The 71,544-nt window shown below is 44.6% G+C and overlaps 4 protein-coding genes and 2 pseudogenes across 5 annotated transcripts; 2 read left to right on the top strand and 4 right to left on the bottom strand.

Annotated features, from left to right (window-relative positions):
* Window positions 1-3,857: 3,857 nt before the first annotated feature.
* Window positions 3,858-7,718, bottom strand: LOC124689392 (annotated as a pseudogene).
* Window positions 7,719-12,721: 5,003 nt separating this feature from the next.
* LOC124689391 lies at window positions 12,722-16,239 on the bottom strand (annotated as a pseudogene).
* Window positions 16,240-22,036: 5,797 nt separating this feature from the next.
* On the top strand, window positions 22,037-22,641 carry LOC124686127 (heavy metal-associated isoprenylated plant protein 27-like). Its single transcript, XM_047220128.1, has one exon. It carries the CDS (start codon window positions 22,037-22,039, stop codon window positions 22,508-22,510), a length of 474 nt encoding a protein of 157 aa, XP_047076084.1. The 3' UTR covers window positions 22,511-22,641.
* Window positions 22,642-26,631: 3,990 nt separating this feature from the next.
* Window positions 26,632-29,592, bottom strand: LOC124689390 (L-lactate dehydrogenase A-like). The gene is made up of 3 exons (XM_047222933.1): window positions 29,572-29,592; window positions 29,294-29,473; window positions 26,632-27,081 (listed from the first exon to the last, which is right to left on the bottom strand). The coding sequence occupies exons 1-3, from the start codon at window positions 29,590-29,592 to the stop codon at window positions 26,632-26,634; spliced, it is 651 nt and encodes a 216-aa protein (XP_047078889.1).
* LOC124691465 (protein ALWAYS EARLY 2-like) lies at window positions 29,513-41,575 on the bottom strand. 2 transcript variants are annotated; one of them, XM_047224741.1, is made up of 20 exons: window positions 41,305-41,575; window positions 40,977-41,102; window positions 40,807-40,902; window positions 39,836-39,898; window positions 39,321-39,398; window positions 38,591-38,780; window positions 36,784-37,046; window positions 36,323-36,695; window positions 35,486-35,569; window positions 34,542-34,825; window positions 34,393-34,440; window positions 33,582-33,893; window positions 33,308-33,486; window positions 32,959-33,241; window positions 31,890-32,048; window positions 31,559-31,723; window positions 31,114-31,254; window positions 30,811-31,020; window positions 29,910-30,200; window positions 29,513-29,824 (listed from the first exon to the last, which is right to left on the bottom strand). In XM_047224741.1, the coding sequence occupies exons 2-20, from the start codon at window positions 41,082-41,084 to the stop codon at window positions 29,651-29,653; spliced, it is 3,501 nt and encodes a 1,166-aa protein (XP_047080697.1). In that variant the 5' UTR covers window positions 41,085-41,102; window positions 41,305-41,575; the 3' UTR covers window positions 29,513-29,650. The 2 variants fall into 2 exon arrangements, with proteins under 2 accessions (XP_047080697.1, XP_047080698.1); XM_047224742.1 differs by having other exon boundaries at window positions 36,784-37,034.
* Window positions 41,576-43,563: 1,988 nt separating this feature from the next.
* Window positions 43,564-45,820, top strand: LOC124689389 (cytospin-A-like). The gene is made up of 5 exons (XM_047222932.1): window positions 43,564-43,794; window positions 43,892-44,104; window positions 45,058-45,141; window positions 45,277-45,384; window positions 45,533-45,820. Exons 1-5 carry the CDS (start codon window positions 43,564-43,566, stop codon window positions 45,668-45,670), a joined length of 774 nt encoding a protein of 257 aa, XP_047078888.1. The 3' UTR covers window positions 45,671-45,820.
* Window positions 45,821-71,544: the final 25,724 nt, after the last annotated feature.

Here is a 71,544-nt window from a genome sequence, read left to right as displayed (position 1 = left end):
TATATTAGTGTAACCTTGGAGACTAGAGGGCCAATTAAAAACTAGCCTAATTACCTAATTCGTCAGTATAATCACCAGCCTCAGAAGTCAGAATGAACTTCCAAACTGCTGAATTTATGTGTGAGAAATATTATCAACAGCAGCAGGAGACAAGTTGAGAAGGAACGAGACAACGAGTACACGAGACAAGTCGCAGCCGTCTCCCTAACAAACTATCTATGTATCTATGTGGAGAAAGAAATTACAAGTTGCAGTAGAAAATGCAGGTGCATTCTACCGACATAGTAGAAAAAATTATACTCAAGTCTACGCCTTGATCATGCCTTCCTAAGCAAGCATATTAAAAGGAAAAACGGCCGGCGCAGATGACTTAAGAGTTGAGATCAGCAGAAGCTTCCTCTGTCTGCATGTACATGCATCCAGTTAGCTGCAAAAAAGTCAGATCAGATAGTATTGTTATTTTCTTATTATAAGTTTTTTTTACCATCTCTACCTTGTCATCCAATGTTACCAACCGGTGTAATTGTCAGCGTCAGGTTCAGGTGAAACTGGGGATTAGTTAGTCTAGGATTGAGCGGGGTTAGTAATAATTTACTACTAATTACATTCTGTTTTAGGACTTAGTTACCGCATATAAACAAATGATAAGTACGTTTGGGGTTAGTGGTTTTACCGTTTACTAAGATTGGTGAACTTCACCGAGGATTAGTTAAGGATCGGTCTAGAACACTAGCACATCAACCACTTGCAGTTTGTTGCAGCCAAAAACAAAAATAATTGGCAAGTTTACTTGCTGAACGAAACAATTGACAAGTTGAACAATAATATGGAGGATGGTCAGAAATCCAAACAAAAAAGAATTTGACCTGTCACTTCAACAAGTTCAGGTATGGACGGATGGAAGGTCTCTTCATGAAGCAATCACCCAAGTAGGTTTTTCAGCAGCTTAAAGGCCTAAAACAATGGAGCTGTTGGCTGTTGCTAACTAAGAGAACTGACATAGGATTGTATTAAAAGGACTGTTGATGAAGCAACCGAGTAGGTTCCTGACAGCAATTCAAAGTCTAACTATAAGAACTGAGATACGACAGTACTATTTGTTTTGCATTATCAAATTGCTCTTCCCATGCTTGTGCTGCATGATTGACCTAAATTAACATTTTTTCATGCTTAAGACTGAAAGGGTCAGCCCGGATAAACCGCAAAGAAAATGGAATGTAAGCCTTGAATAACCTGCAACTAGTTCGTGATGAGGTACGCGGAAACATTGACGTGTACTAAGCAAAACTCCATGACCAAAATTTTTTTTGGACCAAGACAAAGATATCTAGGAGCTAGCAGCCCTTCAGCTACACTCCAAGTGCCATCTTTACCAGTAGCAGAATCTATCAGCAGCTAGCTAATTAGCTGCACTAATACTAATCAATCTGTCTTGGATCAGGACCAAAGGCATGCTTCATTGTTACTCTAAGAGAAAAGGCACACTGCAGCTGACCAACTAATCAGGGCAAGGTGCCTCCTAAGATAGCTTCATGTAGTGATTTGTAACTAATTAATTGTTTAATTAATTTTTCGTTCACCCTGGTCCAAGGTTTTATATACCAAGATCACCCACAGCTTTAGTTTCCACTAGCACAAATTGTAGCAACATTTCTAATATTCTAGTGACCACTCATGTATCTGCAAAGTTAGCATCAAAATGACAGGGTACAAGGCACCTAAAGATGTTCATCAGGATATGATAAACAAAACCACATGATTATTACGGGTCAGCCACAGTACCGTTGCCATGTAGACCAGAGGCTATCTTTTTTCTTATCTATGTGGTTCTTCATTTCTGGGTTTTATATTTGATAATGTCTGATGATGGTGCAGCCTTTTGCTTAATTAGCTTTCCTTAATCTCATGATGACCACTGGATTGAAGCAACGGCTCACAGCATGTCAACCATCTGTGCAGGCATAAAATATGTTGGGATGGAGGTGGTGGAATCCACTTGTTGTCTAAAGATGTCAGAGGATGTTGCTGCAGATCTTCATGGCCACTTCTTGCTATCCTTATCATACCTAAGATTTATTGTTAAATTTATAACAAGATTTAGTTTTTATATATATTTTGTTGGGGTTGGAACAAAATACCAGAGTTCTTTATGTATGTCCAGAAATATGATAATATGTTATGATTTCAGAGATTGTGTACAGCTATGAACTTGCTACAGGCCAGTTAAATTTTTTTTTTTAATTAAACAATGTTCCTCTAACAACTGTAGTGAACATTAGTTTCATCAAATAAAATATTTTTAAATAATGCTCCTCTAACAACTGTAGTGAACATCATTTTCATCAAATAAAATACTCCACTCAGTTGGTCTAGAAGGATCTAGTATGCTGCACTACTACTAATTAGTGCTGAAGTTGGTACCCTTTTATTTCACAAAAAAAAGAGCACACAAGAGCTGCACAAGTGTCAAGCACCAACTAAATAGCCACTCTTAGCCTCATAATCCCCTCCATACTAGTGCTACACTTAAACCCAGATCGACACATAATATTCGCCCCTGTAAATTAAGATTGAATGTGATAATCTCAGTGTTTTCTTGTGGTGGTAACACGCCATTACGACAGTGGATATCAGCTAAAGATAATCAAATTAAATAGGAACCAAGCACATTTAGATGTGCTTGCTAGTCCATGTGGACTCTATTTGTTGGTGATAATAAAAAGGAGGGGAATTGGGAATCCATCCATTGCTTTGTGGAAGGGTTAACAGTCAGGTAGAAAAAAAAAGTTGCAGCACATGGAGACAGTGGACCGGCAACGTCCATCCATCTGCTGGTCTCTGTGTAGTGCATGTAGACAGGCTCTCAAGTGGAGCAGACAACAAACTTTAAGCAACTGATTGGTAGGAAAAAAGTCCAACTAGGAAGTTATTCCATTTCTTCAACATATGTTGATAATCATGGCTGATCCTCCGAGGAGGCCATGTAGGGCATCACTGGTTCAAACAAACTCGGAACATACAAAAATTATGTGGGTTGTTGATTTGTACAGGTAAATCCACAGGAACTTTTCCTTCAGGATTCATTTGCGCTACAGTTTATATGGAAAACATTCCATTGACTCGAACCACCTGAAAATACTCTTTATGATTTACCATGAGTGATCAAACGTCATTTCATTCTTGTAGATTTTAGATGGCATGTCATTGTAATACCAGTTTTTTTTTATTCATGTGTTTTGGAATCCTAACGATAAAAAACATCCTGGATTCTATTTTGAAAGAAGTCAAGAGTTTCAGGACTTAGATTATCACACAAATACAAAGTAATTGTATCCAAAGTTAAACAACAGCAATTTGGCCATTTATTCACATGCTCATAATTTACTCTGGGCTCGTGCTTACTTGGCGCTACAGGCATTCATCCTGGATTCATATGGACAAGTATTCATTCAAAAGGGAGCTCTACATCTTTTGAGAATTCCAAGAGCATGTGTTCACGAGAAATTCAGCTTGGACCTTCCACTCTAAAAGACGGCATATCCATTTCAAGTACAAAAAAAATACCCCTCACCTTAAGTTCCTGATTTTGGTGAGGCACAGCAAGATGTGGCTCCTGTCAAAAGAGCTCTGCATGAATTCGACGAACCTCCTGCCGTGACTGCAGTTCTCCCATTGTCTCGGCCGCACTCCGGCTGCACTCCACAGTTTTTGAGAGACATGCCATGGCTCACCTACACTGACGACCAGGCTTCTGGATAAGCCTACATAGGAAGTGATGTTGGGCTTTAGCTCCTGCTCAGCTCTTGCTCTGCCATTACATGATCTGTTGTCTTTTACAACTTGTGAAAGATGTCACCTTCATTTTAAAATGATCAGCTCCTCTGAGAACATGTCTGGGCTACTCAAGCAAAATTTTCTCCCAGGAGGTTTCTAATCCTCGAAAGTGTGTCTGCTTCTTCTAATATGCTCAACTTCCTTGTGACCTCACCTATTCAAGCGACTTCAAAGGAGCATTTTCACATCATTTGCTTAGCTAGGTAGATTCTTTAAGGCATCGAAGGATCTGCCTATTCGTTCTTCTATCCAGGCAAGTCTCCTCTCAAGTTTTAGCACACTAGTATGCATAATCCTAATATCAACTTCTGCAAGCTTGGCAAATGAGTGTATCAACATGTAATAATCAGCATGTCCAACACAAAGAAGACTGCCAGTTATTGTCTTTCTTCTATAGTGAATATAACCATCTGATTTTAGCCACTTCCTTGGCGACATATAACAAAATCCATGATCTTCCATTTCTGACTTAGTATGTTGTATCCCTGGTGATGCAGAAAAGCACCTTGCACCAACAAACGTTCCATCTCGACCTCGTTTATTCACTCCACTGGTGGTTCGCATTTCCTCCATGTGTGCTTTTGCATTCTCATCCTACAATGCAAAAGTTTTAGTCATAAAGTCAACAAGAATCACCCACAAAGGACATGTAGATAATCCTCCAGGTGCTACATCTGTACAAATTTGAAGCTCAAATAATCTGCATATAAAATTAAGATTTTTTTATGAATAGCAACTCATGTTCTTTATCTTTCAATTTATAATTTAAAAAATTGAATTGTATTTGGTTTCTAAAATCATTTACAACTTTTTTGTTCTGATTTTGTTCCTGAAAAAGCATCCATAGATACAAGGTTGGTAATGGTACGCACTCAAGGTTCAGAAAGGCTAAATCAGTAGATTTGACGTTCAAAAAAATACAAAATAAATAAATAATAGTTTGAACCAATTGTGTTTGGTTTCCAAGATCATTTATGATTTTTTTTGGTGCTGAATTTGTTCCTGAAATAACATCCGTACATAAAAACTTGTTTATGGTCTGCACTCAAGGTTCAGAAAGGCACTAGACGTTGGGCTGGCATTTTGTGTTTGCCTAGCCTGTCTAGGTGGCGCATTGGTAACAGCAGCTCCTCCCTTTTTCTCCCTCACCGGTGAGGTCACTTCCCTACCAGAGAGGTCGATTCCTGGCTGGCCGTCTAGACCATTACCTAGTGCCAAGTCTCCTCGTTCAGCTGTCGCCTAGCGCTAATGAGTGTGTAGGCCAGCGCCGAGGGACATGGATTTTTAACCTTGTTCACATTACATATTGATTTTATCATAATGTCGGTACAGCTAATAAGTAATAACCTCAAAGTAAACTAAACCAGGCCATGGGAGGGAAATATTGGAATTGAGCAACAAAATTAAGATTAGGACAAGATTTTTTATTTAGTCAGATAAGATGAGCAGTAATCATGATGAACACAATCTTTGAGAGCCACACTACAATTTCACCGCTAGATGCAGAAAAAGGAATAAGGGTTGACAACAACATCAAGTTGGGTGCATTACCTCTTTTCCTTTGTACATATCATGAAAGTTCTCTATCAAGTGCTCCTCTTCAACTGAACATGCAATCCCAGGAAAGACAACATCTTTGCAGTATTTGAGATAAGAGTGAAGGTCCTTCGAATAGTCTGCAGAATCAGGAAGCTTATAGACAAATTTTGTACCAGTACTAAGTATTTGGTCCGGTCAAATAATTGTCACCCTAGAGTGCATTCAGTCAGACCCAAACCATATAATTTGAACATACATATCACTGTGAACATCTATATTAGATACTAGATGAAAATGGCATGCTCACTTCTTATCAAATATACTTGACATTACTGTACTTCCATACTTTCCTTAGGATATAAAATAACAAAGTATATTGGTTTATATAAAAATCCAGTTACAGTGCAAAAGTGAAGTTACCGAGGTCCATCTGAACAAAAGAAAGGGAGAATTATAGCTTTGTCTTAGTTGAATGTTTGAAACATAATGATATGTTCTATAATAGTCTCTATCAGAACTATACGTTTGTGTAAAAAAGCATAAGAATATGCTTATTGGACAATCCAAAGGTACTAGCAGAACAACAGTATAGGAGGGACATTGCAAGTTAGACTAGTGGCCTTACACATAGGAGGGCATAACTTATTAACACGGGACATACAACATGGCTACTGTACTAGAAGCTAGAATAAAATGTATTTAGTAACATAAGAGCTAAGTACATAAACCACAACTTGACATGTGTAAATTACAAGATGCTACTGAAAGTTACCATGTGCGACATCATTTCTGTCATAGGCATCTGCAAGAGTGCATAACAATTCTCTTGGGCGGAACTCCTCACTGGTGCTGCTATCAGCATCAGGCTTCATAGATGGTAGTAAATTTGCAACAGGGTCAGGCTCACCTGCATTTCTTGCTGCCGCAGAAATCTCCTGAATAATTAAAAAAAAGGCAAAGTTCAGTCCAGCATATTTATGATAGCTTACATGACATGAGCCTATATGGAATACTGACCTCCCATATCCCTTGACCATTGATGTTATATTGAACTCTTAGAGCCACGATTAGTATAGCCATTACACATACCCGTGTAGGGACCATACCTGGATTACTAGACAACCCCTGCAGGCATTGCCCACTCACAGATGCGGCAAGCGTGAGGGAGGATTGTTTCTACCGGCAGAGACAACTCGTTCAAGTAGCGTTGAGCAATAGCATAGAAATTAACCGAAGGAAGCCGCAAGCCTATTCTTCGTGCAACGGACCCAGCTGCAGCTTCCAGTTGCCATGCTCCGGTCTGAACAGTTGTCTTGCATCCAAAGAGCAATACTGTTTTAGGGAGCTCTCGAGAAGTCTGTCCACTTGGGTGAATGCTGCCATGTAAGGGAGCTTGTGCCCACCTGTAAATGTCGGTCGGTAGGATGGCTTCCCGGGCGATATGACAGGCCAGGAAGCAGATTGACAATGTCGAGTACAGCGGCAGCATCGTCCTCAGTGAGCGCAGAAAGACGAACTGAACCCTCCGCCTGTCTTTTTGAGCCGAGGCTTCATCCGCCCATTCGCATTTCAACTCTTGATGTTTTTGCTGGCCTGCACACAAAAGGAACATATGTTCAAGTTTTCGTTCTGGTTTTTTTTTATATGGCAGTAAAACTAAACAAGAGCGGGCGACACCTTCATTGGCAGAACGCTTGGGTCTCCGGTCAGCCTCGTCCTCGGCGAGCGCCTTCCTTGCCCACATTTCGTCGAACACCTTCGAGGCAGTGACCCACCGCACCCAGACGGTTCCAGCCACGGGGCAGACGAGCGGGGCCACCTGGTGCCTGTCCACCAGCGCCTCCAGCTGCCGCTGCCCCTGCACGTAGCGCCGCCGGACCCGCACACGGTGCAGCTTTGTCAGGACGGCGGCGGCGCACGGGACGTCGCACGGGCAGAGCAAAGATCAGAAATAACGAAAATAATCAGAATTACTCTTTTTTCTTGAGGCCCACTACTACTACTCGCAAATAAATGGGCTCGATACAGTAACAGGCCTAGTACTGTACACCTGGTGGCCCAATAATACAGTTCATCAATAGTCCGCCACTGCATAGTCATCACCATGACTTGAAACCCTTGCCATTGTGTCGGTGGTGGCTATCTTCGGACTAGCCTATGTGGAGTTGTGCTACGCTCGCGCCTCGCAGCGAGTGGTAGTTTTCTCCACAAAATATGGTACTCCTTTGGCATACTCTAAAAAAAACTCGCCGTTGTGAGGATGTGGCCGACAACGTCGCGATGCGGAGGAGGTCGCACTTGCATTGACGTTGGCGTACCCTCTCTGGCAACGCACACGGGACCATCTAGGCATGCGGGGGATGCGTCGGCCGATGAGCACTCTGGTAAGTGAACTTTTTAAGTCCCGATTGCTTGCAGAGTTGGAGCAGGATTGGTATATAGATGTTGGACTCGACGAGGTCATAACCAAGTAGCATTAGGAGTAAAATAGAGCGTTTAATATATATAGGTTAGGGAAGATGTATATAGGGTTAGAGTTAGGAGGGTGCAGGTAGAGTAGAGGGGAGAGCTATGCATGGGGCAGAGGTAACGCCAGGGGGGCTATGCTCTAGGCGACAATGGGGGCGGGGAGAGGAGGGATAAGAGAGAAGCTTCAAATTAGGAGGGTGTAAGGGGTCATTCCTAAAGTAAGTATAAAATACTACTTGAAATAAATCAAGAAAGGCTCCTCCCCATCACATTCACCTCCTTTTGTTTAATCCAGCTGAGTTAATCAACATTTTAAAGTCAATTCCGATTTGGTGTGAGTAGCATTGATCTACATTGTAATTTCACGGCCGTTTAGCTATCTCGGGCTGTTTTTTAAGACTACAACTTTGCATTTATACACATAAAATTTCAGCTTGAATTCTAGTAAGTTTTTCATCTTCCTCGCGTAAATGGTATCATTGTACCATTGCAAAGGCAGCATAAAACATAATTTCTTTTACATTTCGATTGCAGCAAACTCAAACTGCAATTGGACTGCTTGATACTAATCATCCATTACAAATAAGTTGCCTAGAAGTTAAAGAAGATCTATTATTTCATACCATTGGCAAGAGGCACGCATCATCACGGTCGATACCATGGTTGAGCATGAGAATGATGTCGGTGACAATACATAACGAAGTACAATTAATTGTTTGGGGATAATTAGTCGTTCCTTCCAAATACATTATTATGGAGTACCAATTATTCTATAGATGGATCATATTAATTTCTTCCGAAACATAGGAGGTATTTAAGTGTTTTCATTAATTATTATATATATAGAATACCTAAATATATCATCCTCTCTATACCATTAATTACTTCCATATGTAGAATACCAAATGATATCTTCCTCCCCGCCTATAAATACACATACCGCATCTTCTACTGATCACATCCAATTCGCAAATAGAAAGCCACAAGAAGTCAAGAACACAAGATGAGTATTACATTCTTGCTCCTCACCATCCTACTTCTTTCTCTCCAATGCAATGCTTCCCCGGTTGATGGAAATGGGAAGGTGGAGAACCTCCTCTTCTACCTTCACAACACCCACAATGTGAGTGATCCATCCTCGGTCCTCGTTGCACAAAATACCAATGCCACATCCCATGCTCGTGGCTTAGTGCCTTTTAGCTCTGTCTATGTGTTCGATGATGTGCTCACCGAGGGAACCGCGAGTACATCTAAGGTGGTTGGGAATGCACAAGGCTTTTACATTGAAACAGGGAAAGATGGGTATACGATCTTGGAAACTATTGACTGTGAGATGACGGATGGTCCGTTCAAAGGCAGCTCATTCTTGATGTCCTCAAGAAACCAATTCAGCAATCCAACCAGGGAGCTCCCTGTTGTTGGTGGTCGTGGTGCGTTTCGAATGGCCCAAGGGTACGGCTTGCTCAGGACGGTATGCGTTGATTGTCTCGACGCCGTGAACCCGTCCAAGGGAGATATCATCGAGTATAATGTGACTCTCTACCTCCGCTGAGTTTATGTATGGTTGTCATGGATTTCTTGTGGCGATAATAACAATAGTTGATGGTTGAATTTTCCAGTTACCGTGCCTTGTAAAATTACCACATAATCCCCTCAACTTGTCATGTTAAGCTTGCAGGCAATTGCTTTGCCAATAACTGTCATGTCTAATTACTATTTCTAGTCTCAGAACAACGCTACGGCTCTCAAATCATTTCTTACTTTTGGGCCTTTATGCACCTTTCGTTCCAAACTAGCAGCCATCAGGTGGATTCTAAAAAATCTGATGTGAGCTGTGAACTGTGAAAAAGCAGTTGTGAGCTGAAGTTGTTTGGTCGTAACTGTGGGTTTGATTGAAAATGTCTATAATACCGTTGAACTTCTGATAGACCGTTTATATGCTAATTGATCGAAAAACTTTGATATGTGCACTAATAATATGTAACTGCCATTTCGAAAGAATATTTTTAAAATTTTCATATTGTTCCATACTTTTGAATATATAATGTGGCATAAAACAATTTTGGATGCCTCGAAGATAGACTGTGTGATTTTGGTCTAGAAATGCTTTGTAGTTTATACTGATGACTAGTTCACGTATAGGTTTCATACATAGATATGATTAGTCTCTTATTCAATTGTATTGACAGTCGGAACGCAAGCACATCCAAGTTTTGAGGTAATAATATTTTACAATACACTATGTAGAAAATAGACACACCACATTCAGAGGGGAATCGTAGGACGTTATTTCCATGTGTGAGAAAGTGGTATCATTGAAATATTTGTCTTTTTTGCTTCTCTTTGTGTATTTTGAATTTGGATTTGAAAATTCTAGACAATGTAAACACACATCTTGTGAACAGTCACAATTTTTTTTAATTTTTTTTGTCGCTTACAAATTTAAATTTTGTAAAATGGTATCATGTAAGATCTGGTATCACTAGATATTGCCCGAGATTGGGCTGGAGGTGCGCATCACCATTGGTCAGGGTCAGCCGTACGTGGACGCTGAGCAAAGACGGGTGGGGGTCGCAGTAGGCATCAGCGATGGCTTGCCAATCGAGCGGAGAAGGGGTGACCAAAGGAGCGGCTCGCCGCCGGGGAGCCGGCCAACGGGCGGCGCAGGCCGGCAGGAGCGACGGAAATTTAGCACCTGACTTTTCTCCCTCTCCCCGACGCGCACAGGGGGCTCTGGCTTCGATCTGATTGGAAAAAAAACTGGGAAACGGTACAACTTATGGAGTGACACTGTGGCAGTGGGTAATTTTCTTCAAATAGGAGAAGTCACCACGGCGAAAGCTGGTCTTGCTTGGCTACGGCTCGCTGTGTGATTTACACATAGGAGAATCTGCTGCGTTTGGAGAATCCGGTGTCCAAAAAATACGTTTGGTTCAGATTTCACGGTGGCAATTGGTTCTAAAATCCCAACCAACCGCACAAGAGCCCCACAGGTGACACTGGTAGGAGTATTGATCAGCGTTATTCTTAGAATATTTGTTAAGATGCCTGGTTGAACTATTGTTCAGCATGAGCAGTAAGCTATCTCAAAACCTATCAACAAAAAAGCATATCAGGTTGAACCTTGCACTGCTCTACATTGCACGATCCTTAGATTCCTTTTTCCCAATCGGAGATGGAGACGATCATATTCTCTCGGGAAGTACTCCATGCGACGGATCACCTGCAGATCGCACAATGCAGATCCATTGATGATCAATGGCAGATCAGATCAGATGGAGATGGAGGCAAACAGAATTTGGAGGCCCTCTCCCATGCCATGCTCGACGTCTCGCGCCCAGCAGCACCGGAACGATGCCGCGCTCGCCCTGCACGGGGACGCCGCCGCCCGCAGCACCACTCCCGCTTGGTCCCTGCTTCTCGATGCGCATGCCTTGACCGGTCGATGACATGGAGACCACCGCCAAACACCATGAATGGCACCTAGGCACCCACACCACGCGGAGACCACCTCCCGCACAATACTTCTCGTTCAGATTGAGCACAGCAGAGATGAGAAACTTCCAGAGAAGGAGATGGGTTCATGCCGCTTTTTCATCTACCGGACGAGAGCGAGGCGAAGTTAATTCGGTACTCGGAATTCGAACCATCAGCATCTGCGCTAGGTTAACTGCTGGTGTCATTACAGGACGAGCGAGGGATCTTGCACAGGTGATATGCATCTGCCTGCTTCGTGCCGGAGCTATCCCTGGCCTATTATTCTGGTCGCCAGTTAGCTCACCGGGTGGCCTAGCGTCGTGCTCCTGCTCAGCTCTTGCTCTGCCATTACATGATCTGTTGTCTTTTACAACTTGTGAAAGATGTCACCTTCATTTTAAAATGATCAGCTCCTCTGAGAACATGTCTGGGCCAACACAGTTTTTCTCCATATAGGTGGGTGTCTCTGGCTTATCCAATGGTCACGGGAGCTTCAAGATTCGTGAATGGTTGTTTTACATCCACATCCTGTACATAGTCCATCTTCCCACTCCCATGGCAACTAACATGTACATGTACATTTTGACTCTGTACTATTCCTGCGGCCAAGCCCGGTCTCCCCGCCCTGAGGAACATGATGACCTGTGCAACGGCACCGTCGCTTAACCCCGACGACCTGTGCGGCGGCGCCGCCACCTAAATCCGACGTCCTGCGCAGCGGCGCCGGCACCTGAACCCGACGACCTGCGCAACGGCGCCGTCGTCGCCATCTCCGCGAGCGCGAGGGCTTGCAACGAGCCTTGCTTGGTCCTCCAAATATGCCCACGTTCCTGATTTTCCTGTGAGATTTGATTCCAGATTTGTTTTTGTGGATTGTTTTTCCTATCTGGATTTCCACAAATTTATGAATCCCTGTACGAATATTCCCATTTGCTTTTCTGCATCTTCAAGATTTGTTTGCACCTTCCAGATTTGTGTGGATACCTACGAAACCTGACTTGAATCAGGTACGAATTGTGAAAATGAATCATGAACATAATTATTGGTTAGATTTGCTCCGGATTATTTTTAATCCTAGCGCTCGCTTTCCTTATAATAAGGCATGCGTGAACTGCCATGGCCAACGTCCGTGAGTATGCCTAGCATCGGAAGGTTTCTTTTGCAAATAGGAGGGGCCTGCAAATGATAGATGAGTTTACTGCTGTGGTGTTTTATGTAAAAACGTGCACGAATCTCAAAGTACGTTGGGCGTCCAGGATAAGCCCGGGACGCCCACGTATATGTAGACTATGATATCCGTGTCTGGGCTACTCAAGCAAAATTTTCTCCCAGGAGGTTTCTAATCCTCGAAAGTGTGTCTGCTTCTTCTAATATGCTCAACTTCCTTGTGACCTCACCTATTCAAGCGACTTCAAAGGAGCATTTTCACATCATTTGCTTAGCTAGGTAGATTCTTTAAGGCATCGAAGGATCTGCCTATTCGTTCTTCTATCCAGGCAAGTCTCCTCTCAAGTTTTAGCACACTAGTATGCATAATCCTAATATCAACTTCTGCAAGCTTGGCAAATGAGCGTATCAACATGTAATAATCAGCATGCCAACACAAAGAAGACTGCCAGTTATTGTCTTTCTTCTATAGTGAATATAACCATCTGATTTTAGCCACTTCCTTGGCGACATATAACAAAATCCATGATCTTCCATTTCTGACTTAGTATGTTGTATCCCTGGTGATGCAGAAAAGCACCTTGCACCAACAAACGTTCCATCTCGACCTCGTTTATTCACTCCACTGGTGGTTCGCATTTCCTCCATGTGTGCTTTTGCATTCTCATCCTACAATGCAAAAGTTTTAGTCATAAAGTCAACAAGAATCACCCACAAAGGACATGTAGATAATCCTCCAGGTGCTACATCTGTACAAATTTGAAGCTCAAATAATCTGCATATAAAATTAAGATTTTTTTTATGAATAGCAACTCATGTTCTTTATCTTTTAATTTATAATTTGGCAGTTCTTAAAAAATTGAATTGTATTTGGTTTCTAAAATCATTTACATTTTTTTGTTCTGATTTTGTTCCTGAAAAAGCATCCATAGATACAAGGTTGGTAATGGTACACACTCAAGGTTCAGAAAGGCTAAATCAGTAGATTTGACGTTCAAAACAAATATGCGATTAGAATAAAATATTAAAATAGTTAACTTCTTATGATAGCAACTTCCTTGTTCTTCATCTATAATTTTATAACTTGGCAGTTCCAATTGTGTTTGGTTTCCAAGATCATTTATGATTTTTTTTGGTGCTGAATTTGTTCCTGAAATAACATCCGTACATAAAAACTTGTTTATGGTCTGCACTCAAGGTTCAGAAAGGCACTAGACGTTGGGCTGGCATTTTGTGTTTGCCTAGCCTGTCTAGGTGGCGCATTGGTAACAGCAGCTCCTCCCTTTTTCTCCCTCACCGGTGAGGTCACTTCCCGGCCAGAGAGGTCGATTCCTGGCTGGCCGTCTAGACCATTACCTAGTGCCAAGTCTCCTCGTTCAGCTGTCGCCTAGCGCTAATGAGTGTGTAGGCCAGCGCCGAGGGACATGGATTTTTAACCTTGTTCACATTACATATTGATTTTATCATAATGTCGGTACAGCTAATAAGTAATAACCTCAAAGTAAACTAAACAGGCCATGGGAGTGAAATTGGAATCGAGCAACAATAATAAGATTAGGGCAAGATTTATTTTTTAGTCAGATAAGATGAGCAGTAATCATGACGGACACAATCTTTGAGAGCCACACTACAATTTCACCGCTAGATGCAGAAAAAGGAGGGTTGACAACAACATCAAGTTGGGTGCATTACCTCTTTTCCTTTGTACATATCATGAAAGTTCTCTATCAAGTGCTCCTCTTCAACTGAACATGCAATCCCAGGAAAGACAACATCTTTGCAGTATTTGAGATAAGAGTGAAGGTCCTTCGAATAGTCTGCAGAATCAGGAAGCTTATAGACAAATTTTGTACCAGTACTAAGTATTTGGTCCGGTCAAATAATTATCACCCTAGAGTGCATTCAGTCAGACCCAAACCATATAATTTGAACATACATATCACTGTGAACATCTATATTAGATACTAGATGAAAATGGCATGCTCACTTCTTATCAAATATACTTGACATTACTGTACTTCCATACTTTCCTTAGGATATAAAATAACAAAGTATATTGGTTTAAATAAAAATCCAGTTACAGCGCAAAAGTGAAGTTACCGAGGTCCATCTGAACAAAAGAAAGGGAGAATTATAGCTTTGTCTTAGTTGAATGTTTGAAACATAATGATATGTTCTATAATAGTCTCTATCAGAACTATATGTTTGTGTAAAAAAGCATAAGAATATGCTTATTGGACAATCCAAAGGTACTAGCAGAACAACAGTATAGGAGGGACGTTGCAAGTTAGACTAGTGGCCTTACACATAGGAGGGCATAACTTATTAACACGGGACATACAACATGGCTACTGTACTAGAAGCTAGAATAAAATGTATTTAGTAACATAAGAGCTAAGTACATAAACCACAACTTGACATGTGTAAATTACAAGATGCTACTGAAAGTTACCATGTGCGACATCATTTCTGTCATAGGCATCTGCAAGAGTGCATAACAATTCTCTTGGGCGGAACTCCTCACTGGTGCTGCTATCAGCATCAGGCTTCATAGATGGTGGTAAATTTGCCACAGGGTCAGACTCACCTGCATTTCTTGCTGCCTCAGAAATCTCCTGAATAAAATAAAAAAAGCAAAGTTCAGTCCATCATATCTATGATAGCTCTTACGTGACATGAGCCTATATGGAATACTGACCTCCCATATCCCTTGACCATTGATGTTATATTGAACTCTTAGAGCCACGATTAGTATAGCCATTACACAGACCCGTGTAGGGACCATACCTGGATTACTAGACAACCCCTGCAGGCATTGCCCACTCACGGATGCGGCAAGCGTGAGGGAGGATTGTTTCTACCGGCAGAGACAACTCGTTCAAGTAGCGTTGAGCAATAGCATAGAAATTAACCGAAGGAAGCCGCAAGCCTATTCTTCGTGCAACGGACCCAACTGCAGCTTCCAATTGCCATGCTCCAATCACTCGGACCGGTCCGAACAGTTGTCTTGCATCCAAAGAGCAATACTGTTTTAGGGAGCTCTCGAGAAGTCTGTCCACTTGGGTGAATGCTGCCACGTAAGGGAGCTTGTGCCCACCTGTAAATGTCGGTCGGTAGGATGGCTTCCCGGGCGATATGACAGGCCAGGAAGCAGATTGACAATGTCGAGTACAGCGGCAGCATCGCCCTCCGCTTGTCTTTTCGAGCCGAGGCTTCATCCGCCCATTCGCATTTCAACTCTTGATGTTTCTGCTGGCCTGCACACAAAAGGAACATATGTTCAAGTTTTCGTTCTGGTTTTTTTTATATGGCAGTAAAACTAAACAAGAGCGGGCGGCACCTTCATTGGCAGAACGCTTGGGTCTCCGGTCAGCCTCGTCCTCGGCGAGCGCCTTCCTTGCCCACATTTCGTCGAACACCTTCGAGGCAGCAACACACCGCACCCGGGACGGTTCCAGCCACGGGGCAGACGAGCGGTCCAGCTGCCGCTGCAGGATCACCAGCCCCTGCACGTAGCGCCGCCGGACCCGCACACGGCGCAGCTTTGTTAGGACGGCGGCGGCGCACGGGACGTCGCACGAGCAGAGCAAAGATCAGAAATAACGAAAATAATCAGAATTACTCTTTTTTCTTGAGGCCCGCTACTACTACTCGCAAATAAATGGGCTCGATACAGTAACAGCCTAGTACTGTACACCTGGTGGCCCAATAATACAGTCCATCAATAGTCTGCCACTGCATAGTCATCACCATGTGTCGGTGGTGGCTGTCTTCGGACTAGCCTATGTGAAGTTGTGCTACGCTCGCGCCTAGCAGCGAGTGGTAGTTTTCTTGTACTCATACCACTGCATTCCACAAAAATATGGTACTCCTTTGGCATACTCTAAAAAAAACTCGCTGTTGTGAGGATGTGGCCGACAACATCGCGATGCGGAGGAGGTCGCACTTGCATTGACGTGGGTGTACCCTCTCTAGCAACGCACACGGGACCATCTAGGCACGCGGGGGAGGCGTCAGCCGACGAGCACTCCGGTAAGTGAACTTTTTAAGTCCCGCACTGCTTGCAGAGTTGGAGCAGGATTGGTATATAGATGTTGGACTCGGCGAGGTCGTAACAAAGTAGCATTAGGAGTAGAATAGAGCATTTAGTATAGGTTAGGGAAGGTGTATATGGGGTTAGGGTTAGGAGGGTGCAGGTAGAGTAGAGGGGAGAGCTATGCATGGGGCAGAGGTAACGACGGGGGGAGCTATGCTCTAGGCGACAATGGGGGCGGGGGTAATGGGGATGCTATGACGAGCCTCGACAGCGGAGAGGGGGGATAAGAGAGAAGCTATGCTTCTCATGAATATGATCAAATTAGGAGGGTGTAAGGGGGTCATTCCTGAAATAAGTATAAAATACTATTTGAAATAAATCAATAAAGGCTCCTCCCCATCACAATCACCTCCTTTGTATAATCCAGCCGAGTTAATCAACATTTTATAGTCGATTCCGATTTGGTGTTAATATCATTGATCTACATTGTAATTTCAGGGTCATTTAGCTATTTGCGGCTGATATGTAAGACTGCAACTTTGCATTTATACGCATAAAATTTCAGCTTGAATTCTAGTAAGTTTGTCATCTTCCTCGCGTAAATGGTATCGCAGTACCATTGCAAAGGCAGCTTCAAACATAATTTCTTTTAAATTTCGATTGCAGCAAACTTAAACTGAAATTGGACTACGTACTTGATATTAATCATCCATTACAAATAAGTTGCCACAAGTTAAAAAAAATATTTATTATTTCATACCATTGGCAAGAGGCACGCATCATCACGGTCGATACCATGGTTGAGTATGAGAATGATGTCGGTGACAATACATAATGAAGTATAATTAGTTGTTCCTTCCAAATACATTATTACGGAGTACCAATTATTCTATAGATGGATCATATTAATTTCTTCCCAAACATAGGAGGTATTTAAGTGTTTTCATAAATTATTCTATATATAGAATACCTAAATGTATCATCCTCTCTATACCATTAATTACTTCCATATGTAGAATACCAAAAGATATCTTCCTCCCCGCCTATAAATACACATATTGCATCTTCTACTGATCATATCCAATTCGCAAATAGAAAGCCACAAGAAGTCAAGAACACAAGATGAGAATCCCATTCTTGCTCCTCACCATCCTACTTCTTTCTCTCCAATGCAATGCTTCCCCAGTTGATGGAAATGGGAAGGTGGCGAATCTCCTCTTCTACCTTCACAACACTCACAATGTGAGTGATCCATCCTCGGTCCTCGTTGCACAAAATACCAATGCCACAGCCCATGCTCGTGGCTTAGTGCCTTTTAGCTCTGTCTATGTGTTCGATGATGTGCTCACCGAGGGAACCGCGAGTACATCTAAGGTGGTTGGGAATGCACAAGGCTTTTACATTGAAACAGGCAAAGATGGGTACACGATCTTGGAAACTATTGACTGTGAGTTGACGGATGGTCCGTTCAAAGGCAGCTCATTCTTGATGTCCTCAAGAAACCAATTCAGTAATCCAACCAGGGAGCTCCCTGTTGTTGGTGGTCGTGGTGCGTTTCGAATGGCCCAAGGGTACGGCTTGCTGAGGACGGTGTGCGTTGACTGTCTCGACGCCGTGAACCCGTCCAAGGGAGATATCATCGAGTATAATGTGACTCTCTACCTCCGTTGAGTTTATGTATGGTTGTCATGGATTTCTTGTGGCGATAATAACAATAGTTGATGGTTGAATTATCCAGTTACTATGCCTTGTAAAATTACCACATAATCCCCTCAACTTGTCATGTTAAGCTTGCAGGCAATTGCTTTGCCAATAACTGTCATGTCTAATTACTATTTCTAGTATCAGAATAACGATACGGCTCCCAAATCATTTCTTGCTTTTGGGCCTTTATGCACCTTTCGTTCCAAACTAGCACCCGGCTAGGAGCCGCAGAGGTGACATTGGTCTAGAATATTTAAGATGGCTGGCATGAGCGATGTGTGTGAGCGTCTGCGTTTTCGCAAAAAAAAAAACCCAAAACCTATCAACAAAAAATGATATCTGGTTGAACCTTGCACTGCTCAACATTGCACGATTCTTAGATTTTTTTTCCAATCGGAGAGGGAGATGATCATCTTCCATCGGGGAATACTCCATTCCACGGATCACCTGCAGATCGCAGGATGCAGATCAACTGATGATCAATGGCAGATCAGAAGATGGAGGAACATAGAAATTGGAGGCTCTCGCCCTGTCGTCCACGCCATGCTCAACGTCTCGCACCTTCATCTTGAGTTTGCCATCCGTGGATACACCCCTCCTCCCGCACCCCTCCCAAACCCTAAACACACCCCGCCGATGCCGCCGCCGCCGGTAGCGCCTCCGGGCAAAGGCCGCGGGGCGTGGCGGCGGCGGCGGCCTCTCCTTGTTGCCGCGCTGGGACGGCGACCGGGATCCCTCGACGCTCGCTGCGGCCGGTCGGCTTTGGTGATGGGCGGCGGCGGCGGCCAGACCTCTGCGCGACGGCCAGAAGCGGCAGCCCCTTGCCTTCCGCCGGATCTTCACCGCAGCACGCCGGAGGGGCTGGTGGCGGGCAGCGGCCAGGCCATGATCTGCGCCACTTCCCCCCCTCCTCTCGGCCGTGTGTGGAGGCGATCTCGGGTTTCTCTCGCGCCACGAGGTCGCCGGGGAAGCAGCCTTGGGTACGACGGTGGAGGTGGCCATCTTCTTCGTCGGAGAGGGTCGGCCTGCGGTTGGTGGTGGTGGATCCATCGATCTATCACCGCTTTCCGGCGGCATGTTGGAGGAGCTTGGAAGCCGGCGTCGGAGTCGCCGGTGGTGGGTTGGAGTGGCCAGCCCGGGATGGTCGCCGACGTGGGGGTCCGACCTGAATAAAGGCGGCGGTCCTAGGGCCTCTCTTGCGTGAAGAGTAGGACCTACCGGAGGCCTGGACTCGTGATCTGGCCGGATTGTTGAGTTCCGGAAGGCTCCGCCGATGAATGTAACAGTGCTTTTGCCTGGAGTTTGTTGGATCGGAGGTATTCGGTCGTGCGCACCCATGTTTTTATTCCGACCGATTGGTTCTGGAGGGAGCGGCGCAAAGCTCTTTTTCTTTGATTGACATCAAGTGACTATGGATCCATGATGAAAGTCGGAAGAAGAGAATTTCATGAAGGCCGAGAGGGAGGACTAGCTAAGGGAGGTTCAAGTCTTTGCGATGTTGAGGGACTTGCTTGGTGTTTCGGACTTCACAGCAGCGGTATGAAAGTGGGGGCGACAACACAGGTGAAGTGCAGAGTCCTACCTTTCAGGGTGAAAACTCAAGGTCTGGCCTTAATTGGTTGTGCCTAGCAATGTCCTTGGTGGAGGCATTTGTTTTGAGAGCGGGGACTAGTCTGTAATTCAGGTGTTGTCTTGGCGGTGGATGTATTGCTTGTTGTTAGGCCCGAGATACTGTAGCGGGACTTTTATTTCTTAGTTTTCTTTTCTTGTTTTTGGCTGTGTGCATCCGTAGTGCCATTAGGGTGGTGCGTTGTTGCAGAGGCTGGGTGTAATTGGTATCTTCTTGATATTAATATATTCCCTTTATCGAAAAATCTGTTTTGTTTGTTCACGTGGTTATTGACAAGGAGGTAGGCCGACTCGAAAGGCGATGGAACTGAATACCAAAGTAAGCGAGAAAATGTGTCAAAGAGTAGCAATCCAAGCCGTCCTCGTACAGCAGGACGCGTTTCTCCCATTCTAAGTTTTGGGGGTTGACGTGGCAGGTTTTTTCAACAGAGAGATCCCATCTTGACGGAGAGTGGCCCGCCGATCGCCTCTTGATCCTTCGCCAATCGTCTCCTCACACGCACGTACCTTTCGTACGTGTTCGACCTCGCGCGCACCTTCTACACGCCATCCATTCCCGCGCCATAGGGTATCTCCAGCGCCCGACGCATTTCGGACGTCCGAAATATCCGTTTGCGGACGTGATGTGGCCCAGAACCGTTTGCGTCTGGATACCTCCAGTGGTGCCGATGTATTTTTTAACCGGGGATAGCGTCAAGCTCGCTAATGGCGTTTTACGTCCCGTCGAGGACTGCCGCCGGCGATTAACTGTTCCTGCGCGACGACGATCGTTCCCGCGCGTGCCCAATATATTGGCAAGTTTCACGCGGAAAACGCCCTCCAACGCCGTTTCACGCCCCGCCGTGGCTATATATGGTGGACACCAGCGGGGATGACGGGCACACCTCAAGCTAACCCTACCATCCATCATGGCTGACCACATGAGTTGGGAGCACGTTGTTCACATGTGCCGTCAGCTCCACCCGGACGAGGAGGAGGAGAAGGTAGCCGCCGTCGGCGTTGAGGCCCAGGAGTTGGACCTGGAGGCGGCGGCGGTGGACGCGGAGGTCGCGGAGGCGGAGGTGGCAGAGCACGCAGAAGGGTGCCTCGCGGCGACCAGGGCGGAGATCGCCAACGCCATGGCCGAGCTCGCCGACGCCAGGGCCGAGCTCGCGGAGGCGCGGGCGGCCATCGCGGCCCCTCCGGACGACGACCCCCCCGTGCCCATGCGCTTCAAGTGCACCGACGACCAGCGGGTTCTGCTCGCGTCCTTCGAGTCCCTGGCTAGGGACGCCCAGCGTCGTCAGGCTTGGGTGGCGGAGAAGGAAGCCCACAGCTATGCGATGGCCATGGCTCGGGGGTTCATGTGCTCCGACTTGGACTCGCTCCAGCGTAGGGGCCCTTCTCCCGCGCGGGTCGAGCAGGAGAACCGCGAGCTGGAGGCCGCTATCGCCGCCAGGGAAGCGGTAGCGGCGGCGGCAAGGGACAGGGCCCGCTTTGTCGCCGATGTGGCAGCGATCCAGGCGGCGGCCCAGGCGAATGAGGACGCGGAGGCGGCGGTCCAGGCGGCGGCGGAGGAGGAGGAGGCCCATGCGGCAGCGGAGGTGGCAGCTGCCAAGGTGGCGGCGGCCCAGGCGGCGGCCATGTGGGACAGCACCCTGGCCGAGGCCCTCGAACGGCGCAGGCGGCAGGACGAGATGTCCGTTCGCCGCCGTGCGCGGCGCGCGGAGTGCGCGAAGCGCTCCCGCTTCGACGACGGCGCCGGCCCTTCCGGCGGCCAGTAGTAGGACGCGCGACTGCGAGTAACCGAGGCCGGTGTAGGTCGCGCGATGGCGAGTAGGTACGGCCGTTGTAGGTTTAGGTTAACTCGACTAACCATCTCTGTAAAGATGGTCCTTTTGGCCAATCAATAGTAATGAAAAACTCTTTTGCTTACCTACTCACTGCCGACCGGGCCCGGATGCACCCAAGGCGGACAGATTCCGCGACCGCCGAGCGTCCGCGGAGACGCAAACCTGACGCATATTTGGGCTAGGTTTGCGTCTCCACGGACGGTTCGGTCACTTTGCGTCGCCCACTGCGGTCGGTCAGCGTCAGTTTACGTCGCGCCGCTGGAGATGCACTTATATTATTTCAGAGCTAGAGCTTACCTTGCAATCGATTGATCCTGCCAACAGAGATACACACCCGATAGACAACACAATGGGCATCCTGGACGCGCTGTCGGAGATGTGCCCGTCGCTGCGCACGCGGCGGCGCATCAAGAAGCGGCCGCAGCTCACCACGGTGGAGATGAAGGTCCGGATCGACTGCGAGGGCTGCGAGCGCCGCATCCGCAAGGCCCTCCACGGCCTCCACGGCGTCACCGGCGTCGAGGTGGTGCCCAAGCAGAGCAAGGTGGCCGTCACCGGGTACATCGACGACCCGGCCAAGGTCATGCGGCGGGTGGCGCGCAAGACCGGCAAGCGGGTGGAGCCGTGGCCGTACGTGCCCTACGACGTCGTGCCGCACCCCTACGCGCCCGGCGCCTACGACAAGAAGGCGCCGCCCGGGTACGTCCGGAACGTTGTCGCCGACCCGAACGCCGCGCCGCTCGCCAGGGCGTCGTCGACGGAGGTGAAGTACACGTCCGCCTTCTCCGACGACAACCCCAACGCGGCGTGCATCGTCATGTAATTAGTTGTAGCCGTTCTTCTCTTCCTAGTTAGTACTAGTGTACGTACTACGTAGTTAGGTTGTACAGTACGAGCGAAGCGTTTCCGTATTAATTTGCTATATATCGATTCTCTTGTGCTTCACGCCATTTAGTTTCGTGTCTCCATTTCGAAAAAGAATTTTGTTTCGTGTCTATGCAGTACAGAAGACTTGAAGCTTTCATCTGTGTTTACATGTGATCCACCGGTGGCAGATTGGCAGTTCAAAGAATGCCTAGCTACCAGAATCGCTGTCGTACTACAACAGCAATCCTAGAATAATGAATGAACACCGTATCATCTTACCTATCCACCTACTTGACACCCAAAGTGGCGGTGCGCCATATCCTCTCGCCGTCTGTATCTATATATATTGTACATAAGTTTCCCTCTTGCTTCTTAGTATTTCCAGGAGTACCAACTGAGGAACGCGATGACATTGTTGAGATTTTCAGAAGAAACAATAGATGAGAGTGAGAGGCATTCAGAAAAGGAGGTAGTACGCATGGGTACTTCTCGTTTGTGTGGCGACCATCCGCTGGTCGTGGGAGCTCACTGGAAAACCTTTGAGTAGAATCATTTCAAATTCGTCGCAGTCTAGTTGGAGTATCATAGACATGATGAATGGGCGAACCTCGCAACGAGTGGTTTCCTGCATGCAGAAGTCTTCAACCATGTGTATGTGGTAGGTTTCCTTAGATGCTTTGTTTATAGTAATGGAAATTCGTATCGATCTCTACATCTAAGGATGGACAAGTCCTGTAATGTTGAATATTGTAATCGTTTATAAAAGAATTCATTAAACATCCCAAAATCAAATGTTGCGCATAAAAAAACAGTATTGTTGAAATTAACCATGCTGATCATACACACACATGTCAGTCTTCATCTTCACGACATCCATTTACTACCAAAATGTTGCCCAGATGCAAACAGATCAAACATGTCTCTTTGCATCAAAACGGATCCGTGGAGGCTAAATCACCAGCCCAATGGCCCGACGCATAGTGACCGTCGTGCCCACATCGATCCATTCGCGGCCCAAATTTGGGTTACAAATGCGTCGACGCAAACATAGTGCAGTTAGCCCACCCTCTGGCCCACCTGCCAACGACTGCGCCCGCTTCAAGTGAATATATTCTTATCACAAAACATAATCATGAATAATAATGTTAAAAAAACATGAACATTGCCTGAATAAGAACACACTACTAATAAACATGCCATCGCACCTGGGCAGTACATGTAGTAGCAAGGAGCTAATGAATAGGGAAATGAAGCTAAACCAAGTTGAAAGTTCATAAAATGGGGTACCAACTGGGCATAACCGTGTTAAATAGCATATCACAACCAGTATATGATTCACAACACGAAGGATTGAATAATGCACCCAAACCATAATTTTTTTTTGTTGAATCAGGCTAGACAACCCAAATTCCTACTAGAGCGGTTTCGAATAGGTGATACTCATGATTTTACGACCATGGCTAACAAATCGACATCATGAACACTCCCATAGTGGGCGAGGGGACAGATTGAACAACCCAGGAGGAGATCAGAGAGCCACCTATCAATAATCAATCTATTGCTTGGCATCAAACCTCGGCTCTCACCTCTCATATTTATATGGTTTTGTATTTGATAAGCCAAAATTAAATTGACCGCCTAATCATGTTATAATGTAGAATATTCTTTATATATCTCTTGTTTATATTAAACATTTTTATTTAAAACTCATTTATTCAACATGTGTTATCAACCACTATATTATTCTATTAAGTTTAGAAAAGTTATACATGTAAAAATATTATGAAACTATAGTGTCAATTGTTGTAAATACTTTAGTACAAAACATATATGTAAACTACAATTTTGAATGTAGCGTGGAAATACATTCTTGAAAACTACCTATGAATATTTTTTTGGTAAATTTAATTCCTTCGCATAAAAGATAATAAATTTAATGTCTAGATAGTTTGATTTGTGCTCTATATATACATGTATATGTATATATATGAAATGTAGGTATATGTATATATGTGTGATTATATTGGTATTACTAAATATAGAAACAATATTTAAACCTAGGGTGCAGAAAAGTTATTTTGTACCCAACGTATTTTTTAGCGTTGTTACACCCATAAATTTATGTTTTGTATACTAATAACTACGTACACATTGACTCACAAAAAAAAATTGACATAAAGAAACTTTGTGCATGAGTCATTAAAGCGTAAAATAAATAAAAAGTTACGCCATGTCAATTTTTTCTTCCCAGACGATCGATCGAGCCCCTTGTTGGCTTCGATGATCTTCTCTCCTCTTTTTAGACGGAAGGCTCAAAATGAGGCTCGGTTTGAATTACCGAAGCCATCAACTAGCTAGGAGTTACCCAAGAGTTACAACACACAAACGCGCAGAGCGGACACCGAAACCCACAACAAGAGACAACACATAAAATGTCAAAGCCGAAGCGCGGGCTTGATCCAAGATGAGGGTGCCTTGTATGATGTTGCACCGGAGCGATCGCGACCGTTTTCGCGCCAACAAATCTCCACGGCGCCAACTGTAGCCCAAGGGAACACTCGGTGACGGGCCCGCAACCTAGAAAAACTTGAGGAACCAAAGGAGGGGAGTCTTGTAACGACGCCTCCAAGAAGGTGAATGGCGCACGAATGCGTCATCATCATTGACATAGAGCGAGGTCCTGCAAAATTTTCACCCAGACCCGATACCACCACCCTCGAAGCTCAGGCTAGGTCTAGAACAAAACACAACATTTTTCCCTGGCATTGGGGTAGGCACACCGGCAACAGCTATGACCAGACGTCAACCTAGCGAAGACCCCCAGCGAGGACGTCAGCTACCGTAGTAGAACCGTGTAAAAATAGGCAAGCCGATATTGCGAGAGGACTGCGACACCAGCGAGAGGTCGCAGGGTGATCACAAGACACTACCAGAGATGCTAGCACGAAGTGAGGGCCCTAGGGAGAGCAGATTGAGGCGGAAGGACATAGTCCATCATCTCGAACAATAGGGCCGTCATCGGGATGCCTATAACAAGGGAACGAGATCCGCAGGTGACACAGTCATCGGCACTGACCAAAGCCGTGCGCGACTTTTGCCGAGGTTCAAACCTGATTCAAAATCCGGTCACCACCGCGAGGACGTAGAGCAAACAGAGCAGAAATCATTACCGCACCCCAGAAATCGAGCAGAAATCACTACCGCACCCCAGAAATCACTACCGCACCCCAAACGAAGACGCATTATGATCTAGCCCGTACTAGATTCACCGTAGACTGAACGCAAGAGCTGGTTGGCCAGACCCAGATACAAACGCCACCCGCGACGCTAGATTGGAGGCCGTCCACGGCCGCACCATCACCAGCGCGTCAACACATACAGGAGCGCCACATTGCGTACGTGTTCGACGTCGCGCGCACCTTCTACACGCCATCCATCCCCGCGCCTTATATATTAACTTCAGAGCTCTACTCCCTCCGTCCACAAATAAGTGAACACGCGCGGTTTTCAAGAGACCTTAAACTTTTTGTAAAAAAATCCCTCATTCCTTCAATAAATCTTCTCATTAATCAAGAAAATACTTTTGATTTAGACGCTAATAAATGTTGTGCATGCTAGTAACCAATAAAACAACATTGAGAAACCAAAAATGATTAATGAGAGCTAAGATCAAGGCATGCACTAAGAGCATAAACGTAAAAAAACATACCAAGAAGTCTAGATGTACATTTATTTGTGGATTTTTGAGGAGGCTAGATGTCCACTTATTTGTGGACGGAGGGAGTACCTTGCAATCGCTTGATCCTGCCCAACACAGAGAGAGATCGCGATCAACCACAAAATGGGGATCCTAGACGCTCTGTCGGACATGACCGGATTCAATAGAAGCTTGGATGTTCTACACAATCGAACCAAATTTACCAATGCTGACATATATCACGATTTATTTCATGTATTTGATAGGGTTACATACAATGCAGCAAAAGTACAAGATTTTGCGTGGCAGAAGCAGCAATATATAGCAGTAGATTTCGTAGAAATTCCTTTAATATTGCACCACTAGATTAATTTGGTTGCTCAGAGATCGAGGAGCTGGCAGTTCTCCCAGAGCGTCTTTGCGGAGCGCCGGAGCTGCGCGGCCTCGACCTCGGTGAGGTCCATCTCGGCGACGCCGAGGACGCCGCCGCGGCCGAGCCGGGCGGGGAGGCTGAGGAACACATCATGGCCGTCCGAGATTCCGTGGAAGCCGGAGGCGAGGACGGAGACTGGGTGCACCCGCCGGCGCTGGTCACGGAGGAGGGAGGCCGCCAAACTGGCGACGGAGTAGCCGATGGCCCAGGAGGTGTATCCCTTCAGTCCGATCACCTCGTAGGCGCCGCCCACCACGGCACGTCTGATGCCCTCCAGCGCCGCCTCGTCGAAGGAATGGTGGCTGTCCCGCAGCGACTTGAAAGCCGGCATCCCGGCGACACTAATGGTCGACCAGATCGCCAGCGAGCTGTCGCCGTGCTCCCCCACCATGTATGCCTGCACCATATTTGTTGTTTGGTTAGTTAGCTAGTCAGGCAGTGGCAGATCTTACAAAAATGCATATGTATCAAGGAAGGAAATCGTTATGCAATTTGATGATTTATATCTACTCCCTCTGTCTCGGTTTAGCAGGCACGCACATAGTTTAAGACAATTTTGACTATTGATTTGGTCATAAAATATAAATTTTATGTCTACAAAATCTATAACATTAGATTCGTATGGAAAAAGCTTTCCAATGATATATTTTTTGTGACATATATTTCAGATTTTATAGATCAAAATAATGGTCAAAGCAATTTCTTAAACTACGTGCTCGCCCGTTAAACTGAGATGGAGGAAGTAGATACTTACATCGGTGTATAATAAATGAAATATATATACATTAATAACGGACCTCAATTTGAAAGGGATGGGCAAGCACTGTCGTGGTGGATTATGTTGCATCTAAGTAGGAAAGTGCATCGTTGAACCGGCCGGCATATGCTCCTGGTGGAAGTCAGACTGCCATTGGTCCATGTGTTTCGTGGGGCCCACACAGCAGCTGATCTACTTTTCTGAACCCACGCGATACAGATACAATACAGAGGTGGGCCAAATGCATTTAAGAGAAGAGTGGGGCGGCGCGTCTCCCCCAAATCACGCCCCTCTCTCTCCTCAGACGGCGCATCTCCCCCAAACCACTCCTCCATAATAAACGCACCAGTAGCAGCCGGCCGTCGGGGCGAACTGCGGCGGCGCGAGCGCGAGGAGATGCTGATGGCGGAGGAGCGGGCGGACGGCAGATGCCGACACCGTCGCGGGCGTTCCTGCCTGTCGTGATGCGTCCATGGCCAGGCCCGCGCGGTGGTGGTTAGCGGCGAAGGGCGACTCGACTAGCGGCGCTGTCGATGTGCCTGATCCGGTGCGTGGTTGGCGTCGGGAGACAGGGCCGCGTCGAGGACAAGGCAAAGATGGGGACGGGGCGTCGTCGGGGACAGGGCGCCGTCTAGCTGGCGTCGGGGACGGGGGCGGCGTCGACGACATGGCGGCCTCGAGGACGGGGCGGCGTCGGGGACAGGGCGCCGTCTTGGATGGATCGGCGTCGGGGACATGGCGTCGTTGATCTGGCGTCGGAGACCGGGGCGTCGTCGAGGACATGGCGGCGACGAGGACGGGGCGGCGCCGGGGACAGGGCGCCGTCTAGGACGGGTCGGCGTCGGGAACCTGGCGCCGTCGAGCTGGCGTCGGAGACGGCGGCATCATCGACTAGGCGTCGTGGACGGGGCGCTGGGGACATGGCGTCGTCGATGTGGCGTCGGGGACCTGGCGCCGTCGAGATGGGGTCGGAGACTGGGGCATCGTCGACTAGGCGTCATCGACGTGGCGTCGGGGACGGGCGGCGTCGACGTGGCCCGAGCTCGGCGACGGGGAGGATGCCGAGGAACTTCAGCAACATGCGCATGCGGCTGTGCGCGGCGCAGGCGTCCACAACGGCGTTGAACAGCTGCAGGCGAGAGGATGCGATGGGAAGATGGGGGAGGACCACACATGTATTTTACTGTAACATACGTAGAACACACTGCAGCAGTGGACCCTACATATTTTTTCTGGACCAATGAGATGCTGACTTAAGCCAGGTTCACATACCGCCGGGTTCTATTAGTCCACTCTCATATAAGTAATCTTATAGAATTATGTATACAAGTGCTCATAGGCTGGATTCATAATACAATTGCATATCTTGTTTTTGAAACAAGTTAGCATCTTTTGTATTTTGCAGGATAACATTCAGGAAGGAAGCATCAAACAATGGGACTAGTGGAGTCATTTGATGATTTACGGTAAACACTGGGAGTCGAGTGTCGAAAAACTGACCCCGGTATTTCGTTTCACCCTATAGAATTCAAAAGTTGACTTTTCCATCACCTGAGTGCGACAGATGACGTCGTACTATGGTGATGACGTCTGGCTCCTAACTCATGTTCTACAGTGTTACAAAATTTACTGAACCAGGAGCTCTAGCTACTGCCCTGTCGGATGTGGAAGAGTGGGAGACCAGTCATGCTCATGCATGAGTCAACGACTAGCATGCATGGCAACACCCTACTGACTCCACTCCAGCGACGAGCTCGATGGCGAGCAAGAGCTAACGGATCATGCATGGAGCCATGGTATGATCACGGATGGATTCAGGATTCAGATGTAGTACGAGTAGTATGTATGTTACCTGGACGTCCTGCGCGTTGACGTCGAGGTGCTCGGCGACGAGGAACCTGAACCTGGACGAATCGAGGTTCGTCCCGGACCCAATCACCCTGCTGGCCGGGAACCCGGACAGCTTCCAGGCCACATACGTGAGCACGTCGACGGGGTTGGAGACCACTGGGCGAGGACCTGATGCTAGTCGCTAGGCCTGGGGTTGATTCCAGCTGGGTTTCCGGTACAAGAAATATATAACAATAACTGATAAGTTACACCTTATACAGGCTGTGAGATTAAGAATACACACTGCATAAGCACATACATCGTCAAATTTTCCTTCCCCTACATATATACCACAAGAAAGAATGTTAGCCACGGCGCACTAGCCACTAGGAGTGGGTATCAGCGCCAGCATTTGGTTCTTGATGATACCCATGCACATCTCGATCTCCCTGAAGATCGGGACATTCTGCGAGCTGCGCGGTTGTAGGCGCGAGACCGCCGAATCGAGAATGTGCGCCACTTCGGCAGGATGACACTGCTTCTCCGTGCAGTTCTGATGCATTCACAGGAAGAATACCCATTAGAACACCAGCACATAACCGCCTGATGAATATGCAAGATCTCTATGGTTTGTTTACCTGTATCATAAGGATGGTAGCTACACAGGATGAAATCAACTCTGAAGGGAACTGGGTTTCAGAATCACGGCCGCTGGGCAATCTTGGACCAGGAACGTTAGTTGTCGCAGGGTCAAAGCGGCCAGAAGTGCTGGTATCTTGACAGGCTAAATTTGCCTGTCCCGAATCGGGAGGTATCCGCCGCATGCCTAGTATGCTAGAACCAAAGCCGGTGCCACGGATATTCAGATTGTCTAGTGCTTCCCCTATTTTCGCAAAAGCATTCTCCCCGTCACTTACTTTGCACATTGCCTGATTACACAGAAAAAGGTAGACAGCAGACATGTAAATTAATAACAAAGAAAACTTGCATACTTCAAAACATCAGATGTACAAGGGCAGAATAAAATAGGCAATGCTTCAGACATGAAAGAAAAATCGAGAAGCTAAATGCTCCATGTATCCAACACTAAACATAATTCTGAGGGTGCAGACTACATAAATGGAACAGGAAATTATCAACGAACCATGAATCTTTAGTTACCTCAAGCACTGAACTGAACATAAATGATTGTCGATAAAAAAAAAGTAGGTTCTCTTTGCTACTTATTCACTTTTAATTTTCACACATTTCATTATTAACTCAATATTTACTGTTAGATTACGAATTTGAAATATTTTTCATTAATATGATCTCGTGAGTGGTAAGTCCAAAGAGCAATATAGAGTTCATGACCTGGTTGAAAAGAGATCACAACATATATGCTTTTAACTATTACCATGCAGTGAGACTGATCTATAATACCGGATGCGGATGGTGGTCATCCAACGTATATAAAGGCATGAATATCAAGGACCCCTGGACTGAATAACATAACATGATACCAGCTGATAGAAGTATAAATAAGTATGACTATCTAACCTGAATAGCAACATCAACCATCGCCTTAGCTCTGCACCTCGAAGTCTCAATAATTTCCATGACTTGGGATCCAGACTCCTGGGTAATATAACCAAAAAGGTTAGATGCGTCTGGTTTTCTATTAAAAGCACCACTGTTTTCCACGCATTTAGGAATAGGATGCCCATGAAATGTGTTACGTTGCCGCAGAGAAAGCAAGGCCGAAGCAACCTGAGTATGAAAATATATTGTTGAATCTTGTTAGTGCACGAAATCCACACACAAAAAAGACTACTGCAAGTGACATCTAGAACTGGGAATTACATGATCATTCGAATCTCTTAGCTGTACAAGCACCATGGCATATTGCTTCCTGAAGTGCTCCAAATCTCTAATAGTTTCCCCATCCTTCTGCTTTCCAGACACCTCTTCATTCATGTGCCTCAATTCTACCAGCAAAGCTTCCTACAAAAGATTAAATAGTTCAAAAAACATAAATATTGTGCACTTGGATCGCGTAAAAATCCCCTAGCATGTTTATCCAATAAATTATTATTGCACACTGGCCCCACAGTGGAATTTGGATGATTCTAGAGTCCTTCAGTCACAGGCTGACATGGAACCAAAACAGACTCATATGGTCGTATAGATTCATCCAATTCCAATCCTCAATTATGACTTCCAACTTTTAATAACAAAGGTGGTTTCCATTTTCATCTTCGAACACTAGAGAAAACACAATCACAAAGCCCAAGCATGTTGCACTTGCCTTTTTATCAAGGGCGCGTGATAGGTCAGCAAGAGCCCTTATATCTGCTTCTCGTTCCTGTAGCTGTGACAGTGTACATGGCTGGCTATACATTGCCTGTTGTGCAGCAACTGTAGCCTCATTTCCAGTATTTTTTGCGTGTACAACTGAATCAAATGTGTCTCCCTGTTGAAGAAATTCCACAAAGGGGAATAGTTAGGTTATTCCACATCGAGTACATATATTATAAAGCTCCCACTACATATGCTGTCATCTTAGCTTGCTTCATTAAAATACTTGTTCAGTGACTAAAAAGTACAAAGGAAGTTGCATCAGCACCGGCGAAACTCACATTTGGTACGAATCTTGCTGCGCCGCTACCACCATACTCTCTAGATCGATCCTCAAATTTTACTTCTGGGAAACTGCGGTAGTATTTATTCACGATATTTTGCCGTCGCAGAGATTCGGGGAAATTTTCGAGTGGGTGTAGTGGCATACAATCAATATCCTGCAAAGTAAAGATATCCTTAACATTCAACAACTTTTTGTGGGTGAATAACAGCAACCTATTTGACATGGCAATATTTCATCTTTACATTGGTTTTGTTATTATATTCGAACAGACATAAAGAAGAAACATTTGCACTAAGCCACTCAGATAGAAATTTCTCCCATAGGAGTGCCCCTTCCTCGGGTATAAAACAAATGAATAGAATGGGTATAGATGTGCAAGGAAAGCAAATCACATTAAAGCATAGTGACCAAAACACAAAATGTATACTGCTCTCCCACCAGAATAAAACCAGAGTTGTCCTAGAATTTGTGCAGTCAAGCTAATTTACCTTTGATCAATAAAATTTGTGTGTGTTTTAGATTGAAGATATGGAAATATCAGTAGATTACTGTCTACAAAGATACTCTTGTCATATATATATTTTTTAGATTTTACAATTATAGTACACAGTAGAAACTTCCGGTCGCAAATCAAAATTGTTTTCTGCGGACTATGTGAGTGTATAAAACGACATTTCTTTGTGACTGGACTAAGCAACTGTTAATGATTCCCAGCAACAAAAAATAGATATAACAACACGAAAATGTGATGCCAGCCAGGCTCTAAAGCAAAGCCAGGAGCGTAATTGGTCAAAGCATACTCAATGGGAAGAGTGAAAAACATGGAACAGAAACAAAACAAAAATGTATTACTCTTAGTTTTCAGTTCAGCATTAGTTACTCTCGTAGTAATTTTGGTCCATCCACATGGACAAATGAAGAGAAACAGTTTACTGAAAGCATGCATTGCAGAGTGGAATACAAGAAATCAAAACCAATCAGTAGATAACATTTTAAACCATAAGAGATAAAATAAAACATGCCACGAAAATAATCAAAATAGAAATTAGATATATATAGTTTACCATCACAAACTCAACACCCAGCTCCGACCGATCAAATTGAACCCAGCAACGGTCACGGTCAACAGTCAAAACACTGCCATCATGAAGTTCCCTGGTTTTGGGATGACAGGCTATGACACGCTGTCCAACTGCTAAAGGTCGAGCAAGATCAGTCGGTAGACCTTCTTGAACACCAGACTGGAGTTCAGCATAGTGTTGTCTGACTGACTCACGATACTGAGAAAGCTTCTCTCTCTCCTCATGTAAAAACTGCTTCGACAATCGTCGTGGCTTTCCAAGAGAACTGCAAAAAACTAGACTCAGAAAACAAACAAAGCTGAAGCAAACAAATCAACTGAAGATGACAGACCTCCGTATAACACCCCACTCAACACGAGTCAGCCTTGGCACATGACCCAGCTTAACATGATTCAGGTACTCGACAAATTCACTCTTCGCAAACCATGGGTAATCAATTGCACTATAGAACCATTCGGACATGCACCATCTCCGGAGAAAACGTGACGATAAGCAGTGAGAGAGCTTGTCCTGCAAGGGGTCAGGGAAAACATAAGTTGTAACTTATATACCTTGCAAATGATGAGATGAATAGGTCAGAAAAGTTTCTTGACAAAACATCAAACCTTAAGATCGAGAACGTTATTCACTGAGTAGGTAACATTATCGCAGGGATCATCAGCACCCTTAGAAGGCTTATACTCTGGAGTAAGTGCTTTTAAAATGCCTAATTTGCGCCGACTTCTAGCCTTCGACGGCGAGTCAGATTGCTGAGTTATTGCATTTTGTGTTCTGTCCATATTATCCATGGCTTCTTTTCCAAAATCATCATGTGCTGGAGAACTTTCCTGTGCTTTGGACTTGTTTTGTTTTGAAACTGGACTAACATGAGTATGCCTACCCTTATTAGAAACTACATTCCCTTCTTCAGCAGAAACCTAGCAAAGGCAGATATACAAGCGAAATTATATTTTGCCATTTAAGAAGTAAGAACACGGGAGGAAAGAAAAACGTCAACTTGGCCATTTCAAGTTTTAAATTCACAAAGCCAAGGAGTGTTTGGGAGTGACATACTGTAGTAGGTCACCCAGGTAAAATTTACAAAAAAGGCAGGATGTTTGGAAGGGAATACTTTGGCAACAGCAATAAGAGTTACTTTGATCAATGTATGTCTTAGCAGTCCCCCCATTTGCTATATGTCATTGACTTAAAGAACTATATACCACATGGATAAGAGAAGGAGAAAGTTGCTTAAAAACAAGGAGGTCATACAACAAAAAAGTATTTTCTCCTCTTAAGTGGGAGAAGATATATTGTCCAAATGGAGGTTTAGAGATTAAGAATCAGAGAGAGAGCTTAATTTTGTTTCTTACTAAATGAAAATTGTTTATCAGGAGCAACAAAAGAAAAAGGCAAGACTATAAGTGGAGTGCGTACCTCAGTCTTCTCAATATCTTTTAGTGCATTCTTTTCATCTTTGGAGATCTGAACATAAAGCAGCAAATATATGCAAATCATAAGCAACGTACAGAACTAACACTATTTTGGCTTGTCACATATTCAACAAGTAACAGTTTTGCAGCTACCTTTCCTGTGGAATACTTTCTTTTCTTTTTCTCCGTTTTAACACCACATTTACAATCTTGCTGCTTTACTTCAGAAATAGCACTTCCATCATGATGTGGATCTTTAGTAAGTCTAGCTTTTTTCCTAGTAACCATCTCAATGTTTACAAGTTCTGACTGCCTTTTAATCTTCTTCGTTTTTCTGGAGTTGTCCTTTTTCTCAAGAAGTGGTACTGCTGCAGGAACACTAGGCTTCTCATCAGATTCATTGTCTTTGCTTTCATCCTTAATGTGTGCTGATGATTCTGGAAAAAAAGCACAGGCAGTATCAATAGCACAATCAAACACAAAACATTACAAACTTAGCATATTGGTCAAAACCTAACTCTGCAAAACCACTTTTGTCCATAACTTTTCTGAGATTTTCACATGATGGTCGGACTGCTAAAACTTACAAAAAATCTACCTTTGTGAACCTGGTTAAACAATTTGTTGACCTCAGTGAGTAAACTTATTATTGAACAGTATGCCCAGTATCTACAAGTCTTGTGGTTGCAAATGGAAGCCGATGAATGAAGTTAAGTGTGTTGCAGGTAAAACAGGTGGAAGGCATCTGCACAGCTACAGAGCTGCCTAGAAACTAGTCAACAATGTATGCAGGTGCTCAATAGCATTATAATAAGGAAAATAATAATAATACAAACATTTGCTGTATCCATTTCTTCCATAAGACATAAGGCAGCACCAGTTGTGCAGGCATGCTTGGAGCTGTGGGGGTACATAAATGGTCCTTGTATGTATAGGAATTTATGCAGATTGCAGAACTCCTTTAAGATTAGACTCCAGAAAAGATTAGAACTACATATTGGCTCCACAGATAAGGATACAATGAGGTGCACGGAAATTAAATAGTAAAAATATATTGCCACTTCTGAATTAGCACCATAGTCTGGGATAAGACTAACCAGATTCAGCATTGGAAGAAGGTTGTAGAATATTCACAGATATATCAGCTAATGTATGCAATGCATCGAGAGCTGAGCTTTCATCTGCCAAACAAAGTCCAATTAGGCAAATCAGGAACAAAGGTTTGTGCTATATAGATACCAAAGCAAGAATTCCAACAAAGTATCCTTACAACTTAGCAACCATTACACAATAAAATTAATAATATGTCGGCGCAAAGCAAAGATGAACAGACTGTATTACAAAGAACAACAGATCCTCCTTGCGAAGTTTGTAGAGCAACGTTGATTTCAGTGTAATAATCATTACATAGTTCTGTTTGAGTTTTCCATGGTAGGGAGATTGTCAGTTTATTTTACAAATGCAACAATCCAACGAAGACAACAAATATTCTGAAATAAAACTGATGGTTGACCACCACAGCATAGGACATACTTATGTTTCACCACACAATCAAGAAAATACTGTACTGTACGTAAATATGAGAAGCTTAGCCCATTGTCCTTCTTGCTGGAATAATATTCTCATTCAATAAAAAAAATCGAGAAAACGCAAAAAGCCTTTGTGTTTCTTTTCATTGAAAAGGTAGAAGGGTTTGTGTCTCCTCCGAAGAGGTTTATTATTCTCATTCAATAATATGAATATGTCTATACTCTATATTGTATTCAATAGTTGAGAAAATACTACTGTACAACTTTATAAAAGATAAGACTCAAGTCAATAAACCACCTTACTGATAGTTTCAACTGTGCTAGAAGCCTAGAAGAAAATATGCTGTGATCATCTTTCAATAATTCCATTACCTTTCTAAAAATAAAAGATAAGATCAGACATACCACCAAAAAATAGCTGGCGACTTCTTTTGCTTGATTTATTAGATGGCCATGAAGCTTTACTTCCTAATGCGTCCACCTCTGATTCATATTTAGCTTTTCTGGCGCTGTACCCTTCTTCAGTGCCACTGCAAGCCTCTCTGTCATCCTCGAATTGATCGTCTGTTTTGTGTGCAGCTTTCTTTCTTCTCCTCTGAGGCCTCTTTAATTTTTGCTTAGACTTGCCAGATGCACAGCCTTCATTATTCATAAAATAAGAATCATATTTGGGATGGTCACCAGTCTCTGCTTCCCTGCTTCCTAAGCTACCTTCTGGATAATCAGCTTCTACTTGAAATCCATGCATCTTTGAGCTTCCCATCTCTGAATCCGCATTCTGCAAACATCATACAGATATGATCATGTAATTACTTTGCAAGATGAGTGTACTAGAGATAAAGAGCAAATAGATCCTGGGTTCTTACTTTTCTGTCAGCACTTTTAATAGGAGACAGGAACATACGATCACTCGATCTTCCAGGTGTTTGAGAAACCTGAGGTGAGCCTCCTCTTTGACAGACCTCTGCTAGAGCTAGAGCTGCTACATGAGCACCTTCATCACCACCATTAGTAGCATCTGGTTTTGCTTGTCTATTTGCTATCTTGTCATCACGGTGGTACATGCTTGCAACAGGCACTCGCGGGGTCCTTTTTCCAACAGCACGTGACCTGTTCCCTAAAAACAAGTCTAGACAAGTTTCAAGACCTCAATCCTAATTTTGTTTATGAGTACACAGTGCCAGATCTTAATACTGTGCAGCCATGAAGCAAATTTCGGAGGTCATATTTTCAACCATTAAATAGCAGTTAGTCCTAAGTTAGAGAGTAGAAAATAATAACACATGCCGACAAGAACTTAACATAGATGTATCCGTGTTTAATTATAAGAAGGGAACACATGTAGAGTTCACAATTTCATTGTAGATTGTGAAATGTTTTGTGCACATAGTTGAATTGTAGATTGTTAACTGTTTACAAAAACTAAATCACTAACAGAGAATAAATTTAGACTTAAAAGCTTTTGGTAAATGAAATTGTGAACTGTTCTGTGTTCTCCTTAGGGCATGTACAAGGTGCTTAGGGAGGTGTGCTATTTCTACACCAGAGGTGCCTAATTAGGCATCTGTCCTATAGAAATAGGCACTGTACTTAAGAAAAAACCGGGTTTATTTTTTGTAAGCACCTTGCATTGTAGATGCCCTTAGGGGTGGGCATGGTTCGTGTGCAGAAACCGCACCTGATCTAACAAACCAAATCTCATATGACATTGCATGGATCAAACCTTCAGGCCAAAATGTCTGCTACACTTAATCCACTATATCTAATGTAATGATCCACTCCCTTTAGGCGAGGGAGAGCGAGAGCAAGTGCTGCAGAACTCAAGCAAGTTTATCAGCAGGCGGGGGCGCTGCTTACCAGCCCCGCCCTTCTGTATCTTCTCTCCAGCACAGCTTGCCCACCAGTGTTCCACTCATCTCCCGTTTCTCACTTGCGGCCGCGAGATCTGCGCCCGGTGAGGGCATTGCCGGAGGCCGGAGCCCTTCGCTCCTCTATCGTCACTAAGCCGTGCAAAGGAAGCAGACCACAGTTTATCTCTCTTGATTATTTCTGGATTTTGATTTTGCAATTGAAAAAGATGGATTGAAGGGAAGGGGAGAAAATGAACTTTCGCCTGAAGGAATAGGTTACTGATTTTGTATTATCTCCTGATTGCTTGCTATTTGTATCAAAAAAAAAAAAAAAAAAAAAAAAAAAAAAAACTAGTTAATATTTACCCCTCCTCGCTTGCTGCTCTGCAGACAGGTGCGTAGCCGACTAAAATAGGTCTGTCCCTATATTCCAATGCACCGATTTCCCCTCGTGTCATTTTTTCTGCTCCAAACCTCTGAACCAAAGTGCTCACTGTCTCGGAGTAGGAAGACTGACCCTTGGATTGAATCGAAATACACACACCCCTAGTTTTCGTATTTAGATAAAACTTTATTAGACTCAAATTAGAAAATCTACTACCTCTATCCATAAAAGGATGTCGGAAGCTTGTCTAAATTCGGATATACCTAGACACTTTTTAGTGTATAGATACATCCGAATTTAGACAAACCTTCGACATCCTTTTATGGACGGAGGGAGTACTAAAGATTAAAAAAAGAAAAGGACATGTATGCTACTATTCACAGCATATCCGAGTTTTCTGTTTCTTCCAACACATTTAGACTTTGATGTTAAAATTACCTTCTGAACGTTTCTTCTTCAACAAAGAAAGGCATCCATAGCTCGATGAAGTGGGCTGAGATTGCAATAGATCAGGGTAGCGTGTATCAGATGTCTTCGACACAGATTGAAGCTTTGCACGCCCACGCTTCTGTGGCTTCCTAGAAGTTTTCAGTGAATCGTTACTCTCGCGATCACTGTTACTTCCATCCTACAGTTCAGAGCGTATGTCCTTAATTACAAACATTCTTGGTAAACGCAATAAAATGGCATAGTGCGCTGACAGACTAACTGTGACCCAAGGCTGCACATATGCCACCATAAGGGCTAGGTCCACCATTCCGCTACTTCACAAGAACACATGTGTTGTAATCTTACAAGGGAGAAATTCATTTTATTTGATGATGTTGAAGTAATTCCTCAAGAATGTTGCTATAAATGATGGACAAGTAATGGAGATGTCAGCCTGAAAATCATTTAATAGCTTAATATAGTCAACACAAATGACTATTACAATCTTAATAGTTGCAGCTCCTAAGCATTTCATACTATTATATTATATTACTAGATGCAACAAATAGTTCTTGTTCTCGGAATCTGTACTTGATATAGTTTTCACATATATCAAGAATCAACTAACATTTAATATAGTACTTTATGGAATCCTTGTTCAACTTTCACAACATTTTCAGGTATCCGTGGAAAGAACTATAGAACCTTGAATATTATAGGCATTCAAGTTTAACTTTACCAGAATATTATAGTGATCGGTCATCATCGCTATCAACCCTGCAGCAGTAGCAGTTCCCTCTGCAAGAGATAAATATGCCTGGACATACAACAGAGATTGATCAATTTATCAGAATAACCGTAAAAAAATAGCAAAAGAAAGACAAATACATGCAAAATGAATTGTGCAACTTATACAATCAATTTAACCAGCCTATCATGCATACATATGGGCATAGCAGGAGATAAGGCTGGAACCAAATGGATGGAATTCAAGATCTCGGTATATATCACAACGATTATTGACTGATATTGTGGCCAGCCCTGGGATCTTATGCTATGAAAAACTCAAGTATTGCTTTACTAAAAATTGCCCACTAAGCTACAAGAAACAACATCACAACAATAAATTCATGCCACACATTTTTCCTAGTCAGGATTGAAAGTTAAAACAAGGTGGTGTGTGATAGGTAATCAAGTGCAGACAGTCCAGAACAGCCACCGACCCACCGAACACAAAGGAAGGCTGGGATTTACCCTATTCATGTTGTAAAGAGCCTCCACCATATCAGATGTTCTATCACGGACGGCAGCAGCCACCTGCAAGTTGAGATGAACAACCAGTAATAGAAATTCAGGTCTTCAAACTAGATAGCATCCTTATTAAACCTGCCCCCGCCCACCAGCAGGATCAGAGGAAGTGAGAGTAGTACGTTTGCCAGGATAGGTGGCCTCTGAGGACCAGAGACGTAGTTAACCCAAAAATTGGCTGACCGGAGTGGGATTTTGAGTTTTGACTAAGGAAGCCCGAAGCCAACGAAGATAGGTTTGGTGTGAACTGAGTTGAGGCTGGCCCGTTTAGGTGGCAACCCCACCTTTTACAGTCACAGGGGAATGCAACGGCGGTAGCACACTGCTGCTACTATTTGAAACTCGCATGGTCACACTTCCTTAAGGAATGCAAGGATCTAGGAAAATATGTAATTACTCCATATTTGTACACCGAGCTTGATCTCGTCTCTCGGTACATGGAAGACAGCTAGGACTCTGCTTGAACAACAATATATGTTTATTATAGTGCATTAGCTTCTCAGATACTGTGTACATTGGTATAACAGCATGATATGATGGATTACCAAGATTGTTTTCCCTGTATATAAGCCACATATATTTAATAACTTGAAAATAACCAACATGTAGTACGAGCAGTGAGCTACAAAAGACCACAACAAGCCAACAGCCAGCTGGGTCTGATAAGTGATAATACTCTCGAGAAAACGCAAAGGACCTTTGCGTTTCATTTCATTGGAAAGGTAGAGTTTGATTTACAATCCTCCTAAGAGGTGGGTTACAAACATGTTTGTTATTTTCAAGTGATAATACTGCTGCTTGATAAAATAAATTTCTCGGGTAATCATGTTGGTGTAGTATGCAGTTAACAAATTTCAAACTGTTTAATAAAAGTAATCCCACACCGACCACAATAAGAAGGCAGAGATCAAACAAACCTTCTTCCAATCTTTTCCATATTTTCTATAAGCTCCATAGAAGTGCTCCAGCTCATCTTTGCTCCACTGAGAACCAAGGTCAGATAACTTTTTCTTCTGCAAATAAACGTTTCTCTGATCAACGATCAACTATGTGATTGTACAAACCACAGTAGAGTGCAGATACTTACTCGCACTTTACTTTTATGTACAACTGCGGCATCCTTCTCGTTCCAATCTTCATTGATTTTGGCATAGCGCTTGTTTACATTTCTCACTTTTCTGGTTGACGAGGACATTGAGAGTCACAGAACAAGCTGAAATACAGTTCACTGGAGATTAGATTAGACGGTTTGCTTCAGTAGCCTGCCTTTTGGATGAGAATCGAAAAGGGGAACTGAAAAAGAAAAATCTAAGCAGGGAAACTTTCCGCGATAAAACATGTGTTACATACACAACCTTAGGCTATGTGCCATTACGAGAAGCAATCTCTTGCAAATTCAATGATAAAAAAAATACCGGGAGTGCGCGAGCGTGGCCGGTGACCTCGGCGCGGGAGGGCGGCCGCGCGCGCCTCGACGAGTCCGCAGCGTCAGTTCGGGCGGATCTGATTGGGGAGGGCTTGGGGCGGTGGTGAGGAACTGAGGACGGAGCTAGGGCTGGCTAGCGCAAGGGGAATTGGGGAGGGAGCTCGATCGGGGTAGCGTTGAGGAATCCGTGGAGACAATAGGTACAGTGCGGGTGGGGATTTTGGAAAGGGAGAAATGCGGGGTTCGAACTTGGAGAGGGGCAGAGGGGGGAGTTACCAGTTAACAATATCCTGAACATAGCCTTTTCTTTTGCGAAACACAATACCTGTTGACGGAACAGTCATCTCCCACCGAAAAATATTTTACCTTTCAACGAGACATCAAAATGGTAAACCTGAGGTTTGAACTTTCGTGGGTTGGAGGTGTCACTGCTCTCCTAACCAACCTGCAGGTTGGTTCTCTAGTGGCACATAGCCTAACTTTCCTTATATATAACATCATCAGATGATGAAGGTTGTGTTACATAGGTTGTATATGTAACACATGTTTTATGGCAGAAAGTCCTCCTACTTAGATTTTCTTTTTCGATTTTCATCCAAAAGGATACTACTGAAGCAAACCGTCTAATATCGAGCTATAACATAAAAGAACACTAGATTATTAATTAAACGAAACATCATTTTTGCATAGCAGAACATCATTCTTACATAAAACCATCGTTACATACTACATCAGTATCTAGCAGGAAGTATTATCACAAGCAGTAATCAATATATCGACGAAGCATCAACCAATATTATAGCACAACATCAATACCAGAACCAATCAGCATGTGTGCAATAGCTAAATCCAACATTACGTGAAGAAAAAAAGGACGGGAGGCTCACCTTGAGGGAGCTCGGCTGGGGAGTTGAGGACGGCCGAGGAGGGCGTCTTCCGGCGGGGAAGGGGCCGGCTCGGAGGTTGCTAGCACCGTCGACCTTGAAGGAGCGGGCGGAGACGGGCGGACTGTTGGGGAGGACGATGGGAGACGGCCGAGTACGGAGGGGAAACCCTAGCGTCGAGCTCTCTTCCCGCCGTGAGCTGGGGAAATAGATGATTCAGACCAGAGGAGAGGAGAGATAGTTAGAAAAATTGATTAGTCTTAGCAGTGGCAGCCAAGGTAAATACTCTGCAACGATATTGCATGTTGAAATGAAAGCTGCCGGAAGCACAAAGCACCTTAAAATGTGCTTTCCCCTTATTTGCCTATTGGGTGCTTTGGTTTTGGCAAAGCTACCCCTAAGTCCACATCGAAATCAAACCGGTCCATGCATGTCGGTGCCTACCGAACTGGTATGGCCACAAATGGGCCTGCCGATTTTGCTGCCGGTCAGTCCGGCCCAGCGTCCGGTTTACTGATTGTGTGTGTTTCCGTGTTCCCGTAACATTAGATCACCACTCTTGACACTTTGACTTTGGATTTTACCCATATTTGACAATAGATTCTTCCTTTGGTTCTTTCTGTTTGCTTTCCACATCCATACCTAACACCATATAAAAATTTAGCCTTTTGTGTGTGTTCTTGTGTGCGTGAGTGCATACCAGTTGTTCTCCGACTTGGACCACTTTCTCAATTATGCTGTGAGTTTTGACCTTTTTGTTAGTTTCCTTCCACCATATATATACACCTTGCCTTGTGACTAAAATGGATAGTAAGGAACATGGTACGGAGGATCACATGAAGTACTATGAGGATAAAGGACCTTCAAGATAAAAGTTACTATGCACATGATCGTCTTCATCGAGCTCATCATATAGATCATCACGAGCATTCTCAACATGATCTACATCGACACTCTTCTCCGAGTTCAAGAAGGTGCCACAAGCAAAGTGCCAAGGCACCAGAACCATCACTAGGCATGATGAAAATACACATATGTATTCAGTTTATTTTAGTTCACTTGAAATTTCTAAAACGTCTTATATTTGTGGGTAGTTGCTAGTAATAAGAAAGAAAAAGAAAAGAAACAAATTTCTATAACTGGCTGGGATGGGCCAGCAACAGAAGAAGAGTAGAAGCCCCATACGGACAGCGCCGGAAACGGCCCGCTAACAAGTGCCAACGGATCTCTCTTCTTCTTCCCCTTGCTCACGTTTCGGTAAGCAGAGACACCCCACACCAGCAGCGATTTCAAAATCAAACCGCCGCCTCCCCATCACCACCGCCGCCTCCTCCTCGTCGTCGGCGGCAGCAACGACGGGATCCATGGCGCCGGAGGACGACAAGGACGGCCCCCACTCGAGGCCCGCGCTCCCGGGCGGCGCCGACGAGTACGTGCGCGACTCCATCAGGGCCTCGCTCGGCCTCCCCGTCCCGGACCGCTCCCTCCGCCTCCAGCTCCTCGCCTCCGAGGACCTCCGCCGCCGCCTCCAGGACCAGGTCTTCTCCCTCGAGGAGGACCTCCACGCCGCCGCCCGCCGCATCGACCTCCTCAAGGTCCGTCCCCTCTTCCCCCCTCGGCGGTCACCTCCTCCTCTCATCCCATCTCCTCTCGCCGCGCGCACCGACCCGTTTCCTCCACGTGACTGCGCAGAAGGAGTCCGCCATGAACGCCGAGGGGATCCGCCGCTGCGTCGAGGAGAAGGAGGCCGTGGCCGCCGCGCGCGCGCAGGCCGCCGCCCAGGCCGCCAAGCTCGACAAGGAGGTCGCCCTCTACGAGCGCGACCTCGAGCGCGCCATGGAGTCCTGCGACGACCTCGCCAGGGAGAACGACGACCTCCGGGCGCGCCTCAAGGACGCCGCCGATGTCCGTACCTCCACTCCCGTTTTCAGTTTCTCAAGAATTTCTGTTCCAGCTTACATTTGATCTTGATCCCAATTTGGTAATACAAATAAACCCCTGAAATCACAAACACCAAACCTGCAAAAATAGTCCATGCTTGTGGGATAAGTAGTTGCATATACTAGTTGATTTCATGGCTGATGAATTCTGTTATCCACAGTTCTTGCATATTCAGTTTGGATGATTATGTTGCATGGTTTTGTTTTGGTCTGGGGTCTACGTAGTTCCATCAGATGATTTGATATTCAAACTACATCTAACTATTAGAGAAAACTGAGCTATGCTTTTCACAAAATAATTGTCTAAAAACCACATATGTACCGATGCTATCTTAATGTTTATACATGAAACATTTGGCATGACCATTGATTTATGGTACCAAGTTGCAACAGGGGAGCAAAGAAAGTTGTACATTTAATCTTGATCCCAATTTGGTACTACGACGAAACCCCTGAAATCACACACACCCAACCTGCAGAAATAGTCCATGCTTGTGGGTTCTTCTCAGTGGGATGATAATTAGTTGCACATACATGGCTGAAGAATTCTGTTATCCACAGTTCTTGCTTATTCAGTTTGGCTGATTATGTTGCAAGGTTTTGTTTTGGTCTGGGATCTATACAGTTCCATCAGATGATTTGATATTCAACCTACATCTAACTATTAGAGAAAACTGGGCTATGCTTTTCACAAAATAATTGTCTAAAAACCACACATGATGTACTGGATCAACATTGATATAAGATTCTGTTTGCAAGAAGCCCTTTTACCCCTCATATACTTACCTAGTTCCTAGATATAGGTTCGTGCGGTGAGTGTTTCAAATTACTAATGCAGTGGTTGTCCACCTATGTATGTGATGCTGTTTAATCTGAAACTTCAGTATTCATCTTACCTCTGTTATTCTCCATGTCCAGCTTACTGCATTAAACAATGAAGTGCAAGCTCTGCAGAGGGACAGGGAAATACTGAAGACTAATTTAAACAAAGCAGAGGAGGAGGTATTGCATACTGAAGAACTCTTGTCCTTGCAGCTATGTTTCATACCTGCAACTTATCTTCTTCTCAGTGTATATCATCTTGTGCAACACTAATGTAGTTCTGATGGTTAGAAGTTTCTTGCATTTTTCCTCAAGGTTAAGTTGCTATTCGAGGAGAACAGAACCCTTGATGAAGCAAACAAAAGGCTTCTTAGTTTACTGAATCGATCTGACAGAAAGCACTCTGCCAGTAATTCGACCAAGGTAAAATGCCTGTCATAAATCGAGTGTTTACTGATTTTCAATACACATGGAGTAGAAATTTTGTTGGTAGGAACTAGGATTACCATATTTTCTCACTATACTGATTAGATGGTTGATGCTATGCAATAACGTGTTGCTTTGCTTGCAGCAGAAGCGCAAATCATCAAGTCTGAAGGACACCAGCCCAGTCAGCCTGGCTATTGATTTCAACAGCGTGGATGCATCAAGGCATCCGTTGTCACCCTTGCCGCTAAACTCTCCAGAATGCAGGGTGCACAAAAAGTGAAGCCGGCCGTTCTGACATCTTCTTCTGAGTGGCTTCAACTGAATATCCAGAATTAGGCATCATTGAGGGCTGTGGCGTGCTGCTTCATTGATCTAACCAACTAGCTGGGTTCTTGATGGTAGAACCAAAATCATGTAGCCTAGGTTTTCTTGTTTTAGTAGCTGCAGTTGTCATGATTCTTTCATGGTAAAACTTACTATCTTACTCTCCATAAGTTAGTCGTAAAATCTGCTGAGCTCACTGCTTGCTCCATGCCTGTGATAAATCATAAATGTGTGAGAGATTGTTGTGGAAGTGTTAATTTGATCGTAATCGTGGTCCGTTTGTCATGGATATATCATTTTCGTGTTATGTCAGCTATGCATATTTGAGTTTCGTATAGGAAGTATAAATTTGCATCAGGCAGATGTGTGAACAGTTTGTCATCCTGAGATATTATCCGTCTCAGGGAGCATGACCGTAAATGTTTATTTCTTATTGGAGACAAGAATTTTCATGAATTACTGGAGCAGATGAAAGATAGTACTCTACAGACTACAGTTGCTTGTATACAGGTGAGGGGGCAAGCACATATACATGCAAAGGGAAGGCGGAAAAGGGTGATATACTAGTAATTAACTGGAATGTCAACAAATTGTCTTGTTGATAAATGCTACTTTTTGTACTGGTACTTATATTACAGTTCGTTGCCGTTGTGGCTTTATTAAGTTAAAGCAGGGCTCATCTTGAGCCGGCCTTCTACTTATATTGCAGCTTGTTCTCCTTGGTCCGTTTGTACTTGTGCTCCAACAGAGTGAGAATGTACTCCATCTTATTCTACTTGACTGGTTGTATGCGGAGTATTAGAAGCAAACTTCACTACCTTCTCTAGTGCGAAAGGGGGATCATGGATGATCTCTGCTCCACTCTGAGATGCGATGACAATGATCAGGAGTGACATCCAGAGTGCGATATGTCCAGCCTCATGGCCCAACTGCCTCCAATCAGGTATGCCCTCGTCATTAATCATATGTTTCCACTGAACGATCAGATCATGGATGAAAAATGCTGACACCTGCGTTCGGCGCCAACTTGTATGGAGCCAAAGTTGTGCATGTTGGCGCTAATGAAAAGCAGCTCCGAAGCAAATCTTGGGAGTTTGGTGCCATTGCACTTGGTGCCGACCTCACTTCGGCGCGTGTGGCTTGGTGCCAACCTGCTTCAGGGCTGATTTTTCTTGGCGCCAACCTGAAAACTTTGGCTCCATCCTTTTTTTTAAAGCCCCGGGGCTAGATTCGGAAATTGTTTTACCCGAGGGTCGAGATGAGGCATTAGTTCTGTCAAAAGTCCATATCAAGAAATATGTCAGTCGGATCGTTGGGTGCTTCAAGGCGTGGTGGAGGATCTACCGGAGCCCGACAGTAGAATAAGATGAAAGTGCTGGAAGAAGCAGATAATTAACTGCAGCTGCAGCAACTTGCCCAAGGTCAGCAGGAAGAGGAAGGTCTCCTTCAAGACCAAGATCTCCAACGGGTGTCTTCTGAAATCATAAGAGAAGATGAGAACCATCTGAGAATGAAATGATGACTTCTCTAGTTTTCTACTTGTATTTATGTGGTTGCAAAATAGTATTTGTGCCCTCTGTAAGCGGGAAGGAGCCAACTGATATTGAAAAATAAACCTAAGCAAGCACTTATTCTTAAAAATATTAAGGCTATGCTGCTGCAGCCTGCAGGATTATTTACATTTTTTTAGAATCATCCAGCATTTTTATTCAAATGTCAAAAAGCGGGGAATGCAAATGCCATCAGACGGATCACCAAGTATATCGGCCAATCTGCAAGCCCCATACCAAACGAGCCAGATCATGCGGCTCTTGTTGGACGATCGACTCTCATGCATGATGGCAGCCTCATGGAAACCGGCTGCAGTCGCCAAGGTTTTGTTCCTTCATGGTGATATATAACGGCCAGATATTTGAGAGGATACGATCCTGTGCTAGGTTTAAACCTTGTCTTACCGCCATGGCTTCGAGAACCTCAGGTTCAGTTATCCCTGTCCAGTGTCCATATACCTCAGGTTCAGTAATCTCTGTGCAGTACTAGTATTTTTTTTTTTGAGGTTCATCATTTACGGCGTATTTGCATTCTTAGCCGCTGCATTCTCTCGTACAGCCCATTCCAATGAGAATGGTGCACTGCTCTCTAACAGCCCACGAAAGCGGCCCGGCCCAACTCCCAGCCCTAATCTCTCCCGTTTGCATTACCACCTCTGCCTATTTATCTTCCGCCTCTGCCGCCGCCATTATCCTCCAGACCTCCACCTTGTTCCAGCGAAGATGTGAGCTCCATTGGCCCTCTCCCCAGAATCACCACGGCAATCCAGCGAGCGCCATGCTTTTGAAGAGGGCGACAGCGAGCAGCGGCCCTGCCGCAGCCGCTTGCTGTCACCTACTTCAAAACCATGCCCCGAGCTGAAAATCAGGTGGCCGCCCGTCTTTACTCAGCGACGCCTGCTGCAGCGCGCCGCCGATTTGATGGCCCATCTTCGTCCGTCTCCTCGGGACGCCCGGATCTGAACTGAAAGTGTTTGGATCCGTTTACTCTTGTTGTAGGACCTTCGTTTGTTCTGACCGGCTCTTAAATCATGCTAGATTAAGATTGTGCCTGACCGGCTCTTAAATCCGATATAAATTCTCCAGCCTTGCGGTTACAATCATGCTAGTATTAAGATTGCACCTTACCGGCTCTCAGATTCGTTATTTGCTTGCAGCTTTCTTGTTTGTTTTGTTCCCTGTGTTGGATCAAAATTGGTGCAAAAAACATGTGTATGCTAACTATGAGTTTACATGCTTCTGGACAAGAGAAGTCAATTTTCTAATCTCTATGCTTGTATTCTTGCATATCAGCAGTTCTTTTTTAACTAACGCATGCTTCTCTGTGTATGCTTGGTATACCCGTGCTGAGATTGTTCGATGGTCGCAGCTCGGTTTGTAAAGCTATGAAATCTTGGTTGCATGCAGTGGAACCAGGGGGCTCCACCCCCTTCTCATCTAAAAAATGCTTGGTGTACCTGTTCATGTTCAAAGATCTATGGTTCTCATCTCGTTGTAAGTTCGGAAACCTGTTCCTAGCCTGTGGGTAAATTTATTAATTAATGCAAAATAGCAAAACATCTGCGAGATGTTGCTAATGATTTCCAGAGTGTAGAGTCCGAAGTCCGAACCATTTATCCTTCGGCAGTTGCCAGAGAAGCTATTTCATTTTCAGAACTGAATTGCTGATGGTTCCTATCTTGGTGGCGTGAAATATTCATATTCTCATTCCTTTCATAACTATAAACTAACAATAAATACTTGGAAAATTCATGAAATTTGGATGGAAGGTTATCACAGTTTGTTTGGTCGTTGGTAGTCTATGAGACTCTGTGTTGTGCTAATAATATTTTTCGGTATGTATGATATGTATCCTTGCAGTTCTGTACATTATTAGAATTAGAAACAACTTGCCAAATATCTAAGTGCAACTTACAGGCTTTGAAATAATCAACATGGAAGGGTGACTAGAGCCACAATTTTATGAAGAAGTTGTTACTGAGAGCAGCTCTTTATTTATTCTCTTTTTTATACAAGTTAAGCCTCAACATGGATGGAAAAGGAATATTAAGTCTCAACCTACAGTATTTTTTTCATCTCTGTGGCTCTAGTTTCTTTGCATTCCATTCTATCATATTAGCATTGATGGGTACCACTCAGGTATGTCATCTACATTCCATATTCCTGGATGTCTAGAGCTACTTATTCTCTGGTAGTTGACTCTTTATTTTGAATGTTCAAGAGATTTGGCATGGCAATTTGTTAGAATTTGGTATTTATGTCTTGATGATTATCAAAAACACATATCCATAAGGCATGGTAAGTCTTATCTCTCAGTTGAGGCACGGAGACTATGATTCATCCATTGTGGTACAGTCATGATTACCCTCCATTTTGATATTGTTGATGTAATCAATTTTCGTCCTGGTCCTAGGGTTCAAGTATATTTCAAGTTCCATCTTCAATTTTAAATTTTTTCAGAAGAAACTATGAAGATAAGTTTGGGATGAATAATAGTACTCTTTTGATTTAGCATTTATTATTATTTTTCCTATTTTTCTACTCGTAACATCGAATGAGCTTGAACTTGAAAGTACATGGGTAGAGTAAGTAAACCAAAAACATCACGATATGTTATTTTCTCTAAAAATATCATTATAATTTAGTGATCAGACTGCAAGTCCAACAATTTGAGATGCATGTTTTATGTAGAGTTATGCAAACATAAGTTTCAGTTAGGGTGAGCAGAAAATTTGGAAGCTCTTCTGACTCAGTTATTGGAGCTTGCTCCTTGCCAAGCATTAGTTGATACTTCAGGTTCCTGAAGCCTTTTTTGCTGTGCAGGTACAAGAGCCTAAGAGCATCTCCAGTCGCGTCCCCCAAATCGTCCCCCAAAGGGATTTGGGCGCGCCGGACCAAAAATGCATTCCAGCCGCGTCCCCCAAAGCCCTTTTTTGTCCGACGCGCCCTATACGGTGTCCGGCGCCCCGAGCCCGTCCCCGTCCCACAGGGGACGCACCGGGGACGCCGGACACAACGAAAAGCGAGGCGGGGAGTGGCGGGGCCGACGCGTCAGCGGCACAGTTAATTTTAACCTAACCGTCGCCTACCTCGCGACGGAAGTTATTGGCGTGCAACGACGGTGCAGTTCCAGCAGAGGGCGCAGCGACGCGTCCCGTCGCGCCTAGCTCTGCGTGCCGGCGTTAATGAGAGCCACCGCTCCTCCGCCTCCCTCCGGCCTATAAAAAGGGGCGCCTCTCATCGTCCCTCTCACACACAAACCCTAGCGCCTCTCTCCCAAACCCTAGCCGCCACCATCTCTCAACAAGACTCGACGCTATGTCCGGTAGAGGCGGAGGCCGACCTCGCGGCCGCGGCCGTGGTCGTGGTCGTGGTCGTGGCCGCGGCATAGCCGAACGCTCGCCGTCGCCTCCCACGCCGTCGTCTTCATCGTCGGAGATGGACGTGGAGCCGGACGTCCTGTTCGAGTTCGTCCACGTCCTCAAGGGCGACCCGCGCGGCATCCAGAGGCTGTCGGACTCCTTCGCCGAGTACGTCGGCGGCGTACGCCCGCGCAAGATGCATCTGCGGGAGCATTCGTGCGGCTACTGCCGGTGGATCGTCGACGCGATCTACGACGCGCGCAGCAAGATGTACCTCAACATCGACGGGGAGAAGTTCGCGCGCCACCACAGCCTCGAAGCCGGCTTCATCCTCGTGTTCTCCTACTTCGGCAACAGGGACATGAGCGTCAAGGTCTTCGACGAGAGGCGCTGCCTCCGGGACAACCACGGCGACAGGGACTCCCACGACGACAGCACCGACGAGGAGGACGACTGAGTGTTGTTTCTTCGCAGCGAATACGTGCACGGAGGTTTCTGCCTGTTAGCCTCATCGGTAGAACCAACAAGGGCACCATCCTCCCGCTGGATTTTCCAGTTTAGGTGACTGGGTGTGCCCTCGAGTGTTCTTTCTTAGCAGCGAACACAGGAAACCTTCGATGCACGGCCTAGTTAGGTTTATTTTTTTGCAATATTTTATATTTGTGTCCACCATGGTTCAAACTATGTATTAGTTTGTGGAAAACCATGTTCCAAACTATGTCTTCGTGTAAACCACGTTCCCAATTATGTATTAGTTTGTGGAAATTGAAATAAAAATGCCAAGAAAAATTATTTTAAATGTTTGGGGGCGGCGTTTGGGGGACGCGGCTGGGGAGCGACGTCACCCAAACGCGGCACGAACGAAACACGTCCCCCAAACGCTCGATCCGGCGCGGTTTGGGGGACGCGACTGGAGATGCTCTAAGAGGAAAACAAATTCATGCAGGAAGGTGCACACAAATCACCTACCCTGACCTCTCTGGAATTCTAGGGAAAAACCTGTATAAAAATGAAAAGAGCGTCATTAGGTGATTGGGCAGATTATCTTGTGCTGATCTGTGAAAGCATGGTGTTTGTTTTTGTAGTATCAGCAATGGATTAGCACAGTCGAGATGCATGTAGATCGGTAGGTGGAAAGCACAACCATCAGAATTAGAGTACAATTGCTAATACATTTATTTTGGCGTGCAGCTAATAGGGATGCAAAACTGGATAGTGCAGTGGCATTAGTTTCAAAGGTTAAAAATGTGTAATTGAGTTTCAGACATTTTGGGTGTGCTGTAACCTTAAAGTGTCATATGGAGACAGTTTCAGACATGCCTAATTGTTGGAATATTGACATGTCTAACTATGATTTCCATTCCTATGTATTAAGTATTTGTTTCAAGGGTAAAAATGCCTACTCGTTTCTGAGCACCTCCTGGGCTTTTTGTAGATATTATATATAAAGAACAGTCCTAATTATAAAGGATTTGTCTATCAGTTCCTTGTAGATATATAAATTGAACATCTCTGTCTCTGTTCAAACATAAATTTATACCTGCGCTCTCTTTATGGCTGAGGTTGTTTTGCTACCATTCTGTCCTAAGTCTTGCATCTCATCATTCTCATAGATGTTATGCAATGCTTGCACCAATATAATTTTTTTCGGCAAATGAGCTGAAGAAAGGGAGTCATATTGTTGATGCACACACTTGTGGAAGCAGTGTTCAGGGGTCACAGAGTACAAAAATCTTAAGCCTGTGACTATAAATCCACTTTTTCTCCTTTTTAATCTCAATAGAAAGAAACATAAAGTTTTATTGTGTTAACAATGTATGTTTTAAGATAGAATCTATTGAAGAGAGTAATAGAAACTGGAGCAAAAAAAGCAGAAATCTTTTTTTTAGATTGGAAAAAAGTAAGTAGAATTATATTCAAAATAAAAGGGTTTTTCGTAAGAAAACATGGATGAATACTTCCTCAAGCTCACTCCACGATCCTCTCAGCTTCCTTCTAAGTCCTGCGCCGTGGTCTCTTCCTTTCAAGTCTTCACAAACAGATAACTTTAGGAATGCGTTTTGGTGTGCAAGCCACAACTAATTTTCGTTTCGATTTACAAGCCACTCATAGATCAACCAAAGAACCTAGAAGTTAAATTTCAAAGATAGCAAAGTTGCATATCTCGGCTTTTTTTTTACAAAAATACAGTTTGAATCAAGGTAATACATACAACCTATTGAAGTCTGCAAATCTATGCTAATTTTGGGCGGCTTTATTGTGTTGATTTTCAACATTCAATAAATACACAACATGTCACAATCTCTTGCTGCAAATTACTATATACTGTATTTTTTTTCTGAAACGGTTGGGATGGTATTTTCAACTTTAGTCCTCATGCTCTTCTACTTTAACATGTTATTGCATGAAGCTCCTTGATGATGTCTTTGGTTGAGATTATACTGAATGACATATCCTCCGAGCATAACACCCCAAGCTTAAGTAGAGAAATCGTGGAGTTGATCTTTCTTTGGTTTGTTGGATCATCTGCTGTCGCCGCACCATTTTCAAGCTCTTTTACCAATTCCGCATCGACAATGTCCAACACTCTGCTTTCTAAGGACATCTCCACGAAATTACGAAAGCTCGATCCTTTTTCTAGTAACCATCCCAAGTATAAGAATACCGTAGCTATATATGTTTGATGTTTCCATGAGGTGAAACCGTATTTCCAGCACCATATTGAGTTGCACTAAACAACGATGTCATCTTAAAATCACAAACTGGCCCTACGATAAAGCAACTAGACGGTTTGGCACAATTAGCATGGCAAACTATTGTTCTTGGTAATAATGCTTGAGGTTGGAAAAAACGCTAGGCGTAAACGAGACGGTTGGCCTTCGCCTACTGCCTAAGGTTATATGTGATTACACATTAATCTAGATAAGGAAAATGCGTATATTTTTAATAACTACCTTCAGAATAATACCCATCTAGCTCGTTTTTTGTGAAGTATGACATACAATTTTTAATTGAGAAAGATAATTTCTTGGTTGCACTGCCTAGACTTTTGCTTATGCCTTAGACGAGGAAGGTGAAGTTCCCATGAACTTTGCTAAATTATTCAAGTTTTGAAACACAATATTGTATATTACGGATATTGTTCATGAGGGTTGGCATGACCAAGCCACTTATCTACCCATAACCTTATCTTATCAGACATCCATTTTTGATAGAGAAAGACCCATACAAAAAAGCTTTTTGTCGCCATAAGTCCAGCCCAGAAGTCGAATCCCCACGTTTTTCCACCTAAGTTTGAATTGTGTTATCTGCTACGACGGCGGGTGGGAAGCAGTGGCGCGGTGCTGGACGGTCCCGTCGGGGCCTAGAGGGCCACGGTGGCGCGTCGGTGTTCCTGTCGACCTCATGGCTGGAGATCGTTGCGCTTCCCTTTCCACATGGGATGGTCGGCGGCGTTGGGGCCTGACCTGAATAAAGGTGGCGGTACTAGGGTTTCTCTTGTGCGAAGATGAAGGCCTGTCCTTCTTGATCTAGCTGGAGTGTTGAGTTTCGAAAGGCTCCACCGGCGAACGTAACAGTGCACCTCTAGCATGGAGTTTGTTGGATCGAGTGGTATTCAGTGAGGCGCACACATGTTTTTATTCCGACCGTTTGGTTCTGGAGGGAGCGGCGAGAAGCTCTATTATTTTGTGCCATTAGGTGACTTTGTGGTTCATGGTGAAGTCAGATGCGAAGAATATTATGAAGGTCGGATTGGAGGACTAGCAATGGAGGTTCAAGTCTCTGCGTTGTTGAGGAACTTGCTTGGTGTTCCGGAGTTCACAACAACAATATGAATGTGGGGCGCAACACAGGTGAACTTCAAAGTCTGACCTTTCACGGTGAAAATCTAAGCTCTGGCCTTAATTGGTTGTGCCTGGCAATGACCTTGTTGAAGACCTTATTTTGAGAGCGGGGACTATCTTACGATGAAAACCTAAGATCTTTGACCGGGCGACGATGACGTTTGTGCACTGTTTTCTTCTTGATGGCGTCGCTTTTGGAGATCCTGAAGTCCAGGTGTTATCTTGTTGGTGGACGTATTGTTGTTGTTAGGGCCGAAATACTATAGCGGAACTTTTATTTCTTGTTTTCCTTTTCTCTTTTTTGGTTGTGTGTATCTGTATTACCTTTAAGGTATTAAATTGTTGCAGAGACTGGGTGTATGTGGTATCTTCCTAATATTAATATATTCCTTATATCGAAAAAAGTAGAGCAACATCTACGTCCACGTCGGAACAACGTTTTCCACGTACAACTGTTACGAGTACCGTGCCCGCATGGGTAGGGTATGATTACACTTTTATACCCACAGTTAGTACTCTCACCCTACCTGATCAGTTATTGGTAGGGCACAGATACAACCTTGTACCCACCGGTATACCCCTACCCTACCCATCTATTATCGATTTTTCATGTGATACTTCTAGTCTTGCTGACTTATAAGTTATAATATGAGATTGTGATTTTTATATTTTAATAATTGTTATGTACTCAACTATATGCTATTGAGTTGAGAATTGAGATGGTTCATCTTTTTAATAAAATTTGCTACAGATAAATGTAAAATTGTGAACAATTTGTGTACTATTTGATTAACCTGTCGGGTAACCGTTGGGTATGAGTATAGTTAAAGTTTTATACCCGTAGCTACGGATATGGGTAGAAGCTTGTGACTATTGATTATATGGATATGGATATAATATTACTCTACCCTATCCATACCCTACCTATTGCCCTTCTTAGTCTAAACGTCGCAGTCGGAAGTGAAGTTTCCATCACATTTACTAAAGTATCCAATCAGTGACACGCAATATCAGGATATTGTTCGAAGATTGGCATTACTAAGCCACTTATCTTCTCAGTTTTTGATAGAGAAAGATCCATGTAAAAAGAACTTAGTCGTCATAATGGAAGCATAAAAATGCGAGTCCCCAGTTTTTTCAGTATGAATTCTGTCACGTACGTAGAGCAGAGTCTACGTCCACGTTGGAACAACTTTTTCCGCGTACGTCTCATCGAACAACTTTTTCCACGTACGTCTGATCTGGGTGTCCTCTTCGTCCACGTTGGGACTGATTTCCATGTATACGGACGGCCAGAGCCCAGAGTGTCTGTCATTATACGCGACGCCGCACGCATCGCCTGGCCCCGTCTCTCGCCAGGCCCGGGCGGCCACATGTGCCGACTGTGCGAGCTGCACAGGGCCCCATAATTTGAGGGGCCCCAATTTTCAATGCATGCCTATATACGTATATAGAAAAAAAAAAGTAGAAGGAAGCTTACCTGGGCCTTGCAGCCTTGGAACGCTAGCAGCTAGCTGGACGAGCAGTTATGGACGCGAAGACTCTTCGTGGATCGTGCGATTCAGCAATGACTTGTGAATCGAGCGAGGAAGTTGCAGGAGCCAACCATCGAACCGCCCTAGCCTCGAGGATCGTGGAACGACGCGCCAAAGCAGACTCATCTGTTCGTCTCCTCACGACCTCACCTGGTCAGTAATGTTGTGGCACGACGGCTGATCTTTTAATTTGTTATTTTAATTTTTGTATCAAGTGTTTTAGATTTATTTTCAACGCTTCCTCTCTGTCAATCGCGACTGGTTAAACAGATCGGTCGAACCAACTATTTTATACGTCTTGTTGATCAAGCAATTTTCTCACTCACGAATAGATTTAAACAATATAAAGGCCACCAGAAAATCTTTGTTTGCTTATTTACCTTTGAAATATTGCAGTCACTAGATAATGATAACTTGAAATCTTCTTGTGTAAATCTTGAGTCTGCCCTTACAAAACATACAAAATCTAACATTGATGCGAATGATTTGTATGTTGAGCTAAAGTTTCTTCAAGAATTCATTTGAAAAGAAATTATAGGGCCTGTTGAAGTTATGAATTATTTGAAGTGGCATGATTGGTTTTCCAATGAAAGTATTGCATATAGAATTATGTTGATCATTCTTGTGACCGTTGCATCCCGAGCTTTTTCAAATTGATGCTATTGAAGTCACATATGCATACTATGATGACACAAGAAAGGCTCAATGATTTGGCAACATTTTTATATGAGAGTGAAGTGTTGGTGAAGATTGATTATGAGATATCATTGAAATGTTTATTACGAAGAACCCTTATTCAAATAAATATATGCAACTAGGAGTTGAATAGGTATGGTTCTTGATATATATCCAATTTTTGGGCAATATATTAAGACATATTATATTTGTTAAATAGTTAAAATTTACTTGTAAGATAGGGCCTCATTTAAGAGTTTCGCACAGGGTCCCGAATTTTGCCGGCTCGGCCCTGTCTCTCGCGATCGCGACCATATATGGGAGCGCTCCGTTCGTCATCTGGCGATGCCATGACGGCGACCAAGAACCACGCGCAACATAGCAGGTCGGATGCGGTCGGCGGCGCCGATTGGTCGAGCTTGCCGGAGGACCTCCTGCTGATCATCATGGCGGCGCTCGATATCCCCAGCCTCATCCGATCCGGCGCCATCTGCACGTCCTGGCACGATGCCTACTCCACCTTCCGGGCCCTCCGCCGCCGGTCGCCCAAGCAGGCCCCGTGCCTGCTGTACGCCTGCGACGAGTACGGACCCAACCACGCCGCCCTGTACTGCCCTTCCACCAACACTACCTTCCGCGTCCCCTTCCCGCACCACGGTAGGGGACGCTTCTTCTCCTCAAACGGTTGGGTGTTCGCCACCGACGAGGTCGCCGATCCGTACCTCCTCAACCCCGTCACTGGCGCCCAGGCCATGCTCCCGCCGGTGAAGACAATACAGTGCATAGAGAATTTCTTAGACGGCAATGGTAACCCCTCCGAAGAAGACATCAAGTGGGCGAGGGATAACGCGTATTGGCGGGTGGCCATCTCCGCCGCGCGCGACGATGCGGCAACATGCACTGTCCTGGTAGTGCACCTGTCAGGCCAAATGCTGTCGTTTGCCAAGCCGGGCGACGAGCGGTGGACATTGCTGTCCCGTGACCTATGGTTGGACGATGTCCATTACAACGACAGGAATGGACTGTTTTACGGCCTGTGTTCCGATGGCTCTGTTTATGTTTTTGATCTCGGCGAGACTTCACCGGTCGTGACACGGATCATGCGTCGGGTGACAACACTTAGCGACTATGCCAAGTACCTCGTCATCACCCCATCCGGCGAGCTCTGCCAAGTGTGGAGGATCTGGGATGCGGACGAGGCAGACACCCAAATCAAACATAGCTGGATCTACAAAAACCTTCCGCATTTTACATCCCAAGGTTGCATTGATTTCACCGGCAGAGATGATCCTGCAGGTGAACTAGAGACAGAGGAGGAAGAAGATACTACTCCTACAAGCGAGTCTTGGCAGAAGATAGCGGTCTCCACGGGCGACCTCCTAGTCTTCAAGATCGACATTGAAAGGCAGAAGCTGGTGGAGTTGAGAAGCATCGGAGAGCACGCATTGTTCCTTGGGTACAACTCTGCCTTCTGCCTATCAACCATGGACTTTCCGGCATTTCAACCAAACTGCGCTTATCTCACGGATGACTGCTCCGAATTCGGCCAGATAGTGCGAAAAGACCTAGGTATATGGAACATTGAAAAGAGGAGCCTCCAGGACCTTCGTGAAGCGTGGCCTAGCTTATTTCCTTGGCTGGATGAATCGGCTCCTATTTGGATCACGCCTTCTCTCTTTTAGGATAGATTTGCAACATGTTTGCATGTGTGCATCTTTACGTGAGTGAGTGAGTGAAGATGTACATGCAAGTGTTCCATTGGATTCCTTGTGCTAAATAAAATTTTGTAAAATTTATATAAAAAGTAAAAATTATGAATCGTCGTGTATGAAAACCCTACACACATTCTTAGAGTTCTGGTTTTACCTATCATAAATCTAATTGAACTTTCCCTCATGTGGCCAGCTCGACATTGTAACGGCATATCGATTTGTGATCATATCTTCTTACAAATTCAAATATATTGGCACACATTTTAATCTTAACTTCAGAACATAATTGATGCTAGTTGCTTCCTTCTCGAGGCTCCGTAATACCATTTTGTTTAAGCTTGGGGATGCTGATGAGTGATAAAATACTCGTATTTATCGCCGTCTAAACCTTATATTTTTCTTTGAAACAATGGTCACCCCTCCAGTACAAGATTACTATACCACATGGAGCAGCAGACTCTCAGGATGAAAGGTTTTTCTCCAAAGTGGTGTGCTCTAATAAATGATTTTGTGTATGGAGGTAGTGTAGCAAACCGGGTTAATGATAACACCGACCACTATTTCCAAACACGAAAAGGGTTACGCCAAGGGGATCCGTTATCACCGATGTTGTTTAACATTGTAGCGGATATGTTGGCTATACTCATAGAGCGGGTCAAGTCTGATGGCCAGATTGAAGGGGTGATTCCACATCTGGTTGATGGTGGTTTATCTATCCTTCAACATGCCGACGATACAATTCTGTTTATGGATCATGATCTTGAAAAAGCTCAAAATCTGAAATTAATTTTGGCGGCTTTTGAGCAGTTGTCAGGATTGAAAATCAATTTCCATAAAAGCGAATTGTTCTGTTTCGGTGATGCCCAAAATGATACGGCTCTGTATACAGATTTGCTTGGTTGTGGGCAAGGCCAATTTCCTATTCATTATTTGGGTATTCCGATTCATTATCTGGGACTTACAATCGCGGAATGGAAATTAGTGGAAGAAATATTACAAAAACGCCTCAGTAGTTGGAAAGGTAAATTGTTGTCCCTGGGAGAAAGATTGGTACTCATTAATTCGGTACTAACAAATATGGTACTGTATATGTTATCATTCTTCATTCTACCGAAAGGAATTGTGCATAAACTCGATTATTATGAATCCAAATTCTTTTGGCAAGGGGACAGTGAGAAAAAGAAATATCTACTGGTTAAATGGAGTATAGTTTGTAGTCCCACCCAAAGATCAAGGAGGGCTTGGAGTTCATGACCTGGAGGTCAAGAATTCAGCTCTACTGAGTAAATGGATGTTTAAGCTACTTACCGAGGATGGGATTTGGCAAACTATTCTTCGGAGAAAGTATATCGGCTCGAAGATATTATCCCAAGTGGTTTGGAAACCAGGGGATTCACACTTCTGGGCTGGTCTTATGGCGACAAAAAATGTCTTTTTCGCCATGGGACTTTCTCGATCAAGAACGGAGCACATATACGGTTCTGGGAAGATGCTTGTGAAAGGATCGTATGCCGCACCTAGAGGGGGGGGTGAATAGGTGCTAACCAATTTTTAGTTCTTTTTCAAATTAGGCTTGACACGAAAGGTAAATTCTCTAGATATGCAACTAAGTGAATTTACCTATATGACAAGGATATCAACTAAGCAAGGTATAGCTACGCAATAGTAGATAGAGTGGGATAGAGGTAACCGATAGTGTAGCACGCGATGACACGGAGATGATTCCCGTAGTTCCCTTCCTTTGCAAGAAGGTACGTCTACGTTTGGAGGAGTGTGGTTGCTACGCAAGCCAAACCAACAGCCACGAAGGCTTCACTCGGATCTCCCGTGAGCAACGCCACGAAGGCCTAGCCCACTTCCACTAAGGGATTTCCTCGAGGCGGAAACCGGGCCTTTACAAAGTTCTTGGGGCACACATCCACAACCAAATTGGAGGCTCCCAAATCTGTAACAATACAACAATCAACAACAACACATCAACAACAAATCAACTAGGGAACCAAATAGGAACACTAGCATGAGATCCCTCAAACAAGAGAGGGGAAATGAAGAACGCTTCGGTGAGGATGTAGATCGGTGTCTTCTCCTTCGAATCCCCAAAGATCAAGAGCTTTGGTTGGGGGAGGAAGGAGATCTTGCAAATCTTGACTTTCTTGAGGTGGCTCTAATGGAGGTGGCTTGGCAGATTTCTTGTGTAATGATTGAGCAAGCAACCAAGGTAGAAGAAGGGGGGTATTTATACCCCTCCCAAAATTGAGCCGTTGCTGCTTCCGGGGGGGCGGATAATCCGGCCTAAGTAAGGGCCGGATAATCCGCCCCCCGGATAATCCGGCCTTCGGAACAAAAGCGTGACATTGTCCGGCCAATTATCCGGCCCTTGTCCGGAGACACATTTCTTCCGAGTCCTTAGCCAAAAACGAGGGGGCCGGATATTTCCAAAATATCCGGCCCGGATAATCCGGCCCTGGTACAATACGGGACATTATCCGGGCAAATGTCCGACCCCCTACTGCGCTGCTTTCCCTCGAAGACTTAGCCAAAAACAGGGGGCCGGATATTTCAAGAATATCCGGCCCGGATTATCCGGCCTGGCCATACTTTTCCTGTTAACTTTTGACAGACCGACCAAATACAACACACGCAAATATGAAACTATGTAATCCCTGTACCACTTAATCAAACATTAGTGTATCACATATATTGACATCAAACACACAAAACATAATGCAAGAGATGTTCTTTCAATCTCCCCTTTTTGGTGTTTGATGACAATATACGGATTTGCCAAGGAATCACAATAGAGACAAGCATGATGGCGAGACATAGAGGTACTCCCCCTACATGTGTGCATATAAGTAATTTGCATTTGAATACAAATACACAACACATAGGAGTATGGTGCCTCAACATAAGAGATATCCAACATGAGCTCTAACAAAAGACATTGACACATATGAAGTTGAGATAGGAAGCAAGAAATCATACCCATGTGTAGATATATAATGCGGAGATATAGCATCACACACAATGTAATATCCTTGATCTCAACAAATAGAAATCCGAAAACCATAACAATGTCTCACACCACATAGCACATAGTTTTGAACGGCACACAAACAAACCAAATAGTTCAACTAAAAGGGGAACACAAGCAATATAAGAATGATAAACGCATATGCTTGTGCCCAAACCATGCAAATCCCCGAGAATCCTAATAGAACACTTCTCCCCCTTTGGCATCGAGACGCCAAAAAGGGGACAAGCGCGATGCTACACGTCCCATGAGAATCACTCGGAGGCATCATCATCATCGGACTCGTATGGCACTTCCTCTTCTTCTTCTTCCTCATCAGTGTCGGTGCATCCGGAGAGCGGCGAGAGGTGTTGGACCTTTGAAGGCAATCATCAAGATCACTCCATGGAACCCGTGCCGAGTGCCAACCACCGTAACCCCGGTGAGCCGGAGGCTGAGGCGGGGGTCCTTGATCACCACTAAGCTTGTGAAGAATAACCGCCCGAGTATGCTTAATCTCGGAACGCTCTCGGCTAGCCGCATAGTTCTCCTTATGGATCTCAATATTCATGCAAAGGATATAGCGCTGGAACCAACTAAGCCGGGTCACTTGCTTCCTCATAGCTGGGACATCTTGATGACGAGCAGGAGCAAAACCACTAGAACGAGCATCACCCATGAAGGAGTCAGGAGCAGGAACAGCTGAAGAGCTTAACCTTGTAGGCCTTCTTGACATGGTGCGTCATCAACGGGTACCCACTCAAATCTTCACCAACCACAGCCACAGAGTTGTTGATGAGAAGCTGGATGTAGGGAGCATAGGGTATGGAGGTCCGGGAGACCATGGCATCATGGATCTCATGGAAGATAAAATCCATGATATCAAGAGTGAAGTTCCGTTCCTCATTTCCATCACGAGCACACTTATAGGCCGAGGTGCATAAGGTTCACAAGGACACCTCGGATAGCATCATTGTTACCACCACTTGGGCAAATGGTTGCCCGAAAGAAGCGAAGCAACTGATTGTATATGGGAAGCAGCCCCTTAGTATAACCAATTTTCCCGATCGAGGTATAGAGCTGCGCAAGAGCATTCTTATCTATCGGTTGTGGTCCATGAAGACGACGACCCCCTCAACAGAATTCCAAGAAAACCAAGCAAATTGGCGTAGAGTGGCACTGCAGTGGGAGGAGCCAGTCATCCATTCCATAGTGTGTTCCTCATCTTTCTTGATCGCCAAAGTGGCAAAGAATTGCTTCACCAAATCTGGGCTGTAATCACATTTAATCTTCATGATATCATGCAAACCCAACCTTCCAGCCTACCCGGATGGCATCTTCAAAGTGATTGTTTTCAGCCGTAATGTCCACATCAATAGCTTGCATGGGTCTCAGCCTTCTTCATGGGCTCATATATGTCCTTGTAGATGAATTCCCGCTCAATGCACCAGTATCTCCTCGCCTTCAATCTCTTCATCCCTTGGGACATCTTCATACCAGCTTCTTCATGCGAATAGCGGAATAGGAGACCGGGTCCATGGTCTTGTAGTTCTCCCTCACTTCCTTGTTCTTCCGCCTTGAGGAGACGGACTTGCGAGGTGCATTGGTTGCAAACTCGTCACTTGATCGATCATGCCTTGAGCGTCTCCGACCACCCCGAGAAGCACCACCTGTGAGAAGCAAAGGCGGGTAGCAAAGGAAAGGTAATGCTCATGAGTCATGTAAGATATGGTAATATACTCGAGAAGCATGCAAATAAGTCGGTACAAATCTAGACATGATAGATTGAAGCAAACCGCAGCGGCGATGAAGCTCCGTGCCGGATAATCCGGGTCCCTCGGGGCGGATAATCCGGCCCGGCCGGATAATCCGGCCGGCTCGGGGCGGATAATCCGGCCCTCGCGAGATGTGCAGCTTTCCAATCAAAAACTTGTCTAAGACTAGATCGGCCTCATAGCATGCAAGAGGAGTACACTACACACGATTTGGAACAACTAGACACCAATTCCACCAAGAAAATAGCACATATAAAACACAACATCTAGGGTTAGAGATTGTGAATCATACCCACATCCATTGTGGAAACCGCTTGGAGGAGAAGGTAGCTAGGGAGGAGATCCACCCGATCCACCCAAGAACTCCGAGAGGGGGCGGACGGAGCGACTCCGGCGAGGAGGAGGGACTCCGGCGGCTTGAGGAGGAAGAAGGGGGGCGCGTGGGGAACCGATTGGTGTGCCAACCGTTCACCCCGCGGCCTCCCTTAGTCTTCCCGCAAATCGCCCAGGCCGGATAATCCGGCCCAAAGTGAGGGCGGATAATCCGGCCCGGCTGGATATTCCGGGGCGCCAGGGGGGCGGATTATCCGGTGTTCTGGAAGATTTCAGAATACCGTAAATCCAGCCTATCTTTAGTTGGATATTTGCGAACCCATATGTGGTGCAATAAACTATCACGTCACATATGAGATGCATATTTACCAATAAGATGGGGCAACCTAGATCATCCGACCGAGAAAACCTCAAACTCCAAGTTTTTACCAAACATGACAAATGAGCAAGATGGAAGTGGCTTATTGGAGAGAGTAGGCTTAGGTTTAGAGGGATCAAACTGTTAATGGTACATGATCATTCAAGTTTGCAAGATATGAGCAAATAAGGCCAAACTTGAGTGATTTCCCATAAGAACATGGAGTTGTCAAATAAACGGCAATAAGACCCAAATAACTCCAACTCTTCACAAAGAAGAGTGTGGTGGCCTAGGCCACCATGTATGAGTGTTGTGGCATGGCACCGCGAAGATATATCTTGGGTCCAAGCCACTACTCATCATTGAAGCTCACATATCAACATATGATATAAAGAGAATGATTTCTTAATGTTGGCATTATGGGGGGAGGGATAGCTCAATAATTTAAACCCCCCTATTTCCATGCCCACATCTAAACCAAATAAAGTTTTGAGACGAAAGTGTGTTTGCAAGATGGTCAAGCTATACTCCTTGAATCAATGATATTTAGCTCATTCCTCAAATAAGAGAACCTTGCTTCATCAAGAGGCTTCGTGAATATATCGGCAAGTTGATCTTTGGTAGGAACATAGATAAGCTCAATATCACCCCGGGCAACATGATCCCTAATGAAATGATTCCGGATCTCAATATGCTTCGTTCTTGAATGTTGCACCGGATTATAGGCAATCTTGATGGCACTTTCATTGTCACATAATAGAGGCACTTTGTCACAAATGACACCGTATTCCTTTAAAGTTTGCCTCATCCATAACAATTGAGTGCATCCACTTGCGGCGGCAACATATTCGGCTTCAGCGTGGAGAGAGATATACAATTTTGCTTCTTAGAAGACCAACATACCAAAGACCTACCAAGGAATTGGCAAGCCCCGAAGTTGATTTCCTATCATCCTTGTCACCCGCCCAATCCGCATCGGTATAACCATTGAGAATAAAACTTGAGCCTTTGGGGTACCAAATACCATATCTTGGGGTATCAACCAAATATCGAAAGATTCTTTTGAGAGCCATCATGTGGCTCTCTTTAGGAGAAGCTTGATACCTTGCACACACACCAACACTCAACACTATGTCCGGTCTAGATGCACAAAGGTAAAGCAAGGATCCAATCATGGAGCGATATACCTTTTGATCCACCTCTTTACCATTGGGATCTAGTGCAAGATGACATTTGGTAACCATAGGAGTGGCCACACCCTTCATCTCGGTCATCTTGAACCTCTTGAGCATGTCTTGGAGATATTTTGCTTGGTTGATGAAGGTTCCTTCCCTCAATTGCTTGATCTCAAAACCAAGGAAGAACTTCATCTCTCCCATCATAGACATCTCAAACCTATCGGTCATAAGCTTTGAGAATTCATCATTGAAAGCTTTGTTAGTAGATCCAAATATAATATCATCAACATATAATTGGCAAACGAAAAGCTCCCCATTGACCCTCTTAGTAAAAAGAGTGGGGTCGATTAGCCCAACATCAAACCCACTGTCTACCAACAATTCCTTAAGGTGCTCGTACCAAGCTCTAGGAGCTTGTTTGAGACCATAAAGTGCTTTATCAAGCTTGTAGACATGGTTAGGAAAGTTGAGATCCTCGAACCCCGGGGTTGCTTAACATAAACCTCTTCATGCAAAGGACCATTAAGAAAAGCACTTTTCACATCCATTTGTTGTAACTTAAAATTATGATGCGAAGCATAAGCAAGAAGGATACGGATGGACTCAAGGCGAGCCACGGGAGCATAGGTTTCTCCAAAGTCAATACCCTCAACTTGAGAGAACCCTTGAGCCACCAATCTTGCCTTGTTCCTCACAACATTTCCAAACTCATCTTGCTTGTTCTTGAAAATCCATTTAGTGCCTATAACATTGCGGCACTCCTTAGGCTTCTTTACTAGAGTCCACACTTTGTTGCGCTTGAAGTTGTTGAGTTCTTCATGCATAGCTTCCAACCAATCCGAATCTTCAAGGGCTTCAAATACTTTCTTGGGTTCCACTAAGGAGATATAAGCATGATGATGGCTAAAGTTCGCCAATTGCCTTCTTGTGGAAACCTTTGCCCTTACATCACCAAGAACCTTGTCATGAGTGTGTCCACGTAGCTCGAGGTTCCTATCTCTTCTTGCTAGACGACGGGCCTCGATCTCCTCCTTGGTCTTTCTAGGCCTTGGAGGTGTCACTTGATCAACTCGATCATTTGGGTCCCCGTCTTGACCTTCAACTTGAGCTTCCTCAATTACTTGGGGTTGCTCAACATCATGTGCTTGATCTTGGACATCATTTGGTGCGGAGCAAATATCAAATGGATACTCGTCGGAACCATCATGAATTCTTGGTTGATCTTGACCTTGATCTTGTCCTTGATCTTGCACACTAGAGGGAGGGTTTTGTTCTTGTTCTTGGGTTGGTGCATCATTTGCTTCACTTGATGGGGTTTGTTGATGTTGAGAAGATGAGGGCTCCACCGTGGTAGAGCATAGTTCTTCCCGAGACGCCACACCGTGTCCCTCAATGGGGCGGAAAAATCCCACACCCATTCTTACTATGGCATCTTGAGGTATTTCATCACCTGCACAAACATCAACTTGCCCCACTTGGGAGCCATCATTTTCTTCGAACTTCACACTACAAGATTCAATGATAATCCCGGAGGATACATCAAAGATTCTATAAGTGTGAGATTCGGCACCGTAACCAACAAATATACCCTCCAAAGCTTTAGGAGCGAATTTAGATAAACGAACTCCTTTGATTTTGTAGAAACACTTACACCCGAACACCTTGAAGTATGAGATATTAGGCTTGTTCCCGTGAGTATTTCATATGGAGTCTTGTTCAAGCCCTTGCGGAGATAGAGCCGGTTGGAGGAGTGACAAGCGGTGGAGATGGCTTCGGCCCAAAAGTTATAGCGGGATTTATACTCCGCCATCATAGACCTTGCCATATCCATAAGAGTCCGGTTCTTCCTCTCCGCAACACCATTTTGTTGAGGGGTGTAAGCAGCGGAATATTGATGACGAATCCCCTCATCACTAAGAAAATCATTGAGTGTGTAGTTCTTGAACTCGGAGCCGTTGTCACTTCTTATTGCCATAATGAGGAGGTTGTGTTGGCGTTGCACCTCGGTAGCAAAGTCAATGAATATTTGTTGAGTCTCATCTTTTGTCTTGAGAAAGTAGACCCAAGTGTATCTTGAGTAGTCATCGACAATCACCAAGCAATGTTTCTTCGCACCAAGACTTGCATGAGTAACGGGACCAAAGAGATCCACATGAAGGAGCTCCAAGATCCTCTTGGAAGAGATAATGGTCTTGCTTGGATGCGGAGAGTCATGCATTTTGCCTTCAACACAAGCCCTACAAACACGATCTTTGGCAAAAGACACATTTTCCATTAGTCCCACAATATGGTTCCCCTTGTGGAGACTTTGCAAAGTTCTCATGTTGACATGGGCTAGGCGGCGATGCCACAACCAACCCACGTCCGCCTTTCCGAATAGGCACATCGCACTTGACGTAGTGGTCCCCGAAAAGTCCACCACATACAAGTTGTGTTCGCGATACCCAACGAATGCGACTTTTAGAGTCTTGCTCCACAAGAGGACCACAATATCATTATCAATAAAGACGGCGAAACCCATCTTGCCAAGGGCGGAAACGGAAAGCAAATTGTAACCAAGGGTTTTGACAAGCATGACATCCACAAGAGTAATGTTGTGTGCAACCACAACCTTGCCAAAACCCAATACCTCGGATGTAGAATTATCGCCAAAGGAGACGGTGATATCATTTATGTTAGGCCTCAACTCCTTGACGAGGTTCTTGCCGCCGGTCATATGACTTGTACATCCACTATCAAGTACCCATTTTGAACCTCCGCGGCATAGTCCTACATGAGATCAATTCTTGGATTTAGGTACCCATTTCGCAATGGGTCCTCTTTTGTTAGCAACAAGGGTCTTTGGGACCCAAATAGACCAAGCAATATAACCATCATATGGGCCAACATATTTAGCATACACATCACCATAATAATCTTTAAATAAAACATAGTGAGGGTTAGCAATTCCCGCATCATCATTATTCATGGTGTTGCCCTTGGAGGCTTCACCATTAGTGACTTCTTTCTTCTTTTCTTGTGCGGGCTTGGCCTTTTGCTTGTTTGCCTTCTTTGCCTTGGCTTTAAAACCAAGGCCCTCCTTCCCATTGTTTGATCTTTGCTTACTCAAAAGATCATCCAAAGAAAGGTTACTTTGGGGAGAGGAGGCCTTAGCAAGTTCATCCTTCAACCTAGCATTTTCCTCAACAATATTTGCATGATCACATAGAGGAGTAGAGGAACTAGGCACATCATATGTAGCAAGCCTAATTTGAAGTTGCTCAAACGACTTGGATAGGAGAGTGTATTCACTCTTCAAAGCTTTGTGAGCTTTGTCTAGTTCATCTAGATCCTTCACAAGTTTCTCATGATCAACCCCAAATTGGGCCTTTTCCTTTGTAAACACTTTATTCTTAGCCCTAGCAAGATCTCTAGCTTTAGTGAGCTTGTTAATTTTATCTTGAGGCTCTTCAATATTTTCTAACCTCTCTTCAAGAGAAGCTATGGTTTCTTGACATTCCTCAAGAGCATTTTTAAGAGCATGGATTTCGAGAGAGTCTTCTCTCTCTATTTGACCCTTTTTCTCAAGCATAGCACTTTGTTGAGCTAAACGAATCATGAGGTTTGAAACATGCTTTTTAGTGTTACCTTGTAGGTTGAGAATGAAATCATCAAAATCTAGCATTTCTTGTTTCACTTTTAGACTAGCATCATCAACCCCTAGTTCACTAGATATGTTAGGAATAAAGGGGTTAGGAGATGATACCTCGGAGGATTTAGCCATGAGGCAACTTTCTTCCTCCACAAGGATGACCTCATTGGGGGGTTAGTGGAGAGGGAGGCAAGAGCAATCAATCCATTGGAGGATGCATCTTCTTCATCATCAACATCATCATCTCCGGAGGTATACTCTTCTTGAGTTGATAGCACGATAGATGTGTCCAAGGAGGACCTTGCCATGAAGCAATGTGCATTCTTGATAGGAGGGTTCTCATTGGGAGATTCAAAGAGAGATGAAGAGGGTATGTTGGTGGTGACGATGGCGGCCAATTCCTTTGAGCTTTCTTCATCTTCATCACCACTAGAACTTTCAACTTCATCGGTTGAATATTCTTCCCTTGTTACTAGCACAACTCTTGAGGGCCTCTTGCCCTTCTTGGTCTTGTTGTTGTAGAACTTCTTGTTGGGGGCTTTTGAATACTTGCCCTTGGTGTCCTTGCTCTTGTCCTTGGGAATGAGCCTTCCATTATGAAGCTCTCTATTTTCATAGGGGCATTCGGCAATGAAGTGGCGCTTGTCATCACAACTGTAGCAAGATCTTGTCTTTGGACCAAAGCTAGTGAAACCACTTTTGTTGTTCCTTTTGATGTTGTCTTCCTTGGCCTTGGAGGGATCAACCCAAAAGGATTTTTCATGGAAGGCCATGTGATCATGGTAGTGGCATTGCAAATCTTCCGGATAGGACATACTCCAAGATGCCCTATAAGATTCTTGAGGAATCACTTCTTCACCGGAGTTGACCACCAAGGCAAGATTGGAACCTTTTGCCATTCCAAGAGCACGATTGCGAGAATCATGAGAGGTTTCTTCAAGCACCTTGAGAGCTTGCATCTCGTGCACGACTTGTTGAGAGGTGAGAGAGGAATAGCATTCCCTTCCCACAAGAGTCTTGACATCAATGGGAGCAAATGGCATCATGCATTCAATGTACTTCTCCTTGATCCAAGAGTCATTGATGTGGGTGGCACCAATAAGCCGGAAGGCATCGGCAACCGTGACAAGTCTTCCATACATGAGTTCATGATCTTCATCCGGTAGCCTCAAGAATCCTTCGGCTTTATTCTTAAGAGCATTATACTTGTTCCTCCTTGTGCTCTCACTTCCAATGCAACTAGCGGCCAAGCCGTCCCAAGCTTCCTTGGCGGTGGTGTAGTTCCGGACACGATGCAATTCCGGAGTCCCCACACTAGTTTGAATCATGTGAAGGGCGGTGTTGTTGAGTTGACTATCAACCGCTTCTCTTCTAGTCAACTTGTCGGGGTTGTATGGCTTGAAGCCCTCCAAGATGATTCTCCATAGTTCATTGGAGGCACTACAAACATGAGAGCGGAACTCAAATTGCCAAGTATCGAAATTATCAACGGAAAACTTAGGTGGGTCACCCCGAATGTTTAAATGTGGAAAGGGAACCGGTATATCGGGAGATAGGAAAGGTGGAGCTACTCGATTGTAGCTTTCACCTCCACTAGTTCCCCTAGGAGATGCACTTGTAGATTTGATAGTGTTTAAGTTGTCACCTTCCACGGGTTTGGTAGATGAGGGTAAGTCCGAAGCCTCTCCATCATCTAACGCACCCGTGTCTTTTACCTCTACACTAGGAGCCTTGGGAAGGGCCGGAGCCAAAAGCTCGGCAATCATCTTTTTCATGCTTTCCATTTGGGCTTCCATGGAGGACTTCAAAGAATTGAAGTCTTCCACGGAGACCAACTTGGCGGCCACTTCCGAGGGCACCTCGTCCGGCATACTCTTAGGCGGTTAAGCTCGAAATAAGAGCCGAGGCTCTGATACCAATTGAAAGGATCGTATGCCGCACCTAGAGGGGGGGTGAATAGGTGCTAACCAATTTTTAGTTCTTTTTCAAATTAGGCTTGACACGAAAGGTAAATTCTCTAGATATGCAACTAAGTGAATTTACCTATATGACAAGGATATCAACTAAGCAAGGTATAGCTACGCAATAGTAGATAGAGTGGGATAGAGGTAACCGAGAGTGTAGCACGCGATGACACGGAGATGATTCCCGTAGTTCCCTTCCTTTGCAAGAAGGTACGTCTACGTTTGGAGGAGTGTGGTTGCTACGCAAGCCAAACCAACAACCACGAAGGCTTCACTCGGATCTCCCGTGAGCAACGCCACGAAGGCCTAGCCCACTTCCACTAAGGGATTTCCTCGAGGCGGAAACCGGGCCTTTACAAAGTTCTTGGGGCATACATCCACAACCAAATTGGAGGCTCCCAAATCTGTAACAATACAACAATCAACAACAACACATCAACAACAAATCAACTAGGGAACCAAATAGGAACACTAGCATGAGATCCCTCAAACAAGAGAGGGGGAAATAAAGAACGCTTCGGTGAGGATGTAGATCGGTGTCTTCTCCTTCGAATCCCCAAAGATCAAGAGCTTTGGTTGGGGGAGGAAGGAGATCTTGCAAATCTTGACTTTCTTGAGGTGGCTCTAATGGAGGTGGCTTGGCAGATTTCTTGTGTAATGATTGAGCAAGCAACCAAGGTAGAAGAAGGGGGTATTTATACCCCCTCCCAAAATTGAGCCGTTGTCGTTGCTCGGGGCCGGATAATCCGGTCTAAGTAGGGGCCGGATAATCCGGCCCCCCCGGATAATCCGGCCTTCAGAACAAAAGCGTGACATTGTCCGGCCAATTATCCGGCCCTTGTCCAGAGACACATTTCTTCCAGTCCTTAGCCAAAAACGAGGGGGACGGATATTTCCAA

The sequence above is a fragment of the Lolium rigidum genome, chromosome 2 (genome assembly GCF_022539505.1).
Source record: "Lolium rigidum isolate FL_2022 chromosome 2, APGP_CSIRO_Lrig_0.1, whole genome shotgun sequence".
NCBI classification, from domain to species: domain Eukaryota; kingdom Viridiplantae; phylum Streptophyta; class Magnoliopsida; order Poales; family Poaceae; genus Lolium; species Lolium rigidum.
The sequence above is the reverse complement of the archived record's forward strand: the minus strand, read 5'-3'. Positions and strand labels throughout refer to the sequence as shown.

Bases quoted from the DNA above. Each gene is read 5' to 3' on its own strand.
- LOC124686127 (XM_047220128.1), top strand. From the start codon at position 22,037: ATGGGCATCCTGGACGCGCTGTCGGAGATGTGCCCGTCGCTGCGCACG.
- LOC124689390 (XM_047222933.1), bottom strand. From the start codon at position 29,592: ATGTATGTGCTTATGCAGTGT. The intron at 29,474-29,571 runs GTATTCTTAATC...CCCCAGGCCTAG, and splicing joins TGTATGTGCTTATGCAGTGT to CGACTAGCATCAGGTCCTCG. The intron at 27,082-29,293 runs GTAACATACATA...AATATGGTGCAG, and splicing joins TCAACGCGCAGGACGTCCAG to GCATACATGGTGGGGGAGCA.
- LOC124691465 (XM_047224741.1), bottom strand. From the start codon at position 41,084: ATGTCCTCGTCAACCAGAAAAGTGAGAAATGTAAACAAGCGCTATGCC. The intron at 36,696-36,783 runs GTAAGAACCCAG...TGATGTTTGCAG, and splicing joins TTAAAAGTGCTGACAGAAAA to AATGCGGATTCAGAGATGGG. The intron at 34,826-35,485 runs GTTAGTCTTATC...CTTTTTTTCCAG, and splicing joins TTCTTCCAATGCTGAATCTG to AATCATCAGCACACATTAAG.
- LOC124689389 (XM_047222932.1), top strand. From the start codon at position 43,564: ATGGCGCCGGAGGACGACAAGGACGGCCCCCACTCGAGGCCCGCGCTC. The intron at 44,105-45,057 runs GTCCGTACCTCC...CTCCATGTCCAG, and splicing joins GCCTCAAGGACGCCGCCGAT to CTTACTGCATTAAACAATGA. The intron at 45,385-45,532 runs GTAAAATGCCTG...CTTTGCTTGCAG, and splicing joins CTGCCAGTAATTCGACCAAG to CAGAAGCGCAAATCATCAAG.